Genomic DNA, 58612 nt, shown 5'->3' on the forward strand with positions numbered 1-58612 from the left:
TGGCAGATATAAAAGGCCAGGGAAGGCTCTGCCTTCCCTGGCTGGGGCCGCTACTGCGGGACACTGGGTTGGAGTTGCTCAGGCCGGCCTGGGGCTCTGGACAGTTGGCCGACTGGGACCAGCCCAGGACTGGGGCCAGTCCAGGGCTCCTCCAGCCGTGGGAAAGAGGGGTGAGGGGGATCAGGGCTCCTGCTGTGGAGAACGGTGCCTTGTGCAGAAGGGGGCGGAACTGCAGGGCTAGCCTCTCCAAAGGAGGGTCCACCCACCACCCATGGTACCAAGCATTCTGTCTCTCAGGTGCTTGGCTGGCTGGTTGTGACTCACATGTTCAGGGCCTAACTGATCATCATTTGTGGGGATGGGAAGAAATTTTCCCTCAGGTCAGATTGACAGGGCCTTGGGGGTTTGGGGCTGGGGGTTTCGCCTTCCTCTGTAGCAGGTGGGTTCAGGTCACTTGCCAGGATTATCTGGATATACCTCACAATCATTTCTCTGCCATTGTGGGGGCCTCAGCCACTAGTGCACCTTGTTCTCTCCTAATCTCTGTCTATGGGCACAATATTCTACTCTCCTGTGAGCTATATATTTAGGTCTAATTTCAGTTGTTGGGTTTAGTTTGCAAGTGCTGGGTGATTTTGATGGTCTGTGATATACAGGACTAGATGGTCTGGTGGTCCTTTGTGGCCTTAAACTCTATGACTCTGTAAATTTCATTCCTTTCAGTGTAGTAAAAGAGACCCAGATGTCTTGCCTTTCTAGTTCCAGTCTGTAAGACAGATCTGCATTACGTAAAACAAATAGGCTTTTGTTGGGTTTATCCCCTGTTTTCAGTGGACTCGGGGATGGGGGGACAGCCCTCACATTAGCTGCTGGGTCACACCATACAGAACCTTCCTGCTCTATTTCACACAGCTGCATAGAAATTGGATCAAGTTGGATGAAGAAACTGCATTTCTCTTCTTTAGCCACAGAGTGTCACTCTCATGCCACCACTCAGGCGTACGGCGAGTCAGGGAGCTCTTGGAGGTGTTGTTTCTATTGAATAAGAACTTTGAAAGGAAGAGAAACTCACAAGTGAACACTTTTGGGATCTCTAGAGTCTGATTAATTCAGTGCAAGATTTTATATGAGGAGAACAAAGCATTTGATGGAAGACTGAAGAAACAAGTCCAGTGGGAAACCAGTTGGGGTCCAATCCTATTTTCACTGAAGTCAATGGCCAAACATTTGTTGACGTGTTTAGAACCAGGAGAGGACTCTAAAGCTGATCATCCAATCAAGTAAAGCCTCAGAAGGACCACAGCCTGAATATGGATCCATAGAAACCCTTTAGTCTTTGCGACCCACTTTGTGACAGTATGACTATTGCCACATACCTTTTCTCTTTACTGTATAATACACATATCCTCATCTTTCAGCAGGTTACTTTTGATTTTTTAATTAAACTTGATTTTTAATGTCACAGAACACACAATAACATAGTATCTGACAGATAGATATGGTTCAAGAGTCAGGCCCCATGACAGAGGGCTATACACAGAAGTATACATAAAATGAGACATCTCTCACTTGGTGAGGGCTGCAGCAAGTAACGAGGGGCTCAGAGGAACTGCTCCTCACTCCAGCTCATCTCCGTCTCCTCCCCTGAGCGCGCCACCGCCACTCTGCTTCCCGCCCCCTCCAGGCTTGCCAGGCCAAACAGCTGATGGGTGCGGCAAGCATGGAAGGGAGGGAGGGAGGGAGAAGCGGAGTGGTGGCGACGCGCTCAGGGAGGAGGTGGAGGCAGAGTGGAGATGAGCTGGGGGCGGGGACCAGTTCCTCTCCCTACCCTGATATAATGCAGCCTCACCTATAACACGGTGAGATTTTTTGGCTTCCGAGGACCGCATTATATTGGGGTAGAGGTGTATACTGTAGAAGGAATCACTTTGCCTACCCCTGAAATACAGCCAAGGCTAGAAAAGAACATGACAGTTGTTAAAAAGTGATGTATAAAAAGGTAATAAAAGAATGTTGTGCCCTCCTGTTATGTATAAGTATAGCCTGATGTGTTTTTCCCGGATTACTTCTTAACATTGGAAATTCACTTCTTACCTACCCTTCTTTTTCATGGGAGACTTTATAAACAACTGAAGAACTACAAGGAAGTAAACCTGAACACTTGGGAATTATTTGGTCTCCAACTAAAGCTTTGATGGTTTTTTTTTTTTGTTAAAATTTATTTAGCCCAATGTAACTCTTCTGCCAGGTGGAGCCAGCAGTAACCATGGCTGAGTTCAATATTTAGGGGTTCCTTTCCAATGATACAACACAGAACTGGCTCAAAACGCCACCCAGTAACCTGGGAAAATTACACACCATCCCTGGTCACCTCTGAGAGGCAATACTTCCCCTCTCACAAGCACAAAGTCTGAGTGTAGAAAATAAACTTTTAATAAAGAAAGGGAAGTAACTCAGCATTAATTTGGGAAAACACCACTAACAGGGTTCACAAACATAAACCATGAGCAAAAGATCCACCCCCAAGTAAATTGGACAGTGTCCTCTTCTCCCTCAGGTTCTTCAGTTCAGCAACCCCAAAGTCCCTTTCATATGCCCGACTTCTCTGCACCCCACTCACAGTTGCTGTCCTTGGTCAGTGCAGACCCAGAGTTAAGAAGTGCAGCTGCAGAGCTCACCTCCCTGCTGGCCGCTTGCTGCACCTCTCTGCCAGTCACCCCTGCTGGCCGCTTGCTGCATCTCTCTGCCAGTCACCCCTGCTGGCCGCTCGCTGCACTTCTCCACCAGCCGCCCTGCTAGCAGCTCACTGCCAGCCAACTGTCTGCTACCACCTGCCTCTCTGCTGTGATCTCTGCACATCAGTCTCTTAGGACTGGTCTACACTACGGGGGAAAAATCGATCTTAGATACGCAACTTCAGCTATGTGAATAACGTAGCTGAAGTCGAAGTATCGAAGATCGAATTACTCACTGTCCTCAAGGCGCGGGATCGATGTCCGCGGCTCCCCCTGTCGATTCCGCAACTCCGTTGGGGTTGGTGGAGTTACGGAATCGATATAAGCACATTTGGGGATCGATATATCGCGTCTAGATGAGACGCGATATATCGATCCCCGAGCAATCGATAGCTACCCACCGATACGGCGGGTAGTGAAGACGTACCCTTAGTAATTTTCAGCTCTTTCCAGGCTGGCCAGAAACACTGCCCCATCTCAAGTGAGCTTAGCTCTCAGTAATTTTTAGCTCTTAGCAGGCAGGGCAGAAACACAGTTCTACCACAACTGATTTCAGCTCTGACTGAGCATTTAAAATAACAAGGGGCTTGTCTACACCATGTGGATAAACGCTCTTTGTTGCCACTTTTGCCAACAAAATACTTCTAGCCCATGTGTGACAAAAGTTTTGTCAACAACTTGGCAGTGTAGACAAGCCCAAAGAGGCTCCTAACAAAGTCGTGTGTGTGTGTGTGTGTGTGTGTGTGTGTGTCACAGGGGACAGGTTAAACCAGTCCAGAGAGGACCCTTCGGGGGGGGGGTCTGTATCTCCCAGCTGGGACACCTATTCCAACTCCTCTTACTTACTGACATTCGAGCCCTTGGATTAACTAGGTCCTTTCAGCTGAGGGTCACCCCGCATTTGGGACAAGTTAAGCACAGTCCTGCATCCCTGTATTCCTACAATAAAGAAAACAACATTGGTAACAGCATTTCCTACTCCTGAATTCAGTACTAAAGTGATTTGTAACCCAATGGCAGACAAGGTTGATCACTTTGAGCAACACCACTGTATCTGCTAGATATCTAAGCAGAGTAGGTGTGTTCATGTAAATATAGTTTGCTTCTAAAGCCTCTCCCCTCTCCCAGCTAGCTGTAAGGGGAATTCATTCAGATCCCGATTACACCAAAAATTAGTTTAAAGAAAAGATCTTTGTTAAAGATTCAGCAATACACCCATGCCTTCGTTTAAGGGCTGAGAAAGCTCTCATACCAGTTCCCTGGGGCCTGTAAGAAGACTTCTAGCAAAAAAAGAAGACAAGATTTGATATTCCTGAGAGTTGTAAGAATGGAGGGTGGGGAGAAAAAAAGGCCTGTTTCAGGCCTTTATTCATGATAAAGAAACAAAGAAAAGAAGCCTATACCCAATTATTGTTCTTCTCAGGTCACAGAGCAACACAAAAGAACAATTTAGGACAAAAAGGGAAGAATACTGTATCCACATGAAACACAGGAGGAAATCAGGGAGCTAATGTCAAATTTAATTTTCCAAATGGGAAATTCCCAAGTCACTAATATTAACACTTCTACTCTTACAAAAACCGTTTAGTGTCTGAGGACCACACTGTTCAGAACCTGGGCTGCATGGCTATCTCTAATATGAGAAGGTAATTTTTTTAAATTCCACCAATTTTAGTGTGCCATCTGCATAAAGAATAGTGCCTGACCTTCCTCTACAAACAAACAGCATGTTTGGTTTGAAGAGCTTTGTAGTGGTTTCACTAGCAGTAAGCTGTTGTGCACACTTCATGCGGTGAGAGAGGGAGGGTGAAAAGCACAGGGTTACCAGCCCAGAACCAAAAGAAAAAATTACTGTTAAGACAGCAATTACTCTTAAATAAACAGACACTTTTAAGAAGCATATAAATGGACAATTTTTCAGAGCCAAAATTAAGACAATACTTCATTCAGATGCTATTTTTAAGCCATTTTTAATTTCACACCATCACCATGGTACCATGGTATTTAATTTTTCAGCAAAACAACATAAGCATTTTTTTTAAGAAAAAGAATAACTAGGAAAATATTATGAACAATTTTGTATTCCTTTAACCTAGCACTCTTTCTTTGCTGTTTTCCACTGGAATGTTTAAAACAGCGTGTCATTTGCAATAAATGAAATAAAATAAATCAGTTAGTTTCTATGGATTATTTGCAAGAGGCAGGGTAGCTGGAACTATAGTCCTTTTGCAGTTTTGCTGGGGTTAAAGGTCAGATGAAATCTTTAAAAAATTTTTAATTTATACTTTAATCCTCCCAGTCCCACCAATTTGAATAAAATCCTGCTCACCACCAATAGCTGCATCTACCATGACACTATGAGTGGCTAAATACAAATGAAGACTAGTAGGAATGGGTATATAAAAGTAAAAGGATCTCTTTACTGTTTCCCCACTTTCCCATTAGTCCACTGTTAGTGGCTGTAGCAGTTGCCCTGGCTCAGGCTGTACAATACTTTCCTTCTCCCCAGCATCAAAAGAAAAACTGCAGATTCAGATGAGTACTAGAGTTTGCAAAGGTGTCAAATTTTATGCAGTTCCATGTATACTATTTCTAATTAATATATTTCTCCTATCCCCACCACAGCACAAGGAACTGGTGTGGCTGGAAAAGGAAGGACAGGGAAGAGCCCCCAGGGTTGCAGATGGGAGGGGGAATCAGGAACCTGTCCTGCTAGCAGGGCCGGTGCAACCATTTAGGCGACCAGGGCACTGGGATTTGGGGGGCTCCATTTTCTTCGGCAGCGACCGCGGTGGCCAGATCTTCGGCCGCTCTGGTCTCCACCGGCATTTAGGCGGAGGGAGCTGGGTCAGGGGAGTGCGGGGAGCGCCACCTGCAGCAAGTAAGGGGGGGGCGGCACACAGGGGAACTCCCTGCCTCAGCTCACCCCTGCCCCGCCTCCTCCCTGAGCACGCTCTGGCTGCTTCACTTCTCCTGCCTCCCAGGCTTGTGGCGCCTAAGTTGATTGGCGCTGCAAGCCTGGGAGGCAGGAGAAGTGAAGTGGTCAGGATGTGCTCAGGGAGGAAGTGGGGCAGGGGTGAGCTGCTTCACTTGTCCTGCCTCTCAGGCTTGCGGTGCCAATCAGCTTAGGCACCGCAAGCCTGGGAGGCGGGAGAAGTGAAGCAGTGATGGTGTGCTCGGGGTGCTCGTGCTCGGAGCAGGGGTGAGCTGGGGCGGGGGGGGGAGCCTCAGGGCGGAGGGTAGGGGGTGAGGAGCTGCTGCAATGGGGCACCTCAGGGCAGAGGGGGGGAGCTGCCGTGGGGAGAGGGGGGGCTCAGGGCAGGGGCACGGGGGGGGCACAAGGTGGAAGTTTCGCCTAGGGCGCGAAACATCCTTGCACCGGCCCTGCCTGCTAGTACCATCCCACAAATGAGGTCAGCTTTGAGTTAGGAGTAAAGTCCCCTCAAAAGTTCCTATCCCATCAACAGCTGCCCAGGCCCAAGCTCCAGCAGAACAGTGGGAACAGGTGTGTGTGAACGTTGGGTATGGAGTGGGGAGCTGTAGCACCTAAGAGGATTAGGGTAGCTGAGGATTGTGAGGGGGCAAGAGCTAGTCAGGGAGATGGAAAAAGAGGGGCCTGGGGAGAGAATGGCTTTGAAGAGTGGGTGTGGGGGGGTGGGTTGTAAACAGAGGGAGCTGGAGGGAAAAGAGCAGGAAATAGATTGGGAGGCAGAAAGGAACTGGGGTTTGGGGAATGCCTGTGATGAGTGAGGGGCAATTGAAAAAGCCAGTAGAGACCAGGTGGTGGGGAGAGAAGCCTAGAGAAGAGGTTATGAGGGGAGAAAGGGCAGCCTGGATCCAGGAGTGTTAGAGGGAGGGGGCAGCCAGGGGGAACATCTGCAGGATCCTGGGGCCAGAGTTGTTTCTGTCACATGTCCCTTGTGCCCTAGCCAGGACCAGCCCTTCTGTTGCTGCCTCCAACCTCCACTCACTCACTCACTCTCCCCCCATCTCTTCCTAGCTGCCAGTACTTCCTGGCTGGGGCACCGCAGATGACGGCATGCCAGAGACAGAGGAGGAAGAGATTTGAGTTACAGGCATTAGGAAAGGGAACCCTGCTACTAGCCCACACCTACACCAGATCTGTAAGTAATTGCTGGGAATGTGGGCAAGCAAGATGAAGCTGCCACGTGTGCAGCATCGGCCGAGATGCTGGATGGTTGTCCAGCCTTGAGGTAGCTGATGGAGGCTGGTACTATGACATGCTCCTCCATTTGAAGCTGATACTGGAAATAGTAAAAGCAAAGTTCTTGGAGTTTACTTTGTTTTTTCTTTCTTACCTGAATCATACTCTGCACAAACTTGTGACTCACTCATTGTGCTATCTTGGCCAGCATCCTGGGACTGTTGGCAGCTAAACCAATCTCCCAGTCTCAGGTGCCGAGCTCCCTGCACCTCCGGCCTAACAGGAGGCTGACAGCAGCTCCCTTCTTGGCTGCCATTTGACCTAAAGCTAGGAAGGAGAGGAGAAAATATGGTAGGACTCCCAGGTCTCACTGAGAACAGGGGACAGAGCTGCCCAGGGGGCAAGCAGGGCAATTTGCCCCAGGCCCTGCAGGGGCCCCCATGAGAATATCGTATTCTATAGTATTGCAACTTTTTCTTATGGAAGGTGCCCCCAAAATGGCTTTCCCCCAGGCCCCCTGAATCCTCTGGGCAGCCCTGGCAGGGGAAGCCCACAGACAGAAGTCCTGGGTCAACAGTGTGGTGCCACTTACAGGTCCCATCTTCTCTCCACTTCCTCACACAGTGAGGCTGTTGACAGATCTCAGTCAGGCAGCAACAGGAGCAGAAAGGTCAGTGCTGAGGTGCTGGCTCAGTAACTGGCCCATTGGACTTCACCCTTGCAGTACTCCACACAGAGGGTCCCCATCTGCCCATTCTTTGGACGTGGGGAGGAAGGGGAGAGCTTTCTGTCCCTATTCCAGGAGTGCCCCAGCTTCCAGTGTGTGATGGGAGACATGCACAAATATCCCCTCCCCACATCACCTGTGATGAACCTTGCAACATACACTGGGGACTACAACGGCTGCCAACCCCCTTCCCACTGTACATCCCTTTCTCCTGCCCAGATGGGAGAAAGGCTCCTGAACCAGGAAGTGACTAGGCACCTTGGGGAAGCAGCAACCACATAATGACCCTGGAACTGGAGAGAAGCTGAATGCAGAGCGGAGTCCCCAGGAACTGTGTACAGAGACACATGTAGAACAGGCTGAGTGTGCCAGATATTATAGCTGTGTGGAGGTCTGTATGGGTCTTATGGAGGAGCAGCAGAGTAGATAGCCAGTGCAGAGGTGCCCCCCTCAGAGAAACACCACTAAATAAACCTGGCCTGCAAGTTCCCGTTTGCTAGAATAGAGACTGGACTGGAGGGGGCACCTCAGCCACTGGGCCTGAAGAACCCTGTCAATTGGACTGCCTCCCCTCCCCCAAGCCCAAAGAAGAGCCACTATTGCTCACTGTGAACTGTAACTGTTTAAGATTTCTATACCTAGTGTATCTAGACTGCAACCTTGCCCTTTCCTGCCTACCCAAGTAAAATATCCTTTCACTCAGCTGTGTGTCAGAGGGATTTCTGGGGCAAGCTGCTGAGGTTAGGTTGCCAACTTTCTAATTGCACAAAACCGAACACCCTAGCCCCACTCCTTCCCTGCCCCAAGGCCCCACCCCCCACTCACTACATTCCCCCTCCCTTGGTGGCTCGCTCTCCCGCACCCTCACCCACTTTCCCTGGGATGGGGCAAAGGTTTGGGGTGTGGGAGAGGGGTGAGAGCTCTAGCTGGGGAAGCAGGCTCTGTGGTGGGGCCAGAAATTAGGGGTTCAGGTGTGGGAGGCGGCTCTGGACTGGGGCAGGAAGTTGGGGTGTGGGCTTTGGCTGGGGGTGCGGGCTCTGGGGTGCAGGAGGGGGCTCCAGGTTGTTGGGTGGAGATGAGAGATTCGGAGTGCGGGAGGGGGCTGCGGGTTGGGTGCAGGAAGGGGTATGGGCTCAGGGTGGGATCAGGGATGAGGGGTTCAGGGTGTGGGAGGGGGCTCAGGGCTGGGGCAGGGGATTGGGGCTGGACTTACCTCGGGCAGCTCCGGGTCAGCAGGGCTAAGGCAGGCTCCCTGCCTGTCCTGGTTCTGTAGTGTTCCCCAGAAGCAGCCAGTAGGTCTGGCTCCTGAGAGGTGGGTGCGGGAGCAGGAGGCTCCGCATGCTGCTCTAGCCCGCACACACACACCCCTGCTCCCATTGATTGTGGTTCCTGGCCAATGGGAGTGCAGAGCCAGTGCTTAGGGCGGGGACAGCGTGCAGAGCCTTGTGGCCCCCCACCCCCACCTAGGAGCCAGACCTGCTGGCCACTTCCAGGGTGCAGCGCAGAGCCAGGGCAGGTAGGGACTAGCCTGCCTTAGACCCACAGCACCACAGACTGGACTTTTAACAGCCTGGTTGGTGGTGCTGACTGGAGTTGCCAGGGTCCCTTTTTGAGCAGGCGTTCCAGTCAAAAACCAGATACCTGGCAACCCTATGCTGAGGTGGCTACAGTCCTTGCCTCCAAGTTGTAGTCCACTACTGGTACCTTAGTGGGTTGGTGTATTCCAGCTCTGAGCAGCATTAATAACTACACGCAGTCGTCTCTCCTTTACTTTGGGGGAGGAGGAAAGGTGCTTTCCCCACAACCCTACGCTAAACTGCTCCAGAGTCCTAGGGGATGTCACCAGATTCCCCCCACCCCGTGGAGCAGCAGAGGAGATAGTGCTTTCCTTCTGAGGGCTGCTGCAATGGGAATGGATTGAAGACCTGTAGCTCTCATTGCATGTTGCAGAAAAGAGCATGCCCACTCCCAATGGCCCTCAGCAGCTCTGTTCTGTTCAGCAAGTGGCCTGCCCACTGACTTGTGCTGCTGATAGATTGCCTACTGTTTGGCCCCAAGACCAGACTAGGGCAGCCCTGGGAACTACCCTAACTTGTAGCCTTGCTCAGTGGCCTCTCTGGGCCATTGGTAGAGCACAAAATCATCAGGCTGCTATAGGCCTACACTAGAATACCAGCACACGGGGGCCTAATGTAAGGGGAAGCAGAGAGCTAGCTCTGTGACTCCTGCAGAGCATCTCCTGCAGCAGAGATATTTCCAGGAACAGCCCTTTTGCAAGGATTTAGCCATCACAGAGGCTACAGTGCAGGGGTAAGTTCCCTTCCAATATTTATTTATTTTTACACCAAACACCCTTAACATAGGAGATTCCAAAGCAAGAGCCAGCCTGCCAGAACCTCCCATTGGCTGCAGGGCATACACCAACAGCAACCAGCTCTTACTTGTGTCTCTGTCTTTGTTCATTGTGTGTCTGTCTCTTTGGATGCAAATAGGAGACTGTGGGTCATATCCTACTCTTAGTAACACCAGTGTAAATGAGCATGATTTAGACATGTAGCAGAGGAAGTTAGTGAGAAACCAGCAGCATCTGAACTGAATTTTTCTCCCAGAAAACTTTTGATTTATTAAAATACTCATCAGATATTCACTTTATTTACCCTATTTGTTACTGTATCTCCACCTCAAAAGAGCCACAGTAAATGCTTTAAAATACCAGAGGACAGATCTTTATTTCACTGAAGTACCCATCAGATCCTCTGCCTATTGTATTTCTACTGAAGTGTTATTTTATAACTTCCTGACCACAAGGTGCATTAGCCTGTGGGAATAGACTCTCAAAGACAAGTGGTGGAATCATTTACAAAGCACTAGAAAATGTAGTGCAGGCACTAATCTTGTAGCAGGTTGGGGCAGTAGACAAGATGACTCAGTGGTCTCTTCCATCTCTAATTTCTATCAATGGAACAAGTTATCCCTCAGTACTCTAAAAGGAGCCATTTCCCTTTCTTTCAGTAGCTGCACACTGTGATTAATGGCCATGCCAAACCAGAGCAACTGATCCTTCTACACTGCAGTGGTTCTCAAACTTTTGTACTGGTGACCCCTTTCACATAGCAAGCCTCTGAGTGTGACCCCCACATATAAATTAAAAATACTTTTTTATATATTTAACACCATTATAAATGCTGGATGCAGAGTGAGGTTTGGGGTGGAGGCTGACAGCTCACAACCCCCCATGTAATAAACTCACGACCCCCTGAAGGGTCCCAACCCCCAGTTTCAGAACCCCTGTTCTACAGCAGGGGTTCTCAAACTTCATTGTACCATGACTCCCTTCTGACAACAGAAATTACTATATGACTCCAGGACATGCGATATGAGAAATAGGCATTATTTATTTATATTATTTGGGGGAAAGGAGTGAACTAGGATACTTTACCCAACTGTCGTCAATCTATATTGTGGCTCACAGTGTAAAATGACTTTCTGATGTTCCAAAAGAACATTCACTCTTATGATCTAGTGTAAGTTGAATTATTCCAGGCTGAGTCTCTCATTCTGCTCTGCTAGCAGAAGTGCTGGTCTGTCCATGTTATAACCGTAGGTACTAGGGTCCTGGCAGAACAGGGAGCAACAGAAACATAAAGTTAGTCCTTCTTATGGTTTAGTGGTGCTTACTGTCTTGTATATCTAAGGCCACATCTACAGTACAAACTTTGGTCAACACAAGTTACATCAGCATAAAGCCACTGCAGTTAGTACATTGTTTGTGTGTGTGGATACTTGGCTCCTTGCATTGGCACAACATGTTAGTTCTCCCTCTGTCATGGCTATTAAACTGACTGAAGGAGATTCTATCCCTTTGGTAATGTGTATTCAATTTTGATGGGGCAAGGAACTAGAGCCATATCCATTCAACCCATAATAGGCAATTACCATCCTTCCTCTAAATCTGCACTCAGTAATGGTATACAACTCTCTGGCAGAAGGTGCCTTTTTGCCCTGTGCAAGGGAAAGGGGCCATGAGGGACCACTACTAAAGAAGATATGTAGGGTGCAGAGGGGAAAGGAAACAGAAGAAAGAGAGAAACATTTGTAACTTAAGACAAAGATCAGAAGTTAGAGCTGTGCTAAGAGTTAGGCAAAATGTTTCCCAGCCTGGCTGCAGGCACAAAGGCCCTGCAGCTACAACTATAGGTTTCTCCATCCCATGCCTCCTACCACCTCTGATCCAGCCTTTCCCAAACCTCTCACTATGGAATAGTCCTGCATTCCTCTGCAGACTGAGGATAAATAGGATCTTGTGACACGAAGAGGTCATTAGCTCCTGGAACGCTCACTGATTACATGAGAACACCTACCAAAATTTTAAGGAAATTTGGACAAAAAAAATCCAAGAATGGTATTCAGGAGCGAGGAAGAAAAGGAAAGACTAGGTCACTATCATCGGTTTTCTTCAAGATTCTCGCTGGGGAGAGTGCAAGTGAAGAAAACTGACAATGGAAACCAACTAATGGCTGCGCTGCCTGTAGATATAGATGGTTTGGGGTTCATGGAGCATTGATATGCTTTCCATGACAAGGAAACTGGATAAGGCTACTGCCATTTAGGCATAAGGGGTGCACACCTCCCAAGTTGTGAACTGGCAATGATTGCTAAGCAGGCTTGAAAACACAGATAGGAAAGGGAGGAGCTTGTGGAAGTAGAGAGAGAACTGACAGGGATTTGAAGGAGATTTCATATTCAAACAGTCCCCTTGTGAGAGAAAGAGTCAGGCTAGCTGTAACCCTAATAATGCCAGATTTGTAGAAGCAAGGATTGAGTGAGGTGAATGGGAAAGAACTTTATGACAAGTTGTTGTGATCTCGTGTTAGATAAGTATGGAATGTAGACTATAGTCTAAATTGTTGAGGAAAATAAGATATCAAGAGGACATATGTATAAACAAAATGCAGCTGTCACCCATTATTGTATGTAACAAAAGGTATAAATGCTTGCTGTAATCGGTTACCTGGAGAGAGACCTGTTCTGCTCTCTCCCTCCATGCAATTGCTAGAGAAAATAAAGTATCTGACTTGCTGCACCCAACCTGAGAATGAGAACTCTGTTTTTCTCTGACATGCTTATCTCAAGTAGTTTTTCGTGTCCTTCAACATACAGAAGTCAGACAGGCAATAGAATCATTGCAAAACGTAATCAGGAATAAAAAGAGTATTTCACGTACACAAAAAAAGAGTATTTCATGAGGAAGAAGAGTTGAAGAGTACTTAAACATCAGCAATTATGATCTAGTGTGGATAGCTGAAAGGCAATGGGGTGATTGACTCTCACATTAAATGTCATTATTGATGGGTACAAATTATACAGGAGAGATGAAGAGGGAAGAAAGGATAGCACTTTGTCAAGAGTATTTACAACAGCAGCAAGATACAATTCAGCCATGAAGAGAGCAGCATGAAAAAGAAAAAAAAAAACAAACCCCACACACCTGAAGTGGACATCTGCTACAGCCTACTCAACTGGAAGAGAGAGAGAGAGAGAATGAAAAAATTATGGAGCAACTCTCAAGGTACTCAAAACCACAGGGGACTGTACTCATGGGGAATTTTAACTGCTCAGACATCCATTAACAAATACAGCCAAACATCTGTCAAAGATCTTCCTATATTGCACAGAAGGCAAGTCTAATCTCTAACAAAGGGGCAGTGAGGGGAGGAAGAGAGGATCCTCTGGGAATAAGGTTAGAGTCTAAAAAAATTCCTGGAAACAAATTTCTGATTTCAACAGCAGGTCTGTGCTGACAGTAACACACGACAGGGTACATGCTCACGGTGGATTCTCACTTGCCTTAGGCAGAACACCACATGGGAAGCTGCATGGCTATTCCAGATACCTGCACACCTTGGAGGCACTAATACACAATTCATATATGTAGTTAGCTACCTGTACAACTTATGTACAAGAATACACTACAGTATAGTTTTATCAAATACTCACACAGCTGCTCTTTCTCCTGCCATGCAGAGTTTGGTGGATGTTGTGGGGTTTGTATAAAATGTGATCCAAGAAAGTAGCCATGACGGGGAGGGAAGTGGGGACAAAAAACAAACAAACTAAAAAAAAAACCCAGCTTTGATCAACTTATGCATAGAAAGGAAGTTATTGAAATTGTGAGAATAAATAAAGCAACACCAAAGAACACAAAATACCTGAATGTAACATGTTAGAAATTTGTTTATTTGACTCATAAAATGCATCTTTCATGATTCCTTGGCACATGTACACATTAAAGACACAAATATGTACAATAAATTACCACAATGTCAACCAAAGGACTCAGTCTCTCCCAGAAAAGAGAGAGAGCCCCAATTTTGTTACCCCATAGCAAAAGGCTGTGCATAAAGATAGGCTTCATGATGTGCCAGGAAGATCAGTGAACTCTGGCTCTGCTGGACCAAAGGGGAAGCAAGTTCCAGAGTTGAGGCACTCTCATTGGATTGACCGGGGTCAAGGAAATAGACTCCAAAAAGTGCTAGAGTTACTTTCTTGCAATCTTCTCAAGTAATCTTCTCAAAAAGGAAGGTTAGACACATGGTTCTAATTGGCAATATCAGCATCAAAAGATGGCTTGTCGAGCAAGAGCCCACCCTAGGTTCATTGAGAACTGCTGCCATCTTGCCCTCCCGTAACGAGGTGCTGACTATCTTTGCACATATCCCTACCCACCTCCCAACTATATTTTATCCACCAGAGGGGCAAGGGTCCATTTCACAAGTTGCAGGCCCTGAATTCCCCTAGCACCTTGAGAACCACATTAAATGTGGTTGGTCAGAATAAATCAGGATTATCTCACCCATGCACAGACCTATTGCTATGGGAACAACCAGACTTATCTGCAGTGTAGAAATAAGTAACCTGGCATGCTGAAACATTCAGCTTTGCATTTGAGAGAAGACAGCCCAGCAGATCCAGGCTGTCTGCATCCCAGAAATGTTCCACTGACATTGTTAAGGAATGGGTTCAGAAGATGCAGCATTAGAGTGCAAGACAGCAAGTTTAGTGGAAATTAAGAAATCTAATAAATATTATTAAAATCTAGTTTTGTATAATAAGGCTGAAGAGTCCTATCGGACTCCAGAGATAAGGCATAAAACTAATTCCTGAGGCTAATAAAAACTGGAAGAAAAACAGACCAAAAAATTGTACGTGGAAGCTGAGTGTGACAACAAAACAAAAATGGACAGTCAGACAAGATATGCAGGGAAAAATAAGTACAGTAAAACAAGATGATCAAGTTGATGTTAGCCAGTGAGATTAAAGAATATAAGGGTTTTTATATCAGGGGGAAAAGTAATACCAAAGAGAAATTCAATCCATTAATAACCAAGGCCGGAATGACATTAACAGCAGAAGAATGGCTGAGGTATTGATTTCCTTTTAAGTTTCTCTTAACGAGAAAAATAAGAAAAAGATGTGTGGATAGTAATGAAGACCTTTAAAATAGATGTATCTGGTTTTGATCAAAGACTATTTAAATCATCATGTTGTTAGGTGAATTAGCTAGTGTATTTATTAAACCACGTTTTAAAAAACAATACTTGGTCACAGAGAATAGGGAAGCACCAGAGGACTGAAATCAGACAACCGTCTGACCAATTAGAAAATGTATGAAAAGCAATCCTGGCCATGGTTAACTTAATTACTTTATCAGAGATTGAAGTTAAACAAATACAAGTAAAAAGAGAAAAATCTCCAAACAAAGAGGAAGATAATACAACCAAGACAAACTAAGTCACCTCAGTTTATAAAGAGCAAGCCATGTCAAATACTGAAATACTCACATATGTGAGTAGCCCTGCTTAATTCAGTGGCACTACTCATGTATGAAGTTATTCCTGTGTTCAAGTGATGGTGTAAACTGCTACCTGTGCTGTGTTACTGGGAAGGGGAAGTTTTATAAAGAGCTGCTGTTACATTAGAGTATCAGAGGGGTAGCCGTGTTAGTCTGGATCTGTAAAAGCAGCAAAGAGTCTTGTGGCACCTTATAGACTAACAGACGTTTTGGAGCATGAGCTTTTGTGGGTGAATACCCACTTCGTCGGATGCATGTTAGGTTAGAGTTGGTTGAACCAGTTGTAGGGGTACCATCTGTTCCCAGGCTGGCTATACTGACTGGCAATCACTTTGTCAACTCACATTGGGGTGAGCATACCTAATAGAATGCGGGAAAGATACCATGGCCAGCTTAAGGTCAAGTGAGGTTCTTGTGAGCATGTTCAGCAATAGAAGAAGTTCACTTGTCATTGATATTAAATATACTGCACATGTCTAGTGTAGCAGCTCATGCCCATTTGCTGTCCCTATAAATAAAAGTAGGGAGAGACAGAGAATTCCATTCATGTTCTTATACAAAACCCACTACCATGCTTTCTGAGAACCAGACCTGCTGATATGAAGAAATCTGCTAGAATAAGCAACTTCCAGGCAGGCCATCGGCCATGGACAGGACACAATTAGGGGTATGGAATGACTTCCATATGAGGAGAGATTAATAAGACTGGGACTTTTCAACTTGGAAAAGAGACAACTAAGGGGGGAATATGATTGAGATATATAAAATCATGACTGGTGTGGAGAAAGTAAATAAGGCAGTGTTATTTACTCCTTTTCATAACACAAGAACTAAGGGTCACCAAATGAAATTAATAGGCAGCAGGCTTAAAACAAACAAAAGGAAGTATTTCTTCACACAACACACAGTCAACCTGTGGAACTCCTTGCCAGAGGATGTTGTGAAGGCCAAGACCATAACAGGGTTCAAAAAGAACTAGATAAATTCCTGGAGGATAGGTCCATCAATGGCTATTAGCCAAGATGGGCAGGGATGGTGTCCCTAGCCTCGGTTTACCAAAAGCTGTGAATGAGCAACAGGGAATGGATCACTTGATTACCACCTGCTCTGTTCATTCCCTCTGGAGCACCTGGCATTGGCTACTCTCAGAAGACAGGATACTGGGCTAAATGGACAATTGGTCTGACCCAATATGGCCATTCTTATGTTCAATTGACCAGATTTTATCAGTTGCAGGAAACTCCCTCATCATACAATCACAGTGATCAAAGACCCAGCAGAATGGTCGGGATAGTTTATTTCTGGGTGGGTGTTCTTTGCTACAAATTCCAAGTACAACCGGAATGTGTGCTGAACTTTGTTCATTTTCATTAAAGAAACCATATTTCCTTTGCTGTGTTCAATAACGTGTTACTAAAAATATATTATTTGTATGTAGGTGGTTATTTACCATTATGATGTATTTTTCTTACAAATCACTGACCTGCAAAAATTCACTCAAACACATCAGTACAAAATGCTAGTCCAAAAACTGAATGAATCCAATGGGGGTGTGCACAATAACTGGTGTCTCCATATATTTATGGGATGGGGACCTCTATTTTTATGCATTTGGAAGGGGGAGGTTAACTAAAAATGGAAAGTAAGCCAGAAGTTTGAAACTTTCACCCATCTCTCCTTGTCTTTTCAGCCGCCAAGATGCGTTCCTTTACTTACTCACTTTCCATTAAGATCAAGATGGCATGGAATTAATGATTAAACTGATTTTATGATTCACCTCCTGTGGCCCTGTATAATCTTGCAGCACTCCTTGCTTATCCCAGGTCTGGGACCTCACACGCACCTCAGTCTTGGTCTGAAGCATTCCCTTATATTCCAAACCTTGTCTTCTCCTGAGGGGAAATTACCACCAAATCATTCATCTCAGTTGACATGAAGTGAAGAGCTAGCATACTAACCCCCTGGTCTCTTCCAGCCAAATCCACATTCTTCATCCACTGAATCTTCTAGCTGTCCCTGCTGATAACAGAAGTCTATAGAAATTCATGGAAAAGGAAAATCCACATGATCTGCAGATTTCACAGTTTTCTCCCAAATGATGCAATGCTGTCCTTTTGAGTCTGTAGCTAGATAGATTGAAATAGCTGCATTAAGAAGTGGAAAGCTCCCCTGCATTCATCTCAGTGCGGGTTTAGCTCCGAGTTCCAATTATCACAGTTAAATATTGACATTAACACTTTCACCGCTAATCCTTATGTAGGAACCACCCACATTTTTATGCTTTGTGCAACACTTGTGCTTTCATTGGAGGTGCAAGCTGCATCCCGGACATTACAATGGTTTGAAAGATCATTTGTGTGAGAACAAGTCTGCAGGTTTTAAATGGGTAAGAAGTCATACGTTCCATCAAATGCTCTTTTGGGGTCTTCAATTCTCCTGACATTCCTTCCAGATCAAGACATCACACAGGCTGACCGTTTGGTTTTATCCCCTGTGGAAGAGTTTGGGTTCATTTTACCTGTAATAAAAAGGTTAAAAAAAATAAAGAGTTTTATAAAAAACTTTCAGCACACAACTTTCAACTCTCCCTCATTATATTGCTTGTTTTTAGACTCATCTCACTTTCTAACTGTGAAATCAGGAGATACCTCAAAAAAGGCAGACTCCAGAATCAAACGGTGATAAAGTTTTATAATGACTAGAGAAATGAGCTCTATTTCCTGGTCTGTAAGCATGACAGCCTGAACTATGGACCCCTCAGCTCACAGAAGGCAAGAAAGGCCAGACCTGGTCACTGCTTGCTTGGGACACTTCCAAAGAGTTAGAGATGAAAAAAGGCTACTGGGTCAGCTTGTCCACCTGAGCAGTGCAGCCTTAGTCCCTACAATACGTTCTGCAGTGCTTTACTCACTCTAGTTTCAAATGTCCAGAGTGATGGGGCTTCCAAAACTTTTATTGAGACACAAATCTGGGGTGTAATAATCCCACAGTTAAGTGTGATTTCTAGCCTAAATAGTCACATTCTGAGTTTTATCCCATTACTCCTAATCATTCCTTAGTCACCACACTCAACAGTTTCCTTCTTTCCCACTCCTCCCTGATGTCTGTACCCTTTAATACTTGTAAAGTTATCCTATCTCCCTTAGGCAGCGGATAGCTACACTAGATGTATTTCATTCAACACAGAAAATGCTGGTGGGGGAGGCTGCTCAAGATCAGGGGTAACACTTTTATTAAAAATGGAGTCCTCAAGCAGTATATACTTGGACATCACCCTAGCAGAAATCCCAGTAAGTGGCAGCCAGGCTTCTGGTCAGGGCATTACCCCCAGTCTTCACTGATGAGGTCTCTACAACCCACACGCTTTTTATCTAACTCTGGCCGTATCTCATTCTGGTATAGTTTTCTGGAATGTAAACAGCCAGTAAGATTTTTCAAGCCCTGCCACAAAGCTTACTTCTGTGCCTTCTTTGCTGTCTTCTCCTACTATTGACTGAGCCTGAGCCACAGACTGCTAGCGGCCAGGACAGTTTCTCTCAGATAGTGATCAACACAAGCAATGGGAATCTGGTCTTTCTGTGTATTTGTATGATGTCATGTGTCTCTACAGTTAAATATAATTAATAGTGACTTTAAAGCAGTGGTTCTCAAACTTTTGTACTGGTGACCCCTTTCACAAAGCAAGCCACTGAATGCAACCCCCCTTATAAATTAAAAACACTTTTCTATATATTTAACACCATTATAAATGCTGGAGGCAAAGCAGGGTTTAGGATGGAGACTGACAGCTCGTGACCCCGCAATGTAATAACCTTGTGACCCCCCGAGGGGTCCCGACCCCCAGTTTGAGACCCCTGCTTTAGAGGATGTGTGCACAGGTAAGCCCAAAGGGTTAATACATGCTTGCATGAATTTTTAAAAAATACATGCATCTAATTCAAAATGTGAAGCTTTGGATAACTGCACCCAACTGCATTCAAAGCACCTCTGTTGTATTTCAACCTTCCCCTCCAGCTTCAAACATAGCACTGCAGCATTCTTCACTTAGGCCTACATTGAGCCAAGCTTGGAGTTTTAAAATGAAGCCAGTCTCAAAGTTATCTGAGTAGTAAGAAGTGCCTCACATTTTCTTGAAGCACGAATGCCACTCCACATCCATGCCAAGGAAGTTTTATTAAACCCTCAAGCAGCATGTTATTAACAAAGAAACCACATTATCTTATTAATGTAAACTCTGTTCTCCTCTTTCCCTTTGGTCCCCACTTATCAAGTGTTACCTTGGGACCTGAACCTTATTCTTGGAGTAGCCACATTGATTAGAGAAGATTGCAAGATCGAGCTCTTTGACTATAAGCATCTTGGGGCAGAGACTGTGATCCAAATTCTAAGGCAATGCTTAAGTTGTAGCCCTCCTCCACCCTTACATTCAGACTCCCTTAGATCCACTTGCACCCACTGTTGTGGTGTCAGGTCACCTACACTTTTGAACCAGCACCTCTTTAGTATTCGTATAAACCTAAATAAGAGACCCACATGTAGAAGTGAACCTAGCTATTTTGCTATCCACTCCCAGCCACCAAGCGCTCCCCGCCCCAAAAAGGCCAGACAATCATAGCAGAGGTAAAAAAAGCCCAGTGGCACAATGCTACTTGGATGTTTGTACCCAAGGTGACTGCCCTACTCATCCTCCCCGCCCCCAACTCAAAATGTAGGGCGCCCACATGATCACCAAGTTCACTGTTGACTTTAGATTTCTAAGATTTTTGCTGCATTTACTTTATAAATTGATACTGAGTATAAACTTGGAGTGAGTTTTCTTTTTACCATCTCATTATTCATATACTACCCCAAATTGTGGTAGGTGACTTACAGCAGTGGTTCTCAACTTCTCCAGACTACTACACCCCTTTCAGGAGTCAGATTCATCTTGTGCACCCTTAAGTTTCAATTCACTTACAAACCACTTGCTTACAAAATCAGACATAAGAATACAAAAGTGTCACAGCCACATTAGTACTGACAAATTGCTGACTCTCTCATGTTTACCATGTAATTATAAATGAATTAGAATATAAATCTTGTACTTACATTTCAGTGTATAGTATATAGAGCAGTATAAAAAAGTCATTGTCTGTATGAAATTTTAGTTTGCACTGACTCTGCTAGTGCTTTTTATGTAGCCTATTGTAAAACTTGGCAAATATCTAGATAAGTTGATGTACCCCTCTGGAAACCTCTGAGTACGCCTAGGGTACATGTGCCTGTGGTTGAGAACCACTGGCTTACAGTACTGATAGGAAGACCCAGCTCATGCCATAGAAAGGTAACAGCCTCATTTTGACATAACATGTGGGAGTGACAGTGTGGTGGGAGAACTATTTTACAACAGCTAAAGTCAGGGGTTAGAAATATGGGGTCTCTATCACTTTAAATTGCCTCTTTAGAGAGACAGGTGGGAAAACAGACTCAACAGTTCTCTAGTTTTGTCACTAGAGGGTACTGCAAGCCCTTAGGTCAACCCATCTGATTCCAGTAAGTCTACAGATTTCCTTCCTCCGTGGAAGGGGATCAGCAGAGTACCTAACATATACTAGCTGTCAGGGCCAGCTCCAGGCCCCAGCGCGCCAAGCCCGTGCTTGAGGCGGCACGCCGCAGGAGGCGCTCTGCCAGTTGCCGGAAGGGCGGCAGGCGCCTCCGGTGGACCTCCCGCAGGCGTGTCTGCGGAGGATCCGCTGGTCCCGCGGCTCCGGTGGACGCCTGCGGGAGGTCCACCGGAGCCGCGGGACCAGCGAGCGGCAGAGCGCCCCCCGCGGCGTGCCGCCGTATTTGGGGTGGCGAAATGGCTAGAGCTGGCCCTGCTAGCTGTGCAGAGAATATGCAGTTACTTGAGAAGGGGGAGGGGAGGGCTCACTCCCAACTTCCCAAATTCTAAGGGTGCCCTCCAAAATGAATCTATTGTGGTCCAAACTAAACTATTTGCATCTTGTTTCAATCTGTTTTAAGAAGCTTTGGGATTTAAATCTCTCTCTCGAGGCAGAAATATTTCTAAGAATCCAACTGATGGCTATTTTTTAACCTCATCTTTCTCCCCAATACTCTCCTCACTTTCTTGAGTCTCTTTCCATTTTTAAAAAATGGCAGTTTCAGGCTTATCAAATCTCCCCTCCTCCCCCATGCCAAATGTCCCATTTCACATTCTTTTGGGCATAGAATGATCCTTGGTTAATATGGATCAGGAAGAAATTACTTCCCCAAAAGCAGTGGTCCCCAAAGTGTAGAGCGCAACCCTAGGGGGGGCACAGAGGAATGTTCAGGGTGTGCAGCAGGGTCTGAGGCACCCCCCATAGTAGGTGGGGGGGGAGCACCCCCCAGCTCGACTACAGCCCTGCCCTTAGCCGCAGCCCCCAATCCGCGGCTCCAGCCCCGCTTCTGGCCCCGGCCCCAGCCCCAGCCCCAACCCTGGGGGAGGGAGGGTGGGCAGACTGGGTAACGGGGTGGGGGTGACCAAAAAAGTTTGGGGACCACTGCCCAAACGTAATTTATTCCCCTGCTATATGAGGTGTTCTGGTTTTGCAACTCTCTCCACAGCATCCAGCATGGGTCACTGCCAAAGAGGGAGACTAGCCTGGAAAGTCTATAGGTTTGTTTCAGTCTGCCAACATCTAAACCTTTCAGGAACCAGTGTGTGAAGGGGATTTGCCAGTTCTGAATTCACTTGAGTCACTAAAACTAACCTGGACAAAGCCACTGAAGGATATGTCGCAAGCACTGATCATGGCCATATTGCGATAACTCCCTAGGTTCTAATTCCATGATGATCTCCCCCATGTTTGATTGGGGGGGATGGAGAAGGAGTAGATTATGTGGGACTCCCTTACTCTGTATTCCCTCCCACAATGACCTTGTCATAGTAACTCTATATCCAGTCAAGTAAAGCTGAGTAGGTTAGGTGGTAGGAGACATCTAAAACCTGTCCGTTCAAGTGTGCGCTGCCAATAGGGTCCCTCAAGTACATCATAGTTCTTTGCTAGCACCAAGGAAGGCTGTGAATCACTAATGCTGCTTCCAGCTGGGAAGCAAAGTACCTGTGTACCTGTGCCTGGAACCTTTTCACATGGGGAGGTGGGGAATGAGAGAGAGATTCACCCTCCCCACCTCGAGACCATCAGAGAAAGTCACATGAGAAGTGTGAGTCTCACAAAATTTCCCTTTAAAAATGCCTGCAAGATGATTTTGTTTCATTGGCCTCAGTTGCTCTCCTTGTCATTTTAAGGCAGAGGAAAAGAAATGGTTGGAGCTGCCTTCACATGCCTGGACTGGGGGAGCCCAGGGGAATCATGGTGAAGGAAGTTTATCTGATGTGCCCGCACAACTCCGAATGCTGACAGGGCTGAAGCTGATCAGGTCCTCACCTGCCATCTTCACAATCTCAAACTCTTTTCTTGAGAGTCCCTCACTGGCAAAATAATTGGTCCTCATGACTGGGGGCTGTTTAGCTTTCCTGCTGAAAAACCCGCTGCCAAACCTCTTACCCTGCTTGGAGTTGGCTTCCCCGTTGGCAACAGAACTGCCAGCGTCCTCATCCTTCTTGGTGTCACGAATGGACTCCCTGGATTTGGACTTATGTTTCTGATCCCGATGGAAAAAGGAGAGCAATCTCTGGGGACTCCGGTTCACTCTCCCCAAGTTCTCAAGAGGTGGCAGAATTTCTGGTAGCACCTGCTCCACCGTGACCAAGTCATTCAGAAACTGATTCAGCCGCTTCTTTGACTCACTTTCCTCCTCATTCCTTTCCAGTTTCCCCTGTGACTCCTGCCTCTGGCGCGAAGCCCAGAACATATCACCAGGGGCAGGCCTTGTCACTAGACCATACTTGGGGTTGATCATCTTACGAGACACAGTGGAGGAGCGAAGCTCCGATATCCCAGCTCCTGAATGAAAAGGGCTAGCAATGTTCAGCTCCTTGTAGAGATTGACTTCCTCAGAGATGGCGTAGAGCTCACGAAACTCTATGTCAAACATCTCCACATTCTGCCCTGTCAACAACAGGAGGATGTTTCTGTCGATGTGGGATGAGCTCCAAGTGAAACTGGCAGAGAGAAGCCACTGTTAGATTTTTGCATGGAGATAGGGAGACCTGACACCTCTCCAACCCCCAAATGACCACCTCTGAACTCTCAGCATTCAGAAACACATGGCACTGCAACCATGTGACAAGTATCTGACTTGATACTTGAGTGGCATGGTATATATTTTTAAGTCTGTTCTTTATTGCACAGGTGGACATATCTGGTAGAAAAAACTGTGACCTTAAAGTACAGTTCCCCCATCTGGACAAGGACACTGGTAACCACACTTAGCCCGCTGTTGCTGAATTGACAGAAGGGCTCTCTATACTGCCCTGCTAACCTCTTCTAGATAGCAAACTGGCCACAGTGGATGCTGGGGAATTCCATTTGGCCTTTGGCTGGTGAGGAGGAGGAAATCTCTCATTCAGTGGAATGTTCTGTTGACACAGAGATACTCTATCCTCCAAAAGTCAGTTCTGTGTTCTCTATCGCACATCAGACTTCTACAAAGAGCTCAACTGACACAGCAGCCTATCTAGGAAATGGACTGGACAACTGTTAGGGAATAAAAAAAGAAGGAAGCTGCTCCCAACCTCCCCTAGGTAAAGCATGGAGTAGACCTTATACAAAGAACATGGGTATGTCCTGGGTGAGTGACCCACCTGTAGGACCCAGTGGCCACTTGTTCACCATCCACCATCAGGAACCGGGAGGCCAAGGTGCCTTTGATCTTACCTGATGGCATATAGAACCCAACTCCCGTCACAAAACGTACACGGATATTCTAACAGGAAGATGAAAAAACAAGTCACAACAAATCATGCATATAGAGAATCAGATAATCCCCCAGCTCCAGGCACCACCACCCCAGTCATCTCATCTCACTTCATCCCATGCTAAAGCTTATTTCATATTGGCCAACAGAACTCAGAAAGGTTGCAGAAGGGATAATCCAAGGCAGAATGTACTTCTGCTGTCTGTCCCAGCTGGTCACTTATTTTCTATACAGGTCACTCTCCTCCATCTATCTGTAGGACTGTCTAATAAGTTAAATGCCTCTCCCATTCACCTATTCGTCCCAGCTCTCAGAAGTCTGAAATGCAGGTGGGACAAAGCTTCCAAAATCTAAGGGAAGAAAATGATCCTCAGTCCACAATGCTGAGCTGCAGCCCAGGTTGGGGAGTGAATCAACAGTGGCATTTTTGCACTCTCTGAATCCTGGGTCCACCCCTAGTCTCCCATAAGCCACTGCCAGCTCAGACTAGCTAGAGCACCGTGCATTCTGGCCACATAAATTCCTAACCCCTGCATATTCCTATGCTGGGAGGATGGGGGAAGGGAGATCCACCTGGTGCTAAATTAAAGGGGCTGAAATGGAGACCTGAGTCAGGGTCTCAGGCACTGGTCTCACTTGTGTTGTCATAGTGAAAGTAGGGCTTGGTAAAGGGAGGGAAATTAAAAGTCTGGACAATTTTATTATCAGAGACAACAAGAGGAGAGAACATCCCAATTTTCTGGAACGTTCCAGTAGGAGAGATTCCCCTAGAGGTTTCCTAGTCTCCTCCTGCTACAGTAAGAGAACTCCTCCCTTTACCGGTGGGTTGGGAAGGATTCCGAAGCATCTCAGATATCTAACTGGCCACTGCAAAGAGATCAGAGGGCATGACAGACCACAGAATCCTCTTTTATAGATTTGATGGTATAAGGGTCAGTTATACTTAAGTCCTAAGTAGACTAGAAAAATGCTGACTTAAGGCTATATGCCTTTCGGTGTCAGATGTCTGTCTGCACATAACATACAAGAACAGAGATTTGAGTGCACAAACAAGTGCTCTGCTAATTAGACCTATGTCATATGTTTAATGAACCACATGGCCTTAGCTGTACCAGGCTGGATTTCCAGCCATAAGTGAACTTACTGTGATCAATGGAATCCAGAATTCTTTTAAAATCCTAATTTTCTGAATATAATATGTAATTTTTAATCTGTTCATCATATCTGTTGTATTTGTTCAATAGAAATGCTGCAGTGTCAGTACAAATTCTGACTAATAATAAATTATAATACTTGCAATCATATACTACTTGGTATGTTTGAAGTGCTGTGCAGACATTAGCTAATTACCATCACAATACCCCTATAAGTATTACTACTCTGTGTCACGGATGGGTAACCTGAAAAAGTCAAAGTGACTTGCTTAAGGCCTCATAGTGAGTCATGTGTGTGGGATGTTGAATGCAGGTCAGGGAGAGCGCACCAGAAGCAGGGTGTCCTGTTTGGTGTTTATTATAACATTTTTATCCATCTGGTTTTCCACTGAAGAGCTTTTTCTATTTAACCAACCTGGATTTTGCTGTATGCCAGTCAATAGCCCATGAGCTGAAAACAGAATGACCTCATTTTTTTCAAATCAGTCAAAAAAAGGTACCAGAGGTTATGTGACTTCTTTACCAGGAAGCAATCTGTCTACTGAGAGCAGTCTGTGTGAGCACAAAACCAGACGTGCTGCAACAGTATTTAGAAAGTGGAGGTTTCACTGGATTTGCACATTGCATTTCCTGCTTTTGGTAAAAAGAAGTCAAATTTGATCTTCTTTTAATTACTATGATCTAAAAATGACTCTTTATATGGGCACAGAGGGAGCAGAATGATACAACAAAATAATCACCCAAATACCCTTTAACAGTGCAGAGACAAAGATGTATTGATACAGCTTCATGTGCAGAAAACACAAAAAGCATGCGATTTAGTGAATATACCACATCAACTACCTCCAAAAACTTATATTTCTGTAATGTCTATTACCCTGAAAGATCTCAGAGTATTTAAAGATTGATAAATAAACTATACAGAGGGAACAGAATCCCTCCACTGAAATGCACTCACCTCTAGGATGGAATACTACCGTGCTATTAAATAGCTTAAGGGTATGTCTACATTTGAGCTGGGAGGTGTGATTCCCAGCTTGTGCAGATGTATTCATGCTAGCTCTGATCAAGCTGGCACTTAAACATAGCAGTGTGTCTGCAGCAACCTAGGTGACTTCTCAAGTTAGCTGCCCCAAGTACAATCTCACCCAACTCCCTGGGTAGGTACTTAGGCGACTAGCCTGAGCTGCTGTGGATACTTTGCTATTTTTAGGTGCTAACCCCTAAGCTAGGAATCACACCTCCCAGTTCAAATGTAGATGTACCCTAAGAGAAAGAATATGATATCCAGTTGAAGCAGAGTGCAATTACCTAAATTAAAATATGGCCAGAACAGTTCTTAAGGGTTTAAAAAAAAATCAGAGTGCTATGGGATCATTTAATGATTGCAACTAATCAACATCTTGGTGTTACAGGTCACTTGGAAGATGGCACTTGCAGCAGCAGACCACCCCGTATTACCATGCCAGGACCTTAATTCAATGTGAACTAGGGTGACAAGATGTCCAGATTTTATAGGGACAGTCCCAATTTTTTTGTTTTTTTTCTTATATAGGCTCCTGTTAACCCCCACCCTCTGTCCTGATTTTTCACATTTGCTGTCTGGTCACCCTAATGTGAACACAGGGGAAAGTGCCAGCTATTCAGTCATTAGCACTTATTGCAGAAAGCTGGTGTTCCTTGAAGGTCTCCCATTCAAGTACTGATCAAACTTAATCCTGCTTAACCTGTAAGATCTGAGGGAAACCCATCAAAAGGTGATATGGCTCCCTGCTATTTAGCTGGGTGAAAGTAAAAACTACTGTCGCTGAGAAGGAGATCAACAGAGGTCTGACTTCATTGCAAGGCAGACAGTGAAGCCCACTCAGGGGGAATAAGGCTGAACTCAAGTATTGAAGTCTCCCCCAGTGGCAGCAGAAAGCTAAGTATAAAAGGAGAGTGTAGCTGTTAAACATTTTTTGAAAAAAGAAAGCAGAGGACAAGTCCAGACCTCGGCTAGAAGCAGCCCTCCAGTTTGTATCCATTTAGAAACCTCTGGTTGCAGAAGCCTTGTTTTTATCCACCACACTCAGGCTTCAGGAAATCATATTCTTTTTATCTGAATTCGCTTTGCAATTACTTCAACCACAGGAGACCTAGTTTTCACCCTGAGCAATGACCAATGCTTTCCTGCTAGGAATCAAAGCAGGCGGGTCATGGCCTCTCAGCAGGTTATGGTATGTACATGGAAGGGACCTTTCTGTCTCTCTCTCTCTTTAATGTGAAAAATTTCCTACTGCTTACACACTAATCCTCAGCAGGGAGACTAGACCCAGACCCTTATTCCAGTTCTGTGACAGCGGTACATGAACATACTCTAACTGACACCATCCTAGTGCATATAGGCCTGAGCAGTGGTGTACAAATATTAGTGACCTCTACCCACAAACCCTAGAGGCAAGCTCTGTAGGCACTCACATTAGAAAGCCTCCAGGGTACCTCACATGCAATGCCTTCACCCAGGAAAAACACTCACTCACACATTGGGGTCACAAAATTAGCAGGGAGCTTTAGTCCCAGTCTGGCTGAGATAATAGAAGTGAGTTCAGTAAAGTGACGAGACAGAATTAGATAACAGTCAGAAAAACAAAATTGACACACTCAAATAATAGTCAGAGAATGACTGAGACCTTTCAGTTCTAGATCAGCTGGAATCCCTGCTCCAGAGGCACATGATTCTCCATGACAAAGTTCTCTCCAACCAGGGATGCTTAGGTCAGTCAGGCACAAACCCTCCTCAGGCCCCTTCCTACTCAGAGCTCCCCCTCTAAGATCATTCCTGTCTTCTCTTGCTCCACTCAACACCAGAAAACCATTTTCTTACTCTCCTGCTTTCCAGTATGGCCCCAGTTCCCAGTTCCCCTCTGCCAATCAGAGCACACTGCAGCTAGAAGGGACTCAGTTGTCAATACAAAAAGCCTCTAATCCACCTCAGAACTGCAGCAGCTCAGCCTCCTGCTAGAGACACAAAGGCCCTTTTAAGCTCTGGCCTGATCTATACTGAAAAGTTAAATCGACCAGGCTACATCATTCAGAGCTGTGAAAAATTTTACACCCTTAACACCATAGTTAGGTTGGTCTAATCTCCAGTGTAAACATGGCTAAGTCAAAGGAAGACTTCTTCAGTCAACACAGCTACTGTTTCTTGAAAAAATGAACTATATTGACAAAACAATCCCCTTCTGTCGATGTAGGAAGTGTCTACACCTGGGCATTACAGCGGAACATCTGTAGCGTAGACATGGCCTCCATTGTATTACAGTATCTTACCTGGATCTGGAAGCTACTGAGATTCATACACTTGCACATCTCCAGGAAGAACTTCACACCCTCCTCATCCAGGATTATATAGACTGGGATCCGGCGCTTGTATGCTGCATCCACAATATCCTGGAAGATGTCCCGGTCTGTAAACAGATCCATTACCACTGCAATGATCTGGAAGCAAGGATCGGGCAGAAAGAGAGGCAAGTAAAATACAGTATTAGATATAGGGGTGAGATGGGGACATGCAAACACACTAATATAAAACAAAAAGGTATGGGTGCAAGGCCAGCTGAGTAGAGAGTATACTCAAGGCAGACTAAAGTGTGAGAGAAATACATGCCTGAACACAATTCAGTAATCTCATTATTTCATGGCATGGCTCCCAGTGCCCACACATGTACATGGAATGAGTTTGTTAGTTCTTGTTGGGAGCTCTTTTGTCATTTTCAGGGAATGCTGCATATTAATCAGAGGCCTGAAGAACAACACAGCCAGCTGCCCAGTGTTCACCACCGCTGAGAGACCTCTCCACCATATTTGTCTCACAGTGATTTACTTATATGTGAACAGACCCTGGAAATCCCAGGTTCATCTGCCCAGCACAAGGGGCCAGAGAAATTGTGGGCAGAGGAGAAGAATACTAAGGGTGTGGGAAGAAGGGGGACTTTATTCTTCTGTTCCACAGATTCCCCTGAGAACGCTCCTACCTGGGCTGGGTTCACAAGGAACGCATCTCTATATCTGACCTATGAGGTTCAAACACACCTGCTCATATAACAACAGAGACAGTTTGGCATTCAGTTCTGCGTTTGTTGGTGCTACAAGTATCCTCCCCACCCCCTTTCACTTTAAATGCCCAACAGGATACATTTTTCAAAACACAGACTCTATAAAAAACAATGGAAAAAGCTGCATTAACATGCTATTAAACTCACAAAAGTCTGAACAGTCAGCGGTTACAGGTAATTACAAAGCAAGAAGATCGTTGGCACCCTTTACAATATAGCAAGGTGATCTCAAAGGGCTTTTCTCTGTGGTCCACACCCCACTCTATTCTCCCTTTATAAAACACTAGAAATATCACGTCCCAACTTGCCTCTTCTTCCTGAAAGACTTTACCCAGCCTTTGGAAGACTGTGAATGAATCATCACAGGCAGCTTCTGCTTTCCTAGTCTCATTCATTTACGATGGACATGTAAACTTGGGCAGTCAGAGGCCCCCTGCCTACACTAGGCTGGGTACAGAGTTGTCTATATAAAGTTTAAATTCCATGGGCGCTATTCACAATGGTCAGCTGCATTGTGTTAAATAGAGGTAGCATGAAATTATTTTAAACTCTTTTTAAAATCAATCAGGCAGTATGGGTCCCAGCTCAGTGCAGAGAAGAGCCCCTTTCCTTCAGCTGAAGGTTGGAAGAGGTCCAACTCAGGTTTCAAGGGGTAGTAACTACAGCAGGGTAAATAATCCTAACTAGAGAGGCAAACTGAATCTGGGAAAGAGATTGCCCTTGTATGCTCCAAACCATGCCACAGCATAAGAACATAAGAATGGCCATACTGGGCAGACCAAAGGTCCATCCAGCCCAGTATCCCATCTACCAACAGTGGCCAATGCCAGGTGCCCCAGAGGGAGTGAACCTAATAGGTAATGATCAAGTGATCTCTCTCCTGCCATCCATCTCCACCCTCTGACAAACAGAAGCTAGGGACACCATTCCTTACCTATCCTGGCTAATAGACATTTATGAACTTAACCTCCATGAATTTATCTAGTTCTCTTTTAAACCCTGTTATAGTCCTAGCCTTAACAACCCCTGTCATAAACAGATAGCTAAGGGTTAATGTCTCTTTCATCTGGAAAGAAGTAACCTGAAACACCTGACCAGAGGACCAATCAGGAAACCAGACTTTTTCAGGTCTGGGTGGAGGGAAGTTTGTGTCTGAGTTCTTTGTCTTGTGCCTGTGTCTCTCTCGGCTATGGGAGGATTTCTGTCTCTTGCTTTCTAATCTTCTGTTTCCCAGTTGTAAGTACAAAAGATCAGATAGTGATTTATATGTTTTTTTTTGTATTTTACATGTGTGTAGTTGCTAGAGTGCTTTAAATTGTATTCTTTTTGAATAAGGCTGTTTATTCATATTTCTTTTAAGCAATTGACCCTGTATTTGTCACCTTAATACAGAGAGACCATTTTTATGTATTTTTCTTTCCTTCTATATAAAGCTTTCTTTTTAAGACCTGTTGGAGCTTTTCTTTAGTGGGGAACTCCAGGGAATTGAGTCTGTGCTCACCAGGGAATTGGTGGGAGGAAGAAGTCAGGGGGAAATCTGTGTGTGTGTTAGATTTACTAGCCTGACTTTGCATTCCCTCTGGGTGAGGGGGGGAAGAAAGATTAGCTCTCGGTACTTCTGTTTTCCAAGGCTGGAAATGGGGAGGGTGGAATCCCTCTGTTTAGATTCACAGAGCTTGCTTCTGTGTCTCTCTCCAGGAACACCTGGAGGGGGGAAGGGAAAAGGTTTATTTCCCTTTGTTGTGAGACTCAAGGGATTTGGGTCTTGGGGTCCCCAGGAAAGGTTTGGGGGGACCAGAGTGCCCCAAAACACTCTAATTTTTTGGGTGGTGGCAGCTTTACCAGGTCCAAGCTGGTAACTAAGCTTGGAGGTTTTCATGCTAACCCTCATATTTTGGACACTAAGGTCTAAATCTGGGACTAGGTTATGACACCCCCTCAGGCAAGGAGTTCCACAGGTTGACTGTGCTCTGTGTGAAGAACTTCCTTTATTTGTTTTAACCCTGCTGCCCATTAATTTCATTTGGTGGCCCCTAGTTCCTATATTATAGGAACAAGTAAATAACTTTTCCTTATTCACTTTCTCCACACCAGTCATGATTTTATATACCTCTATCATATCCCCCCTTAGTCTCCTCTTCTCCAAGCTGAAAAGTTCTAGCCTCTTTAATCTCTCTGCATATGGGACCCGTTCCAAACCCCTAATCATTTTAGTTGCCCTTTTCTGAACTGTTTCTAATCCCAGTATATCCTTTTTGAGATGGGGAGACCACATCTGTACTCAGTATTCAAGATGTGGGCGTACCATGGATTTATATAAGGGAAATAAGATATTATCTGTCTTATTTTCTATCCCTTTTTTAATGATTCCTAACATCCTGTTTGCTTTTTTGACTGCCGCTGCACACTGCATGGACATCTTCAGAGAACTAGCCATGATAACTCCAAGATCTCTTTTCTGATTAGTTGTAACTAAATTAGCTTCCATCATATTGTATGTATAGTTGGGGTTATTTTTTCCAATGTGCATTTCTTTACATTTATCCACATTAAATTTAATATGCCAATTTTTTTAAGTGACCATCACTTATTTGCACTGTAGTGTCCAGGAAGTAGCTCTCTTGAGTGGACTGGTCCAGGCTGAGGTTGATGGTGTGGGAATTTTACCCTGTAGGTTTCAGATGTAATCTGGAACTGTTTCAAAAAACAGTTCTTTAAATTTACCATAGTCTGAAGCATCAGCAATAGGCATCTTATTGAATATGTCCAGAGCTCTCCCAGTGAATTTTGAAACCAAAGTAATCATTTTTTGATCCTCAGGAATCACATGGAGAGTGCACAGTCTCTCAAAGGTGATGAAATATTCAGCAATATGACTGGATTCATCATATTGTAAACATAACTATTTCCATTTATGGATTTTTGAGGAAGTGGAGCCAGCTGTTGAAGGGTTTTGTCTCTTCCACTCCATTACAGCCAGTTCATGCCTCTGGGCCACAATGTCTTTGTCTTTTAACTCCAGGGCTTGCTGCCTTTGCCTTTCCTTCTCCTCCTAAGCTTGCTGCCTCTTCTTGAGTAGCTTGCTGGGCTAACCTCTGGGCTTCCATGGCTCTTTTGTGAGCAGCTTTTTCCAAGGAAAATTGTGCATCAATTTCCATTTTTCTTAATTCCATTTGTCTTTTATGTTTATTTTCATTCTCAGCAGTCTGCATCCTGTGCAGTTCTAGCTTCTTCTGAACCTCACTCTCACTCCTTTTGCTGATTTTCCTGCCTCTATTTCCCTTACCCGAAATAAGCAAACAGAACAGTAACTACTTTGTTTGTTCTCCAGCCACCACACTTAAAATTCACTTAAAATCACTACCAGCATCTCAAAGCAATCAGCTGTGCACAGATGCTGCTCGATTACACCACTGTGCCAGGTCTGGTCACAGAGACCCCCTTGGGACTGTCATCTGATGTGCTGATGTTACCTCTGAGCCCGTTTTCTCTTCCAGCTTGGAACTCCGGAACTCCAAAACCCTGTCGTGTTGAGCCAGACATGCTAGCCTGCTGCCACACAGACCCAGAGTCTAGACCACACCCCCAAAGCTGCAGGCTTTAAATGGAAACAGTTTAGCAGGTTACCTCCAGCACCCAGACCCCCAGCTCCCAATGGGATGCAAATCCCAAATAAATCTGTTTTACTCTGTATAAAGCTTATACAGGGTAAACTCATAAATTGTTCGCCCTCTATAACACTGATAGAGAAACATGCACAGGTGTTTACTCTCCCAGGTATTATTAACTTACTCTGGGTTTACTAACAAACAAAAGTGATTCTATTAAGTACGAAAACTATGATTTAAGTGGTTTCAAGTAATAAAAGACAGAACAAAAGAAGTTATCAAGCAAAATAAAACAAAACACACAAGTCTAAGCCCAATACATTAAGAAACTGATTACAGGTAATATCTCACCCTCAGAGATGTTCCAATAAGCTTCTTTCACAGACTAGACACCTTCCTAGTCTGGGCCCAATCCTTTCCCCAGTGCAGTCCTTGTTAGTTCCAGCAGACATCTTAGGTGGTAGACTGGGGATTTATCATGGCTGGGCTTCCCCTTGTCCTGCTCCACCCCCTTTTGTAGCTTTGGCACAAGGCGGGAATCCTTTGTCTCTCTCTGGGTCCCCACCCCTCCTTCTAAATGGAAAATCACCAAGTTTAAGTTGGATTCCAGTATCAGGTGACATGTTCACATGTCCCGTGAGACTTCAGCCTCCATTCTTTCAGGGCTGGCCAACATGTACCCAGGAAGGTTTGTGAGTAAACAGAGCCATTTACAGGTTATTGATTCTGAAGCACCCTTAATGGCTTCCACTTAATATGTTTACATCAGTAATACAAGTTTATATCTTATTTGCCTAACTCCAGACTTAGAAATAATACATGCAAACAAACAGAATGAACACACTCAGTAGATCATAAGCTTTGTAATGATACCTTACAAGCCACCTTTTGCATAAAGCATATTCCAGTTACATCATATTTACACTCAAAAGCATATTTACATAAAATACATGGAGTGCAAAGTCACAGTGACCATCACCTATTAGCACTGTAGTGTCCAGGAAATGGATCTCCTGTGTGGACTGGTCCAGGCTGAGGTTGATGGTGGGGTGGAAATAGCTGATATCCAGGTGGAATTCTTCAAGGGCCTCCTTTCTGTGGGTCCATATGATGAAGACGTCATCAATGTAGTGCAAGTAAAGGAGGGGTGCTAGGGGATGAGAGCCGTGTAGACTAGACCAGCGGTTCTTACAAAAAATGTTTTGGTGGCCTCAGAGTGCAACCACCAACTTTTGCTGGTGACTGCACTGACACTTTTTCCTAAAATACTTAATTAACTTTTGGAAAAACAAATACATATGCACATACACACATCCAAATCATTGTAATTCATTTATATAGGTTGTTGTGTTTTTTTTCCCCAGACTCAATAATTAAAATAATGCTGTGGTAAAATAAGGCTGTGAAAAATGGTCTTAAACATACAAGCATCTCTTTTCAGTCTCCCAGCTAGCTAGTAAGTCTGCTGTGAAAAGTGATACTTGCATGTTTGTTAAGATCACTTTTCTCAGCAAGCTCTAGGCCAAATTAAGCCCGGAAGGTGGATTGAGGGTTCAAAGGCAGTGTTCCCTCTAATTTTTACCACCCATGTGTGGAATGAATTTTGTTATGTGCACCAATATGAAGGTGATGTGTTCATATGGTGGGGATGGGGCTAAAGGGTTCGGAGTGTGCAAGGGGGCTCAGGGCTGGGGTGCAAGGGTCTGAGGGCTCTGGCTGGGGGTGCAGGTTTTAGGGTGGGGCCAAGGATAAGGGGTTTGGGAAGCCCAATCAACCTAGGGCTGAAGCCTGAGTCCTTGAGCCTCGCCCGTCCCCCAAGGTGGGTCAAGAACTCACCTTGCTTCTGCAGCATTGTGCCCCACCTGTCTCCAGAGGTGCTGCAGGGCAGCGCATGTACGAGCAACAGGGAGGGAGGGGAAGAGACTGATATTCCCCCCCTCATCCCCCAATCAATGCCCAGGAGGCTGTCATGGCCGCGCTTGAGAAACACTGGACTAGACCCTAATGACTACTTCTATGCAGAAAAGCTGGGCCCATGTTCCAGCTTGGTTCTCTGACTTCTCAGCAGAAATGGAGTGTTGCAGGTACAAGCCTGTAGCCAGGAGGCAAGCACACTATGCTGCCACACACACTCCTTGTTTGGGTAGCTCATTCCCCTAAGGCCTGGGAGTGCTGCTGAGTCCAAACACCATTTGTTAACAGTACAACTGTCAATTAATCGCAGTTAACTCATGCGATTAACTCAAAAAAACTAATCGTGATTAAAAAATGAATCACAATTAATCACTATTTTAATTGCTCTCTTAAACAGTAGAATACCAATTGAAATTTATTAAATATTTTGGATGTTTTTCTACATTTTCAAACATATTGATTTCAATTATAACAGAATATAAGGTGTAGAGTGCTCACTTTATATATTTTTTATTAAATATTTGCATTGTAAAAATGATAATCAGAAGAAATAGTATTTTGCAATTCACCTCCTGGAAGTACTGTAGTGCAATCTCTTTCTTGTGAAAGTGAAACTTATAAATGTAGATTTATTTTTTGTTACATAACTGCACTCAAAAACAAACCAATGTAAACTTTAGAGCCTACAATTCCACTCAGTTCTACTTGTTCAGCCAATTGCTAAGACAAACAAGTTTGTTTACATTTACAGGAGATAATGCTACCTGCTTCTTATTTACAACAAAGTGAGAAGAGGCATTCGCATGGCACTTTTTTAACCAGCATTGCAAGGTATTTACGTGCCAGATATGCTAAACATTCGTATGCCTCTTCACGCTTCGCCACCATTCCAGAAGACAGGCTTCCATGTTGATGATGCTCATTAAACAAATAATGCATTAATTAAATTAGTGACTGAACTCTTTGGGGGAGAATTGTATGTCTCTGGCTCTGTGTTTTACCTGCATTCTGCCATATATTTCATATTATGGCTGGTGTTGAAGATGTTTTGGAGGTTTCCTTTGAGGACAAGGACTGAGGGGTTAGATATGGAGAGATCGTTTTGTGAAAAGTGTTCACCCATGGGTAACTGGTATTTTAATCTTTTGTCATTCTTCTGTTCAAGTTCATCTGAGAGTATAGTGATTATCTGGTTTCATCCACATAGTTGTTTTGGGGGCATTTAGTGCACTGCATGAGGTATGCCACTTATGATAGACACACGTAGGACCCACGGATCTTGAAAGGTGTGATGTGGAGGTACTGGTCATTGTAGTGGTGGAGATATAATAGATGCAAAACTTGCAGATGTTCTGGCAAGGTATGGTGGTGCTTTGAGCTCATGGGTCCTGGTCTATGGTGAGCTTGCTTCTGAGAAGGTTGGTGAGTTGTTAGAAGGCCAGAAAAGGAGGGGGAAGGTGCTTGGGAAACATTTCTTTCAGGATGTGGTCCCCATTGAGTATGGATTGTAATTGTTTAATGATACCCTATATGGGTTCCAGTATGGGGTGGAAGGTGACAAATAGGGGACAGAGGGTTTTTTTCCCCCGTATTGAAGCAGGTTCTCTTGGAGTATCTAAGCAAGCTGTTCCACCATGTATTTAGCTGTGACACTCTGAGTACCTTTCCCAGACCTGAAGAGGAGCTCTGTGTAGCTCGAAAGCTTGTCTCTCTCACCAACAGAAAGTGGTCCAATAAAAAGTATTATTTCACCTGCTCTGTCTCTAATATCTATTATCCATGACCAATATGGCTACAACAATGCTCTCTAGATCAGCTCACATGAGCATAACAGGCAGGTTTATCTAAATAGGATCAGTAAATGTTCAGTGAGTATTTAACATGCAATCACGTTCGCACTGAGAGTGGCACAGGTTTTTTCAGTTTGTCCAAGTCAGCAAAACCAACCAACCCCAACAACTTTTGGCCTTCAGGCACAGATGCTGAAACAGCCCAATTCCTCACCACCCTGCCCTTTGTCTAGACATTTACACCAGTGCAAACTGGATGCAGAATAGATGTAAAATGCTACTAACTCAGAGTAAAAACATTTCACAGCCACTTTGCATTAGTGTGTGACTACATAAGGGGCAGGTGAATAATTAATCAGGCCTTCATTATTCAGAGTGAGTGAAAGGGGTCAGAGGAGAAGGAGAATATGTAGTTTGAAGAGGGAATCATTTCAGAAAACTGCTTCCTATCCTATTCCACCTAGCAGATTCAGAGTGAAAATCTTTGTGAGAGATGTATATGGGGAGACACAAATGGCTTCCATTACCCACAGAAAGCAGCAGGAAGGGGAGGGATCAAGTAGCCCCCCCATTTGCCACCTTTGAAAGTGCCAAGACCAATGGAAACCTGTGCAAGAAAAGAAGCCATTTTAAGTGCAATCTCTTTCCTGGAAGCCTCAGCTCAGCTGACATGAGAAATACTCTTGATACATCCGTGTTCCATGCAAACTTTTGGAATCTTCCTATTGGTTTGTCTTCTTGGCAGAGAAGTACGTCATTAACAACAGATCTCTGCCCCCAAAAGATAAATACAGCTATGTATTGGCTCAAATCCAACTGTTTAGCAATCAAGACTGGATTAAGAGAGCATTCAACCTCTAAACTATAGATTTAGAAATCCATCAACAAACAAATCTATCTAAATTTACAGAGTTTAAATAGTTTTATCTATATATGAGAGAGAGACGATTGAAACAGACTCAAAATATGTGATTGTCTGAGCCACTGACTCAAACTGACAGTACAAAATGGGCAGCTGATATAAAACCCCATTAACAATAGGGTATCCAGTCCTGGATATAGATTCTTGATGGAGTCACTCTGGCAAAACTTATATTTTGATTAACAGTAAAGTGACTGAATATCATGAGATGCTGCATAGGACATTAGTAGGTTATAGATCCTGGGGGCCCATAGTTAACTGTCTCCTATTTGCCTTGTACTGTGTCAAGTATCAGGGGGTAGCTGTGTTAGTCTGTAGCCACAAAAACAACAAGGTGTCTGGTGGCACCTTAAAGGCTAACAGATATATTTGGGCATAAGCTTTGTGGTTAAAAAATCTCACTTCTTCAGATGCATTAGTCTTTAAGGTGCCACCAGACTCCTTGTTGGTTTTGTGTCCGCTTTGATGCAGCAAGGAAAGAAAATCAATTTATTGTTGGGGTGGTGATAGTGGATTGTTTTCCCCTCTGCTTTTTCCATCCCTCAAGTTAAAGCTCCTTCCCAGAATCCTTTCCAGTGAGGGTCTGTCTGCCTATGGGACAGCGCCTGTCCCTGCAGTATTCACGCTCTTCACAGGAGGTTGAAGAAAATTGGCTCAGTGGATGGCGAAGTTCAGTGCTGCTGCTGCGCTCTGAGAAGAGGAACTCAATGGAAACAAGCCACTGAGCAGATCCGCTTCCGCAGGAGACGGAGCACCAGGAGGCGGTGCGAGCCGCAGCGGGAAGGACCCACGCCCAGTGCTTCAGGGTGATGAAGGGAGCGGGGGGAGGGAACACACCTACCCTATGTGCCTGCTGGATCATCTCCCGAATGACCTGTCTGAGGTGCGGCGCGTTCTCCTCCTTCCTGGGGTGGGTGAAGAGACTCACCCGGCTGATGCCCCGGTAAAAGTTCCTGTCCGTCCAGCCCAAGTCCAGCGGCGGCACCTCCGTGTCGGAGCACTCCGGCCAGTAGGCCAGCGAGACGCCTCCGTCGCCGGCGCCGCCGCCCTCCAGGTGCGCATCGTAGCGGCGCCAGGCGTCCGGCAGGGCTCGCAGCTCGCGGCTGGAGAGGAAGTCCCGCAGCTGCCCGTCCTGCAGCCGCTCCCGGTAGCCCGGCTCGCCCTTGGCGACCAGCGCCTGCAGCGCCCGGCGCTGCTCCTCGCTGTAGTAGAACCTGGCCTGGGCCGCGGTCACCTTCTCGTTCACGTGCGTGTCGTCCAGGCAGATCAGCTGCGAGTCCGCCATGCTCGCCGCTCACCTGCTGCCGCCCGGGCCGGGAGACGGGGCGGGGCCGCCTCACCTGGCAGCGGCCGGCGCCCGCCCAGCTAGTGGAGGGGTGGCTGGGGGCGGGCTTGCCCCGGCGCCGCGCAGCTACCCGGTTCTGGTGCAACCCCTGCTCCGGGGTGGGCTGGCCAGCCCCTACCAAAGCGCGGGGCACCACTCAGCCTGCACGCAGGGGCGCCCCTGGAGCTGGGGGCCAGGGCAGTGCTTTGTGACTGGCCCGCAAAGCCCCCCTGGAAGCCACATGTCTTTAGATAAGGGCATGGACTAACTGGCCACCCCTTGGCTCGAGTCACTGTCCAGTGGGACCTCACCCATTGGGCACCCACCACTGGGGCTCCTCAGCCACTCTGTGCTGATGGCTATGTGCCATTCACTCTGCCTCCAGCCACTGCTGGGAAGGGGAGGGCTGCTGGGCTCCAGGACTGGAAGTGATTCTCCTGTGGGTTAGAAGCATTCCCGGTTTTCTGATATAGAGCTCTGATGGGTAGCAAGATGTCAGACCTTATACCTGGCAGTGGGCCTAAGAACATAAGGATGGTGATACCAAGTCACAGCAAAGGTCCATCTAATCTAGTGTCCTGTCTTCCGACAGTGGCCAATGCCAGATGCTTCAAAGAGAATGGATAGGGAAATCATCAAGAAATCCATTCCCTGTGGTCCAGACCTAGCATCTCTCAGTCAGATTCCTAGGGCCATCCAGCACATGGAGTTGCACCCCTGACCATCTTGGCTAATAGCCACTGATGGACCTATTCTCCATAAACTTATCTATTTTTTAAATTCATTTATACCTTTGGCTTTCACAGCATCCCATGGCAGTGAGTTCCGCAGGTTGATTCTGCATTGTGTGAAGTAGTACTTCCTTTTAAAAAAAACAAACCCTGTTGCCTATTAATTTCATTGTGTGATCCCCCTGGTTCTTGTGTTATGTGAAGGAGTAAAGTATTCACTTTCTCCGCACCATTCATGATTTTATAGACCTAACATAAGAATGGCCACACTGGGTCAGACCAAAAGTCCCTCTAGCCTAGCATCCTGTCTTCCAACAGTGGCCAATGCCAGGTGCCCCAGAGGGAACGAACAGGTAATCATCAGGTGATCTATTCCCTGTCACCCATTTCCATCTATCATAGCCCCCATAGTGGTCTCTTTTCCAAGCTGAATAGTCCCAGTCTTTTTAATCCCTCTTCATATGAAAGCTGTTCCATACCCCTAAAAATTTTTGTTTCCCTTCTCTGTACCTTTTCCAATTCTAATATATATTTTTAGAGATGAGGTGACAAGAACTGCACGCAATATTCAAGGTGTGGGCATGTCATGGATTTATATGTATGATATTTTCTGTCTTCTTATTCTTTTCCTAATGGTTGCTAACATTCTGTTAGCTTTTTTGACTGCAGCTTCACACTGAGCAAATGTTTTCAGAGAACTATCCACAATGACTCGCAAGATCTCTTTCTTGAGTGATAACAGCTATGTAGACCCCACTGTTTTGTGCGTATAGTTGGATTGTGTTTTCCAACATGCCTTACTTTGCATTTATCAATACTGAATTTCGTCTGCCAGTTTGTTGCCCAGTCATTCAGTTTTATGAGATCCCTTTGTAAGTTTTTGTGGTCTGCTTTGAACTTATTTAGATTGAGTAATTTTGTATCATCTGTAAACTTTGCTGCCTCACTGTTTACCCCTTTTTCCAGCTCATTGATGAATATGTTGAACAGCACTGGTCCCAGTACAGATGCCTGGGAGACCCTGCTATACCTCTCTGCACTGTGAAAACTGACCTTTTATTCCTACCCTTTGTTTCCTGCCGTATAGCCAGTTACTGATCCATGAGAGGACCTTCTCTTTTATCCCATCACTGCTTACTTTGCTTAAGAGCCTTTGGTGTTGGACTGTGTACTTGGACTTTTGGAAAGCCTTTGACACTATATCCACTGGATTACCCTTTTGAACATAGTTACTGACCACCTCAAAGAATTCTAATAAATTGGTGAGGCATTATTTCCCTTTACAAAAGCTGCATTTCCCCAACATAGTGTGTTCATCTGTTCCTTATTATAGTTTCAACCAATTTGCCTGCTACTGAAGTTAGTCCTGGACTGAATATTGCCCATCCTGGGCCATAGACCAGTTTAATTGTGATAGAGAAATCCCACCCTTGAGAAAGTCAATAAATATTTATCTGGCAGATTTTATTAATTTTTTTCTTCAAAAATATAATGGCTGTTTGAAAGCTGCTCAGAGAAGTTGAATATTAAAGGTCTGATAGATTGGGGAAGAGTGCAGCTGAGGCAGTCAAAGCTCCTAATAAATGCAATTAATCTTTCATGTACTAAATGCTTATTACTACTACTTAAGTGCGATGTGTGTATTTTTAGCTAAACTGTGCATTCGCTTATGTTAGCTTTATTTAAATTAATACCTAGCTCTTATAATAGCACTTTTCATCAGTAGATCTCAAAATGCTTTATAAAGGAAGTGGGTCTTATTACCCCCAGTTTGGAGATGGGGAAATGGAAGCACAGCAAGGGACAGTGACATGCTCAAGGTCACTCAGTGGGCTGGTGGCAGGAAACCTGGGTTTTATTCCCAGCTCTCCTGAGACCCAGTGCAGTGCTCTGTCCCCTAGGCCATACTGCCTCCCATTAAATAAAGTTTGAAAAACCATCTGCATTGTGCATTTTACCAGTAGTATCAGAAGAGATAGTAAGGCTGGATTGACAGTGATAATATTAAATTTGCTCAGATTTTCTTCTTATTTGATACGTGGCAGTGTCTAGGGGCCCTAATCAGGATCAGGGCCCTATTGTGCTGTGCACTGTACACACATACACTAAAGAGACGCTTTCTCTAAGGACCTGACAACTCGGATGGGAAACAACAGGTGGAGATGGACAAACAAATAAGGGTGAGGACAAGGTAACAGTGAAACAATCATGAGCTCTTTATGCAGACAGTTAACACACATGATTAGTCCCATTAAAGGCCATGGAATGGCTTGTATACCTGAAGTTCAGCATCTGCATGACTGGGGCAACGGAAGCTGAACTCCCTCTCCTATCCCCCAGAAATGCTCCATTATGATTGAGGTGAGCCAGCTTAAAAATCCCAGGTTGGGGAGGGGCTGCTTGCTCGGCCCCTACCTGTGCTGTGCCTTCACTATAGGTAAACAGAGGATTTTATTATTCCAGGCTGGAAGCTGGTACCTTTTGCTAGCATGAAATCACTTAACATTTTGAAATAGCAGTGTAGAGAAGCACTCTTTTGCTGCTCACATTCCTTTTTTTAAGAGTTAATTTCACTGCAGGTTTTTATTTTCTTTTTCTCTACCAGGCTGCTACCAAATCTGCCATTTTTTCATATGCATAAATAAAAATCTCTATTCATTTGTTACTGCACGAGCTAATCCTCTATATTTAGTTAAGGTTCCCCCATGAAAGCAACAGGAGATTCACAATTTCATCTTATAGTTTATATATCCTGCTTTACTTGGTTTTTAAAGCCACTTTTTCTACTATCCAGTTCTTAAATATTAGAAGTACTAAAGATTTGCACTTCACCGTGATAAAAACTTTAACCATCAGCTATCACACTAAAAGATTATATTGTATGGGAGATAATTTAAGGTAAAGTAGGCTTTGCAGTCATGGAAAAAAAGGGGAGGGGTCCGGGGAGACCTTCCAACATTCCATCCCCCACCTGCAACAAACTTGGTCCAACTAAATTACGAGCACTGACTTTTTGGCTTTTCAGCCCACTTGCTAGTGTGGTGAATGTCCGCATCATGAAAACCACCTTTACTGTTGTAGTGAAGCAGCCAGCAAAAAAGGCTAAGGATTGAATGAAAGGGACACAGAGCCCAACTCCCCTCTCCTGTCACATATACCTATATTGCACTGACAGTGTGATTGCAGTTGGAGCTGACATACCTGGGCTAGATGAGGTCCTGGAATAGTGAAGCCATGGCAGTGTGAGCAAGCCCCACAAGTAATTATCCAGGGTTCCAGGCAGGTTTATACATCCCACACTGAAACTCATCATGGCACAGCTTCTCTGTTCCACTAACCAAGCTAGATTTAGTTTAGCTGGCTCATGTGTGTCTGCTTGGACTCTTCTCCTACGGTGACTGCAGGATAGACATAGAGGGTGGCCCCTCCAGGACTGGAGAGGAAAGTTTGTGGGGGGCTTGGAACAGCTGAGGGAAAAAGCAGGATGCCTTATTGTGTTCTGATCCTTGCATGCGAATACCCTACTCTGGGAACAACTCAGGAAAGGGACTTGGGATATGTGTGTGTCTTAAAATGGGGCCCTTCTGTTTCCTGCACAGGACTCCTACCCATTTGCTCTTTGCATGGCGGCAGCAGCAGCTGCTGAGGGAGGGAGTGGAAAGCTCTGTTTCCCCTGGGGCTATAAAGGCAAGAGAGCACGTGGACAGAGGTGGCTGTGACTCAGCTGAAGCAGTTCTCTAACTCAGCACTCAGATTTTCTCCCTGGGGCTGTGCAGTGTGGTAGGCAGAAAGCTTTTGACAGCACTTCTTCCTCCAGCTCAAAATCTTCCAGGCTGCTGCAGAAGCCATATTGTCACACAACTAACCTTCTGCTGCCTAGAGCTCTCCAGGATGCTGGAGGGAGAGTGGTGAAGTGGGTGCTTCTTCACCCCCATCCTCAAACCACCTTGTTTAAGACTCTTTCCCCTAGCTCTGCCGATTTGCCCTGAACTTGGATACAACTATAATGCAACCTGCTGATCCCATGACTGAATTTCATGCTGGCTCGGCAAATTGAAATCCTTATTCTCAGGACAAGTATAGTGCTGTCAGTTGTTTATGTAAGCTTCTCTTGATCTAGCCTTTGGACCCCAGCCCTGCCCTGGAGAGCACATTGAAAAGGAAGAGCAGTTTCTATTGCCCATTCAGCCCCTGGGATCTCTAAGACTACCAACAACGCGGGTGTTTAATAACTATGGTGATGTAGGCACCTGCTCACTTACTGGGAACTGACCTGACAGTCTTTCCATTCCCAAAACTCAGCCTAGGGAGCTGCTGACATATGGTAATAACTTGAAGAGCTGGGCTCACTAGAGATGAAAATTTCCATACCGCATCCCTAATCCCTTGAGTCATCCAGTTTTCTTCTAAAAATTCACTTAATCTCTACCCAAAGAGTTTCAGCTTGGACACTGATTATCATTGCTTTTGGCAGGAGAGAAACTAGATATTTAAAAAAGAGACGGCAGCAAATGAAGATTATATAGATAGAGCCAGGCACCCAAAGTCTTATAACAAGAACTTGTGACATAAATTGCTATAAGGAAAAACCACTGGGAAATTTATCTAAGAATATATCATGAGATAGGCTATTTAGGGACTGAAATTACACAGGAGGGACTGGCAAGGGAGATATATGCTATGGGCAAACACAGATACAATTAATGCTAAATATAAGGTGTCACATTTTTATTGAATACATAACCTGCATTACACTGCAGAAAAGTGAAGCAATTAAGCGTGGGTAACAAGACTCTATGTGGGAGGTGTTTGAAGGAGATTTAAAGCAATATAATGGGAACTGGGGGAGGATTTCACTTAGAGGCAACGTGTCTTGTAAGGTTAGCTTATTGACCTGGAGAAAAAACACATTTTGGAACCAGACCAGGAATATAAACTAGAACTAAACCCTGACTTGGCTGGGAGGAGCTTCCCAAATACAGGGCAATAGTAAATAGGCCCTGCCTACCAGGAGTTGCTTCATGTACATGTAGCTAAGTAGCAAACCACCCACGAGTTCGCCCAAGAAAAATTCAGGGGCAGTTCCTGTAGCTCTGCTTGGATTTGCAGTCTTTTTAGCCCAATTTAAAATGAGGCTTCTCTCTCTCTCCTTCTGAGCAGTAGGGAGAGAGAGGAGAACCCGAGCTGAGATAGCGGGAAGGTAAGTGCATCATCTGGAACTGAGGCTGAAATGCTATTGCCCATTCTGTGGTTAAACAGGAACATGATGAGAGAGCAAATAGTTGCAAGAGTCCTCAGCAGAGAACAAGGCTGCAGCAGGGCCTCCTGTTCATTTCTTTGGCTGCTCCCCTGTATGCAGTAGAAGAATGGATCTGTCCTGAGGCATTGGACAAGGATTTAGGAGTTATGTCAGTTCCCAGCTCTGCCTCAGACATCCTGGGTGACCTTGGGCAAGTCACTTAGGCCCAAATTTTTAAAAGATATTTCGGCATTGCTGTGCTCAGTGTTGCAACTAACTAATTTAGGAGTCTAAAGCTTATCTTCTAATGGGATTTAGAAGCCTAAATCCCGTTGACAGCTGATGGGATTTTGGCCCTTAAGTGCCTAAACCACTTAAATTGATATTTAGGCTCCTAGATCCATTAGGCATTGCTGCACTGAAAATCTGGGCCTAATCTCGTTGTACCTCAGTTTCCCACCTGTAAAATCAGAATATTTTCCTGCTTTACTTGCTGCTGAGAGGATGATTGTAAAAACATTTGGAAGAAAATGCTCAGACACTTCAGGGACTTAAATGTAACAAAGTGTGCTAGGTTCTTTACCAACAAAATAAGGATAATCCCTCCCTGAAGTGCTTACAGTCTAAATGGAGACAAGAGAAAGCCAGAACCAATGGGTGGGTAGGGGAAAAGAGGACTGTTATCACATATTTACTTGTATACGTACTATTTGATGGGATATGTACATAGTTATTGACTCTGTTGAAAAACTCAATCTTTAGGAGATATTTGATTGTAGGGAGGATAGAATCTTGGGCAATAGGAGTTGTGGAGGCATTCCATTCACAGGGAGTGGCATGAGGCATGGAGATGGGAGTGGGAAGAGGGGATGAGTGGGCCACCACTAGTGGAGTAGAAAGGACTGCGCTCATTCACTCAGAGTAGGTTGAAGGTATAAGCCTGGGTGGAGTTATGTAGGACCCCAAAGGCAAGGACCAGAAGTCCAATGTTTATGTGATGGATAAGGGGAGGTAGTCTAGTGGAGGTATTCTAAGAGAGAAGTGATGGGGTCAGACTTATAAGTGCGGGAGATAATTTTAGCAACCATGTTTAATGGATGGACTGAGAACCAATGGGGATGCGGGGGTGGACAAGGCTGCAGAAATCACGACAGGACATTATCAGGGCACATGTGGAAGTTGGTTTTCAGGATAGACAGGAAATGTCAAAGCCTCAAAATGTTGGAGGAAGAAATAGTAAGAATATGACATGGCCTGGATGTGTGGGGAGAAGGGTCAAAAGTGAGCTTTAGGTTACAACCCTAGACAACAGACCGGAGGGTGGTGATATCAAGAATATCAGATGTAGAGATGTTTTCTAAGGAAAGAAAACAAGACCCATTCAAGAGGCGATATTAGAGAGACAGGCTGAAATACATGCTTGGCCAGAGACCAAGTGGGTGGAGAGGTAGATTTGTGAGTCATCCGCATAAAACCTGTTCATCTGTCATCTTGCTGAGGCCAGGGGACGTATTTCAGCTTTGTGAGGCATACCAGGTTTATTGGGCCAGTGTCAAGAGACTTTGCCCATGAGATACGTGTTCAGTTTGAAAGTGAAAGTGCCAAAGAGGAATTCTGAAAGACCAGAAATCAGCTGGCCAACCTACATGAGAGCAATCACTATGTCAAAGGCACTGTTCACTCCAGCTGAGAGAACTATGGACCCCAGCCAACACTGGAATAGAAACCTTAGGGAGTTGGTGCAGGTCATGCCTGAGTAACAAACAGAAAAGGCAACAGTTTTAAAGTTTTTCTGTAAGCCTGTTTCAGAGACTCCACAACCACAGGATAGGGCCTTACGGGTTACAGCTAATACTGTTTATTAATTTAGATGGTTGCGCCTTTCATGAATGTCAAGCTGCATCACAGGAATACAATGTTATAGGATCAGGATCACTCAGTTATCACTTAAGGCGCCCATATGTTCATGGAACTACAGCAGCTGTTTAACAGTACACAGCAACAGTAGATAGGTTGCAGGATAACCTCCCACAGTAGAAACTGCAAGGGAATTTTAAAGTAAATAAAATGTCATTAGAATTTGGACAAGACACCATGGCTAGCACGGTGGGATTTCAGTGGCCAGAACATCTTACCTTATGCCCACATTATGGTTCCATACACAAAAAGCAAAACTCTATCTCAACCCTGCTTAGCATCTAAGATCTCATTAGACCGTAAAACCCCAACATGGGTTATGGCTTATGACAGTTTAAGCCCAGGTCAGCACTAGTGGAAAGATCTGGTTATGAGCTCTCTGAAAACCAAAATCCCTTTGGAGTTCTGGGCTGATGGACTTGAGGGACTTTGGGAGTATCCAGTTCATCCTGTGTTTGTGCAGAAATTCTCTTTGCATGTCAACTAATACAGATTTGTTGGTTGTCTTTCTTTAAAGAAAGTGATATGTCTTAAAAAGTGACCATGCTTTTCAGAGGGTGGAGTTCAAATATGCATCAGATTAAGAGATTGAACCAAATTGTGCCAAACTCAGTGGTATCTAAGCATCTTAGCTGTGACCATTAACACTGACAAACTGATCCAACAAGAAGAATTTATCCCAGGGAGAGTTCCTTCTTCATGGTTACATCCTTCAGACAGTTTATTCCTCATGATTTTCATTTTTGGGGCTGGTGACAGATCCCAAACTGACAGCCTGTGGAGACTGCGCCTCCACACAGAACAGGTACAGTAACACATACTTGGGATCTGTAGCAGGACCTTACCCAGTCTGACTTCAGGCCCATCCATTGCCTCAGTTTCCCCTCTGACCTGGGAACCACCAGCTGCTCCTAGCATTGCTGGGTTGCAGAGGTGACTTAGATCTCCACCAAAGGCTTAGAGTTCACTTCTCCTGGAGTTTATCAAAGTCTTAATCACAAAAAACAACTGTCCCACCCCAGACTCTTAGCAGATATAACCATTCCTCTCAGGGTTTGTCTTGTCCCACAACAGTCTGTAGCCCTTCTCCTGAGTTCAGCTTCCAACCATTCTGGGCTCCAATCAGCACTGTCTTCCCCCTTTTGACAGGGATGGCTGCATCACCTCACAAGGTAATAGTATGAGGGAAACCACCACCTCCTGTGTGTTCCCAACCCTGGGATTCTCAACAATTCAGCTATCTTCCCTTCTCAGGACCTCTTCTTATCTATACAGCTTGATCACCTCACTTACTCCTTCCCATCAATTCTCCCACCCTTCGTAAAGTCTCCCTCTAGAACGTCCACCACCTTTCCATTTATCTCCCAGCAGGCTTGGTTTAGTCACATGCTCCTCCTTGTCATGTGACTTCCCCTCATTTCCTTCTCCTGGGGAGGTAGCTGCACCTGGTAGGGCTAAGCACCCAACACTCTTAAAGGGCCAGCTTACCCTATGATAGGCCCCACCACTTCTCCATAATACTTTTTTCTCTGCCAATTCAGGATCATTTCTAGGGTGAGGTGAGAATTCAGCCTTCATGGCCACTCTGAGGCTGCCAACAAGAAGGCCAGTTAGTGCAGAATGTTATGGTGGTTTTTATGGTGTAGGCTCCTGTCTCTTTGGAAATTGCGCTCAGTCTGCACAACTCATTTAGCGCAGGCAACTGAACAAGCCATCAGTGGGGTTTGGGAAGGATCAGAACTAGTGACCTAACACTTTACACTTCAGTAGAACCTTACATCCAAGGAAGTAACAGCATTTCATGAATGTTAATTGCACAGTAGCCCTGCTGAGGGATGCATAGGGATCCTTTCACCCAGCAATGCAATGTGAGTGCCTCTAGAATGGAAGGCACCCATTTTTTAAATACTTTATCAACTGTATAGCAACATTAAACAACAAATTACGACAGAAAATGGATGGCCTCCAGCAACGGGCTTTCAGAGCACAGAACAGTTTCTGGACTGATACGGTGATACAATGGATATAATGTAGTTGTAGCCCTGTTGGTTTCAGGATATTAGAGAAACAAGGTGGGTGAGGTAATAGCTTGTATTGGACCAACTTTTGTGGGTGAGAGCCGAAAGTTCGTCTCTCTCACCAACAGAAGTTGGGCCAATAAAAGATAGTGACAATATCACAAAGCCACTCCAGATGAATGTGCAGTGCTGGGGTTTGATTCAACTGACTGGAATATGGCTCTTTTGTATGGGTTTGTTTATTTGCCCAGCTCCACGTAACGTTCATAGACATTACCCTGGTGAATAAGTTGGACACAGCTGATTCCCTGCCTCTCTGAACCATGTTTGGTGATACCTGATCTGCCCTACCCTATTCACCTCCACTTACTTCCGCTTCAAAGGTAAGTAAATGGTGCACCTGAGATGACCTTTAGAATTTTTAATCTTTTTTTAAATCACTTTAGGTTCATGCAAAAAGTTATACAATAGCTATGCCAGATAAAGAACAGCTTCCTGCCCCAAAGAACTACACCAATGTGAATGAACAAGCACCTTACAAAACAATTCAGACCAAAGACAGAATAGTATGCTTGGAATGCTTCACAGACTAGTCAGGGGATGCCTGGGGGGACATGCTGAGTGAAGTGCCCCCCCAGATTGGCCTGCCGGGGGCAAGGAGGGAGAGGGGCTCTGAGGAGAGAAGATAAGAGGAGTGACACTGAGGTGAAGAAACTGTGTTGGAAGGGGAGGGTTGGAACAAATAGCTAAGCACAGAGAAGTGAAAGTCCAGTCAAAACTGTAGAAAGTTCTCTGAACGTCCAGAGGCTCTGGCTTTGGCTGCTTCTGTCCCTACCAGCTGGAGTCTCAAGTTTTGTTTCTTTCCCCCCCTCCCCCCATTCTCCTCTTTGCCCTTTTCCATTGTAGTTTTTATGTTTTGTTCTTTTAACTCGTAATCCTTATCCTATATCCTTATCCTATGATTCTTCTCTCTTTTTCACTCTCTTTCCCTTCTCTTCAGCTAGGAATATTTGAAAGTCAGAAGACGGAAAGGTTAAAAATTCACTGTTCACCTTTTCTCCTCTCCCACTACAAACAACCCCTCCCCCTGCCCACCATGTTCCACAAACATTGTAACACTCACACACCCCTGCAGAAACACAGCCACCCCCGTACCACAAGTCAAACACTAAAATTGAAACAAATACAACATCCCCCACAACAATATTAAATATTCACCTTGTCTCTCTGATATTAAATAATGACAGTTAGCCCTAATGTAGTGCATTTCTTCTTCAACTCCCCCGTGCAAATGTTTATTAATTTGTCCTCACAATATCCTTGCAAGGTAGGAAATTAAGTATTATTATCCGCAGTCTACAGATGAGGAACTCATACGCAGAAGTTATGTCATTCCTGACAAATACACACTCACAAACCTAAACAAGAATTCTATCTCCAGTACACCTCCCCCAGCCTACACGAACATATACCAGCCCGTGTTAAACAATGGCTTAGCCAGCTCAGTTTAAAATAAGAGGACTTCTAGAATTTACTCCCATTAAAAGCAGCACGCTATCACACGCTGCCTGAGAACACAATCCGTGTCAACAGTACAGTCAAGGAACAAAAACCCACAGGTAAAACCAGAGTCCTGTTCCAATATTTATGGGGTAACATTTGATAACTTCTCCCACCCACTTGATGAGTGAAAATACAGGGCATTTCTACTTCCTGTCCTATATAACCCAGGCATCTCCTGCCTAGCAGCTTCAATAGGCAGGTTATTGAGAGGGAAATGAACCCAGACATGTGCATGGAGAGAGTAACCTGCTGGCTGATTAAGAAAGCTAGGATGGGCAGGGGATGTGATAGAAGATGTGGATGCTGAGCGGAGAAAGGAGGTAATAAATGTGAGTGCTGGCGCCTGAAGGAAGGGGGCAGAGCTAGATATGCTAAGGCTGTGAGCAAGAAGCCCCAGAGATATCTACAATGCAGAGGAAAGAGGTGTTACTAAAAGATCCTAATATTTTCAACAATATCTATAATTTTTGATTTTGCGTTTGCAGTACTATCATAGTTGATCTGCCTTGCACTATAGCTTAATCCAAATGTGGTTTAGTCAAAAAGTTGGGAAAATCCTGCCTTTCACACACAAAAGTGAAAGAGCAACTAACCTATTGGAATGTTTTATTAAATTACCTTGAAGTGAGACAAGGTGGGTAAGGTAATATCTTTATTGGATCAACTTCTGTTGGTGAGAGAGACAAGTGTTCCCAGCAACAACACTGGGACTTGGCTACAGCTACCCTGCAGTTACTACTAAGTGTCCTTTCTGACTAGTCCTAGATACTGCGCTGTCTCCAGGGAAAGACAGCACACCTACTTGAACTTGGACAACTGCATTGACAAAGCCATTAAGGAACAAGGAAGAAACACTGCTGTGGGAGCCAATGGAAGTAAAATGAAGACATGGATAATTAACTTGGTCTAGGCTGTAAGGCCTGGATCCTTAGGTAGTTAGGCACTTGTGCCTAAATACATTGGGTCAGATAATACCTTATACAGAAAACACCCACATAGGAGACAGAAAGCTCCATTCTTCTCCCTGCTCCAGAGTTTCCACCTCAGAACGTGTAAATCAGGCCCCTAAATCCGAGAATCTCCTGAGTTCTGTGCAAATTTTTCAGAAGATCCCCAGAGGCTTAGGAAGGCCAGGAAGCTTTGTGGCTGGACAAAATCACCAAGGCAACAAAGTTTTCAAATGAGTCATCCTCCCATGGGCTCCCCCCAGCTGCTGTCCCTGAACAAACCACTTCTTCTCTCAGGATGGGTAGCATAATGCTAAGTAGGTCAGCACAGTATTACTGTCTGGAGTTCTTGGGGGTTTCTGGGAGTGGGGGGCAATGCTGCAGGGTATGAGGTCTCCAAGTTCAGTAGACTTTGTTTTCTTCATACAAAGTAGAGATTGATGTCAGGGCCATGTTAGACAATTCTGCCAAACCTGCAGCCATAGGGTCCCCATGTCATCCCACCACAGACATTAATTATTATTAATCATTTATATTTTAGTGGTGCCCAAAGGTTCCAGTCAAGATCAGGGACCCGTTGTGCTAGGTGGTGTACAAATGTAAATGAAAGGACAATCTCTACCCTACAATCTAACAGACACAAGAATAGAAAAAGCAGGGGTGGGCAAACTATGGCCCACAGGCCAGATCTGACCTGCCAGCCATTTTAAGCTGGCCCTCGAATTCCTGCTAGAGAGTGGGGTCTGGGGCTTGCCTTGCTCTGGTGCTTCAGCTGGGGTGCAGGGTCGGGGGCCACTCCATGCAGCTCCCAGAAGCCGCAGCATGGTCCCCCTCTGACACTCCAGCGGGAGCTGCAGGGGCGGTGCCTGCAGACAGGACGGCATGAAGAGCTGTCTAGCCGCACTTCTACATAGGTGCTGGAGCAGGGACATGCTGCTGCTTCCGAGAGCTGCTTGAGGTAAGCACCACCCGGAGCCTACACCCTTGAGCCTCTCCCCAGGCCCCTGCCCCAGCCCTGATCCCCCGCCCGCCCTCCAAACCCCTCGATCCCAGCCTGAAACACCCTCCTGCACCCCAAATCCCTCAGTCAGCACCTCCAGCCAGAGCCTTCATCCTTTCCTGCACCCCATCCCCCCTGCCCCAGTCCTTATCCCCCTCCCACACCCAGAACTCCTCATTTCTGGCCACACAACCAGAGCCGTCAGCCCCTACCACACCCCAACCCCAATTTCATGAGCATTCATGGCCTGCCGTACAATTTCCATTCCCAGATGTGGCTCGCAGGCCAAAAAGTTTGCCCACCCCTGAGATAAAGAGTTGGGCCCAGGGATGTAACAGAACCATCAATGAACATGGAGATGATTGGCACAGATTTGTTAGTTTCATCTGTGACTAGTTAGGGAGAAAGGGCGGGAGGCAAGGGGAGGTAGAGTAAGAGAGCACGGAAAGAAAGAAAGAGGGATAGTCACACCCAGCCAGGGTGAACTGGATGGGCTTTGTAGATTTCTCAGCAAGAGTATCTTGGATTTGAAGGAGGACAGAGTAGTGGGTTTATACATTTTGGGAGGGGGCAGTGTTAAACTTGGCAACGGTTAGGCTGCTGGTGCACTGGTACTGCTGCCTATCATGCTGACCAATATTGTCTCATCATTTCCTTGTGCTCCCCCATCTGCCTGTCTGTACCTAGCTGTTGTTCCTTGTCTTATACTTTGCTTATAAGTTCTTTGGGGCAGGAATTCTCTTTTTGAACTAGATGAGCTCTTGAGGTCTGTAACGGGATGGCACCCACCAGCACAAGCGCCCCTTGGTCGAGTGCATGTGCATGCGTTCTCTGTCTGTGATTGCAGCAGGTCTTCAGCAACTCAGCCCTCTGGCCAAGACACACACAATCTGTGTGTGAAGCACAAACAAACCCCTTCTGGGTAAACAGTCTAACAAGGGCCTATCTCACTACCCCTCCATTGGAATGTCTCTGTAGCCCTCCCCAGGCTCAGTCTTTAACAGTCCCACAGCCCCTCTGGGCTAGCCTTCAAATAGTCCCTTTACCCTACTATGGGGCCATGCTTCCAGGGCTTCCTCCTTGAAGACTATTCATCTCACTGGGCCTTTCTGGCCCCAACTCTCCAGCTGGACCACTAAACAGTTCAGGTCCCCTTCTGTGGGGAGGGTGGGGTGTCACCATCTAAAGTTCAGCCCCCTTCTATGGGCCTGATGCTACTTCTCCAGTGGTTGGTGGGGGACGGGGGCTCGCCCACTACTCCAGGCCCCAGCCCAGTGACCCTACAAATAGCAACTGACTGCTGCATTCCTTTAACTAGACTATATCACTACTATGATTCCCTGGGCACTTCCCTGTGACCCAAACACCTTCACAAACACTTCACCTTTATCATAGGGTGAAAGTCTCTGAACAACAGCTTGTTTCAGTCCCAGCAGCTAGCCAGAAGTTCCCTCTCTGCTCCCTGAGTCCCTGCTGGCAACTGAGGAGTCCTCTTGCTTCAGTCCCAACAGTCAACCAGAAGCACCTTCTTGAGCCCCTGGTCCCTGCCAGGAACTGCTTTTCTTAGTCTCAGCAGCCAGCCTGGAGCTCTTTCTCTGCTTCCTGCCAGCTTCCTGTTCTGTCCACAGTCCTGTAGCTCCTTCATCTAGCCAGGAACACCATCCACATTCCTCCAGGCAGCAACTGATTCTGGTTCTACAGCTCCTTTTATATAAGCCTGCTGGGCCCTGAGTGGCTGCTCCTTGCAATCTCTCCAATTGGCAGCCTCTCCCATGCAGCTGCTCAAGACAGCTTGGAGGGCTCTCCTCTACTGACCTTTCTGGGATGGGATGTGGTAGGACTGGGAGGCCTCTAGCAGGAGGCCTCTGGACTTAATACATCCCATCACAAGGTCCCTTCCAGGACAACATTTCTATGATTCTATGACAAGGGCTCCTAGACGCTACAATAATACAACTAATAAATAATAATAGTAAAAGAAAGCACAAAGGTGTTTGAGGGAGAAGCTGACTGGTAGGTGGTCATGCCTAGATAGCTGCAGATGGAAGTCAACATTGTGCTAAGTTACTAGAGCTATGAGGTAGGACAGGCTATGTTGTAAAAGGCCTTAAAGCCCTTTTGTTTCAAACAGTGGTGAAGGGGGAGCCAGTGGAAGGACTCAGAAAGGGGACTAATGTGGTCATAGTGATGATCCAGTGAGGCCTTATCTACGCTAGGAAAATGCATCATATTGGAAAATATGTTCACACACACATTTTAACTAATATGATGTTCAGCACAGTTTTGGCCTTAGTGTGGACAAAGTCAGTTGTGTTAAAAATGTGCCATAGTTAATTAATTAGGTTAACATGTTTAAACATGGCTGATCCCTGTCTACACTAGGTGCTAAGGTGTGTTGACCCTCATATTATTTAAAATACGTTAGTTAACATGTTTTCTAATATGCTGCATTTTCCCCGTGCAGCCATGGTGGGAAAAGATTGTTGCAGTAGCATTTTGAATGAACTTGAGGGAGCAAAGATGCAGAAGTCAAGGCTAGCGAGGAGGAGGGAACGATAGTCCAGGCACGAGATGATGAAGGCCGAGATGAGAGTTTTGGTGGCATGGATAGTTTTGCCTGAGTAATGGCAGAGTAAAACATTCAGGATATGGCCCTTTAAACACTCTTCTACACACATGCATAAGGCTCTTTAAATAAAGTGTGTCATTGTCATTTCAAAGAAGAGGAGTAAAGCACTACACACACCCTTTGCCTTTTTACCTGAAGATCTTATCAAACTAGATAACGCCTTTCTGGAACAATAGGCAAGATTCTCAGATGGTGTAAATCAGCATAGCTCCACTGAGTTAATTAGAGCGACACCTGTTTACACTAGCTGAGGATCTGGCCCAATGTCCCTTCAGGACACAATGCCCACATGTTTCAAACTGGGTTGTGCCTATAGCTGGGCAGGTAAGGCACCTACATAAAAGAGGCTTGGTGTGAGATGGCTTCATCTAGAGCTGCAGATGCTCAGCACTTCAAAAAACTAGGCCATTTACCTTTAAATCAGGGGTTCTCAAAATGGGGGTCAGGACCCCTCCGGAGGTCGCAAGGTTATTACATGGGGGGTCACGAGCTGTCAGCCTCCACTCCAAACCCCACTTTTCCACCAGCATTTATAACAGCGTTAAATATATAAAAATCTGTTTTTAATTTATAAGGGGACTCTCACTCAGAGGCTTGCTATGTGAAAGGGGTCACCAGTACAAAAGTTTGAGAACCACTTCTTTAAATGCATTCCTCTAAGGGCAAACTCCTGCATGAGTATTTTGTGTTAATGAGGATTATTTAATATCGCACAAAGAGGGCTGCAATTTGCAGATAGCTTCAAAAGTTTTTAAGGTCAGCAGGGACTATTATGCACATCTCAGCTGACCTCTCGCAGAGCAAAGGCTATAGAGCTTCACTCACTGTGGTGGAACTAGAGCACATCTTCCAGAAAGGCATCCAGTCTGGCTTTAATAATCCCAGCAGCGCAGAATCCACCACGTTTCTTGTTAAGTTGTTCCAGTGGTTAATTTCCCTCACTGATAAAAAAAAAAAAAGTGCGCCTTATTTCTATTGTAGCTTCAACTTGGACAGCCCATGTCTGTGTCTTGATGGTGCTGTAACTAGAATCTTTTTTTTTTTCTGTCCTAAAATCAGAGGGAGATGTGTGATCAGTGCTAGTGTCCATTTTCTGCTTAATAAGTATGTATGAAACATCTGCACTCCGAAAATTGTGCACGTTCAAAGGGGAAGCTCTAGCTGTAATTTTGGTCAGCTGATGTTAAAGATTCTAATGTGTTAGCACTGATGTGCTCCCAGACCTGATTGACACAAACAATAGCTGCACCCAATGCAAAAGAAGCCACATCAACAGCAAGAGTTACTAATTTAGCTGCGTCACAGGACATCAAGAAATTTCTGGCTATTAATTAATTCTTCTGAAAACTTTTTGGCATGTTGAATTTACCTTCTAGGTAACATTCTTTGATGATAGCTTCTTCAGGAGATTTACCAGTGTGAACATGCTAGAAATAATTCTTTTTCTTGTAGTAAATTCCAGTACAAGAAATGACTGTAGCTCTTTCATATTTGTGTTTTAATGGACAAGTTTTCACCACAGCTTCCACTGCTGAGATGTTGGGTGGATTCTTTGATTCAGCATTTACAGCAAATTCAACATCATCAGTGAAGAGTTTATTAAGCAAAATCCTTGGACTTCTCAAATGTTATTCCTATGCATCTAAATGTTTTGAGCCATCCCTCAAATTCTGGTAGTGCTCTTCATTTGTCCTAGTCATTGTTACATCCTTAACATAGTGTTGCAATAATAGACTTTGTTCACCAATGACAGGAAAACAGCTGGCACCAAAATGGCACCCTATGGTATACTGATATAAAAAGTGCAAAGTGGGTGTAAGAAGCAACCAGCAGAAGCACTGTATATCCACTTTGCACTAGTAAAATGACTGCACAAGGTTCACACAGCAGTGGAGAATCTGGCCTCAGGAGCCTATGCCAAAGTTATTTTATTTGTGGTTTTTATCCAGTTTTCATGTACAAAATTGTAGAATTATGTTCTGCTTCTTTTTCAACATTGCATAGCCTAATCAGTACTGCAATGTCTAAAAACATTAGTTCATGCCAAGGTTCATTTCCAATTCCATTACCGTGGACTAGTTCTCACCATTTATAATTACTTGTAAATATTGGAACAATGACAGTGTAGGCAGAGAGGGTGGCATGATCCCTTCTCCAAAGAGCTTGCCTGAGTCAGACACATTCACTACAGTACAGTCATAGAAGATACACTGGCTGAACGACCTTTAGAGCAATCAGGCAGGTGTCTATTTTTTTAAAATTGTATTTGTCTTTGGCTGGTTCACTGAAAATCTTCTTAGAAGTGCTTTTTCAAATAGGGCTTTGAACTTTAGTTATGAGTTCAGAATGTTCTTACTATTTTACATGCTTCAAATGTACAGCTGATTCATCTGTTCTGAAGCGCTTTCTTCACAGAGTTGGCCTCACTTTCATTTGCAGTGCCAAATTCACTGTGGCCACATCTTCATGGACTGTGGTGGAGTTCCACCTGCTTGTGCCAGTGATGAGTTTGACTGTAGTCTCTGTTAGATATTTTGATATTTTTTATTTTTGCTTTTAAGTTACTTTGGTTTTTGCGTACTTTTTTTGGGTTTCTCCTTCTTTTTGGGACATCCCCTTTATTACCCAGGCTGCTCTTCCTTTTGCATTTCCAGCCAATATCCTTAGCCTCCTGCCATTTGTGAAATTTTCCATTTTCATAGTAGCACGCGCTACGTCAGCCGAGTGGCTTTTGTTTGCATGATGAAACATAAAATGTGCTTTGAATCTCTCTTCCACACTGAGGTGAGTGCACATTTTTTTACCCATTTGTCTGTTTCTCTCCAGGCCATAGCTGACAGCTAAGTCCACAATCTTTTGCTACTGTCAGTTCTGCTTCTGCAAGTGACTTATTTCATGCTTCATGCAAATTAAACCCCTTCACAATCCACGCAGGGGTAGGATCCCAGAACTTGGACTCCTGCCAGAGCCTGAACTTCTATGAATTAAACAGCCCCATAGCCCGAGCCCTGCAAACCTGAGACAGCTGAGATGTGGTGCTTAATTGCAGTGTAGACATACCCTCTGCGTACATTTCCCAGACTTGAAGAGCTCTGTCTAAGCTTGAAAGCTTGTCTCTCACCAACAGAGGTTGGTCCAATAAAAGTTATTACCTTCCCTACCTGGTCTCTCTAATAACTTGGGACCAACACGGCTACAACTCTACTGGATACTGGGGGGAAAAAAGGGAGATCTGGTCACTTAAGACCATGGTACACCTCTCAGAGGTTGCACTTCGGAAGAGGTAGTCCTGGCATTCTACACAGGTGTCCCTAGGGGCAATGGCAAGCACAGTCTCCCTGTGTGCCCTTCCTCTAGCAGCTGCCAGAATGTAACCATCTGTGTATTCTGTTGTTTCTAATGCATGATATTGTGAATGCACGCACACACACTCTCTCTC

The 58612-nt window shown here is 45.1% G+C and overlaps 1 protein-coding gene across 1 annotated transcript; it reads right to left on the reverse strand.

Moving 5' to 3' along the window:
• Positions 1–13891: 13891 nt before the first annotated feature.
• FAM83F (family with sequence similarity 83 member F) lies at positions 13892–39090 on the reverse strand. Its single transcript, XM_050917395.1, has 5 exons — positions 38647–39090; positions 28787–28954; positions 24211–24332; positions 23012–23568; positions 13892–17997 (listed from the first exon to the last, which is right to left on the reverse strand). Exons 1-5 carry the CDS (start codon positions 39088–39090, stop codon positions 17933–17935), a joined length of 1356 nt encoding a protein of 451 aa, XP_050773352.1. The 3' UTR covers positions 13892–17932.
• Positions 39091–58612: the final 19522 nt, after the last annotated feature.

Source organism: Gopherus flavomarginatus, chromosome 1 (assembly GCF_025201925.1).
Source record: "Gopherus flavomarginatus isolate rGopFla2 chromosome 1, rGopFla2.mat.asm, whole genome shotgun sequence".
NCBI lineage: Eukaryota > Metazoa > Chordata > Testudines > Testudinidae > Gopherus > Gopherus flavomarginatus.

What these genes read in the sequence shown, in the direction of transcription:
- FAM83F (XM_050917395.1), bottom strand. Translation starts at nt 39,090, where the DNA reads ATGGCGGACTCGCAGCTGATCTGCCTGGACGACACGCACGTGAACGAG. An exon ending in TCAGTAGCTTCCAGATCCAG is followed by an intron (nt 24,333 to 28,786) that starts GTAAGATACTGT and finishes TCTTCCTGTTAG; the next exon opens with AATATCCGTGTACGTTTTGT. An exon ending in GTGGCCACTGGGTCCTACAG is followed by an intron (nt 23,569 to 24,210) that starts GTGGGTCACTCA and finishes TCTCTCTGCCAG; the next exon opens with TTTCACTTGGAGCTCATCCC.